This window comes from Rosa rugosa, chromosome 7 (genome assembly GCF_958449725.1).
Source record: "Rosa rugosa chromosome 7, drRosRugo1.1, whole genome shotgun sequence".
Lineage (NCBI taxonomy): Eukaryota > Viridiplantae > Streptophyta > Magnoliopsida > Rosales > Rosaceae > Rosa > Rosa rugosa.
In genome coordinates, this window is record NC_084826.1 from 13,558,321 (window position 1) to 13,629,626 (window position 71,306).

At 38.8% G+C, this 71,306-nt stretch overlaps 6 protein-coding genes and 1 long non-coding RNA gene across 8 annotated transcripts; 4 read left to right on the top strand and 3 right to left on the bottom strand.

Moving 5' to 3' along the window:
• Positions 1-4,744: 4,744 nt before the first annotated feature.
• On the bottom strand, positions 4,745-5,413 carry LOC133719702 (auxin-responsive protein SAUR71). Its single transcript, XM_062145872.1, has one exon. It carries the CDS (start codon positions 5,246-5,248, stop codon positions 4,883-4,885), a length of 366 nt encoding a protein of 121 aa, XP_062001856.1. The 5' UTR covers positions 5,249-5,413; the 3' UTR covers positions 4,745-4,882.
• An 11,534-nt stretch (positions 5,414-16,947) lies between these two features.
• LOC133722878 (uncharacterized) lies at positions 16,948-17,568 on the top strand. Its single transcript, XM_062149737.1, has 2 exons — positions 16,948-17,272; positions 17,426-17,568. Exons 1-2 carry the CDS (start codon positions 16,948-16,950, stop codon positions 17,566-17,568), a joined length of 468 nt encoding a protein of 155 aa, XP_062005721.1.
• Positions 17,569-18,284: 716 nt separating this feature from the next.
• LOC133722879 (uncharacterized) lies at positions 18,285-19,719 on the top strand. The gene is made up of 3 exons (XM_062149738.1): positions 18,285-18,731; positions 18,922-19,314; positions 19,621-19,719. Exons 1-3 carry the CDS (start codon positions 18,285-18,287, stop codon positions 19,717-19,719), a joined length of 939 nt encoding a protein of 312 aa, XP_062005722.1.
• A 5,709-nt stretch (positions 19,720-25,428) lies between these two features.
• Positions 25,429-26,579, bottom strand: LOC133721278 (uncharacterized). Its single transcript, XM_062147848.1, has 2 exons — positions 26,231-26,579; positions 25,429-25,976 (listed from the first exon to the last, which is right to left on the bottom strand). Exons 1-2 carry the CDS (start codon positions 26,510-26,512, stop codon positions 25,710-25,712), a joined length of 549 nt encoding a protein of 182 aa, XP_062003832.1. The 5' UTR covers positions 26,513-26,579; the 3' UTR covers positions 25,429-25,709.
• A 19,837-nt stretch (positions 26,580-46,416) lies between these two features.
• LOC133721259 (heavy metal-associated isoprenylated plant protein 6-like) lies at positions 46,417-48,541 on the bottom strand. The gene is made up of 5 exons (XM_062147824.1): positions 48,382-48,541; positions 48,115-48,265; positions 47,624-47,889; positions 47,423-47,501; positions 46,417-47,246 (listed from the first exon to the last, which is right to left on the bottom strand). The coding sequence occupies exons 1-5, from the start codon at positions 48,388-48,390 to the stop codon at positions 46,696-46,698; spliced, it is 1,056 nt and encodes a 351-aa protein (XP_062003808.1). The 5' UTR covers positions 48,391-48,541; the 3' UTR covers positions 46,417-46,695.
• An 11,165-nt stretch (positions 48,542-59,706) lies between these two features.
• Positions 59,707-65,424, top strand: LOC133720953 (histidine--tRNA ligase, chloroplastic/mitochondrial). Its single transcript, XM_062147444.1, has 10 exons — positions 59,707-60,185; positions 60,302-60,390; positions 60,530-60,659; positions 60,918-61,010; positions 61,441-61,515; positions 62,026-62,143; positions 63,037-63,179; positions 63,807-63,935; positions 64,875-65,038; positions 65,136-65,424. The coding sequence occupies exons 1-10, from the start codon at positions 59,763-59,765 to the stop codon at positions 65,272-65,274; spliced, it is 1,503 nt and encodes a 500-aa protein (XP_062003428.1). The 5' UTR covers positions 59,707-59,762; the 3' UTR covers positions 65,275-65,424.
• Positions 65,425-66,820: 1,396 nt separating this feature from the next.
• On the top strand, positions 66,821-71,217 carry LOC133720954 (uncharacterized). 2 transcript variants are annotated; one of them, XR_009852019.1, is made up of 3 exons: positions 66,821-67,481; positions 69,823-70,060; positions 71,084-71,217. It is a non-coding gene; the product is annotated as an uncharacterized LOC133720954 (long non-coding RNA). The 2 variants fall into 2 exon arrangements; XR_009852018.1 differs by lacking the exon at positions 66,821-67,481 and having other exon boundaries at positions 69,423-70,060.
• The last annotated feature ends 89 nt before the right edge of the window (positions 71,218-71,306 follow it).

The following is a 71,306-nucleotide window of genomic DNA, read 5'->3' on the forward strand; positions in this document are numbered from 1 at the left end:
AATTCAAGGCTCGTTGTCCTTTAACATCCAGCTCTAGTAGTTTGATCCTGTTGAGATACTCATTCTTTTCAGTCTTCCAAGTCAGTATCTCTTGGTCACCTTGTGGATCTGCTGATTCACTCATGAGTTTGCTTTTCTCCAGCTTCCATGCAGATTGTGAGGATTCGAATAGATGCTCCACCTTTTCTTTTTCAGTCCTCAGGAAATCTACTTCTTTTTCCAAATTCAAGTTTCTAATCAGAGTAGCCTTTGAAGCTTTGTAGAGTTGTTTGCAGCGGACATTTGTTTCATCATCATCAGAGAAATACTCATCACTTTCAGAATCAGGCAACATTGATGATACAAGAGCCACATTTTCAATTTCTTGAGATTCATCATCACTCCAAGTTGAAAGGAGAGACTTGTTGTTGCTGTTTCCAAGCTTCCTATTTCCACAGTCAGTAGAGATGTGACCAAAACCACCACATTCATAGCATTTTGGTTTTCCTGAGTGATTTCCTTTGAAGCTTCCTCTCCCATTCTTACTATTGTAGTCACTGTTGCTACCATTGCCAATATAGTTATTCCTTCTGGGAGCGTTCATGTTTTTAGAGGAGTTCTTGCTTTTGAGAAATTTTTTGAATTCCTTTGTCAGTAGAGCAAGGTCTAGCGATCCTTCTTCCTCTTCAATTTCTTTCACAGCTTTGAAGGCTATACCCTTGTTTTTCTTCTCAGGTTTTAACCTCATCTCATAGGTTTTCAAATTTCCGATGAGCTCATCAAGTGGATAATCATCTATATCAAAAGAGTCCTCTATACTAGTGACTTTTGAGTGAAATTTTTCTGGCAGAGCCCTGAGTATCTTTTTGATAATTTTATCTTCATCAAAAGGTGCTCCTAGACTGCGACACTGACCGGAAATCTTAAGAATTCTACCATGGAAGTCATCCACGGTTTCATCATCTGCCATAGTCATGGTTTCAAATTCAAAAATCAGTGCTTGCAGTTTCTTTGCACGTACCTTTTTATTTCCTTCATAAGTAACCTGTAGGAGATCCCATGCCTGCTTGGCAGTATCACAATGACTTATCCTCAGTTTTTCCCGCTCCGATAGGGCTGTGAAGATGCTGTTCTTAGCCTTGAAATCTGCTTGCAAGTTACGGACTTCTTCCTCAGTCCAGTCCTTCCTTGGTTTGGGAGTGGCAGTGGAAGAGCCTTCTTCTTTTGCTTTTGTCATAGGTATACTCCAGCCATTTTCTACGATGTTCCACACGTGTTCATCTTGAGCATAGAGGTATGACTTCATGTAAATCTTCCATTGAGTATATTTTTCACATCCACCCTCGAACCATGGAGGACTATTTATAGATCCCCCAGCAGCCCTATCACGTGAATGTTCCATCTTTCCTGGGATCTCTAGAAAGTTCTAGAACCCGCTCTGATGCCAATTGAAAACACTAGATGGAACACTAAATGAAATTCGGTGATTAATTAGTACAAGTGAAAGAGAACACAAGTAATTGCTGACGCAGTGTAAACCTCTCCACTGAGGAAACTTCACTGCGTGGCTTTTAACGTAGCCAACACGAGAATCAAATCCAATATGAATCAAATCGTTACAGATCACAAGTAGTGGTATTCAACACAACCACATTGACTAGCAACAATGCTAACTTGTTCACAACTGTAAAAGACCTATTCTAAACAACTATGAAACAATCTATATAGATGAAGAATTCTGGACACGTCTTCAAATACGGTCTTGCCTTGATGCCTCACAGATCTCAATCACATATGCAAGTGATGAATGCAGTGACCAAGCAATATAATCAAACAATCAAAACAACAATGAGAGTTTTAGAAAACCTTTAGTGTAGACTATGCAACACTATTATAAAAAACAAAACAATAACACTCTGAAACATAGTTTCAAAACCTTTTATAGAAGACAAGGACTCCCCCTCAATTCAATCACATTAAAACTCGATTGAGATAGACATGGAAAGGTATTTAAAACTGTTTTGAACATATAATCTGATATGCATCCGAAAATAGATTTTTAAGATCAATTAAAATCAATGCATATCAATTTAGGATTATGCACAAAATGATATGTATCTCGAGATCTTTATCTTAAAGCCAGTGAGGTAACTTCCTTGAAACTCTCTTCATGTGATCTGCCTTTATTTCCTTTGATTCTTCGAGCAATTAGGAGAGATACTCTCCTAATTCTTTGCATGTCATTTTCCCTTGAGATCTTAGGAAAATCATGTGTTGAAGGGAGTAGTCCAAATACTTACAATTTTCATTTGAATGTGTGATGAAGATATATAGATAGTTTAGTACGGCAAGAGAAACGTACCTGCTTACCAGACCTTGTTGTTATCGATCAAGCTATAGCTAGTAATCATTGCTTATTCATATATAATTAAAATATATTATCACCAAATTCTGAAAAGGGAGTTGAGATGGGGCAAGTGCATGTGTAGCAGTGTAGTGCGATCGATTTATCACTTTCATTGCCACCCTTTTTTTGTTCGGGGTCCAATTAATTTGGTTGGATCTTTTGATGCCAATCCTTTGTGCTCGTTAATGGGGTCGGAGAAGTACTTATCATAGGACAAAGAAAGTACCTTAGGAAAGAAGGGAGCTGTACTATTAGCTTTGGGGTTGTCTATAGTGATTCATAATATTGAAATTTAGAGTTAATGTGAATGTGTGTATTAAGGATGCCTATCTGTTATGCTGAAGGTTCCTCTGAAATTGTATAAAGAAATTTGTGCCTTACCAAGAAACTGAAGACGGTAACTTGTTGGATTGGCCTCATAGGCATAATGTTGCAATTGGAATTAGCATCTGTTTTTGATATAATGTGGGCAACAAAAGTGCTTCATAGAGATACTGGTAATGAGTTGCTGGATGGGAATTTCATTACAAAAAGTTTGGTGATTTTAGATTGGCAAAGCTCATGGATCATGATAGGAGCCCTGTTTTGAGGCAGATAGCTGGAATAATGGGGTGCTGATGCTTTCTGCGTTGGTGGGAAAACTGATTGAAGCTGCTGGAGTTCTGCTTTCCACTGTTTTTCTTTGTTCCAACCATTATGCTTAGGTACCAAGCATATGGTTGAGGGGGGATGTTAAGGGTAATATAGGAGTGTTGGTTATTTTTACTAGTGTTGGTTATTTCACTTAGTTTGCTTTAGTATATAAAGAGAATGTATGGTTGTAAATGTAATTAGAAATCCCAGTAACAATATAGTCCTTAAGCCTTCTCGGGGTTTCTTTTCCTTCCTCCTCCTTCCTTCTTCTTTCTTCTTCTTCCATGGTTGAAATTCTAGCAAAAAGCTGTTAGATTAACTCACTAAGTGGCACACACCGAGAACAACTTGCAATCTGACGATTCTCAGATTTAAAATTTTAATACTCCGAAGTACTATACCTAATAGATTATATCTTGAGGTTAACATAGCTAATCATTAAACTAACAGAACCAGATTAGATGCAATACTAATTAATAGTACATTCCTAGTGAAGTGCATCGATTAGAACTTGTAATAGAGACAACGTTGATGGTGCCATTCAAGTCATTTCTTAAAATTGTAAGCGATTTGCTAGTTGTTAATGAAATCGGAGTCCTTCTACTATGTCGAACCACATATCATAATATGAGTACGACTTACCCAATTTAGTTTTTAGGTTAACATAGCTAATAAAGTTGGATAGCAGAACCAGCTTTATATTGTATCTAACAAAACCAGGTTAGATGCAATACTAATAGTAGATCAGTACTTGAGAGAAGCATCAGTCATTAATTAGAACTTGTAAAGGACATGATGTTGATGGTGCCAAGCTCATTCAAGTCATTTTTGAAAATTGTAAGCCACTGCTAGAGTGCTAGTTGATAACAGTATTATCATATACATAAATCAACCCTTATAAGTTAGTTTTGAAGCTATTTTGAATATCTGTCTCATATTGATAACGTGAAATTACAAAAAAAACAAAAAAAAAATCAAGAGAAATATATATACAACGTTGGGTAGAACTTATATCCAAATTAATTCTTCCATGAATTCTGTTACTTTAATTTCTCAAGTCTTTTAACTCTTTAATTTATACATATCTCTAAAACTATTTATAGTTGTATGCACATTTATATCTCTTACCCTTCTCGTTTTATGTATTTTGCATATCTCTTCGATATATGCACTTGAAGTACTTTCATACATTTGGTCTTCCTGCTATCAAGGGTCCGAGACAATGAGTTCAAATTTACTATAATCTTTGATGAGTATCTCTATTTTATAAATTTCTCGACGGTCATATGCACCTTCACTTTCTCAATACAAAGTGAATGAGTGCCTCTTTACAAAATCACTAAGCAGGCACTTTAGACCCTTTATATGAGAAATTGCTTTCTTGGAACACAACCATTTAATGTCATAAAAATCTAAAAATTTGCACGACATTATAGTCTCGAGCCTTCCAATTAAGATATGGCAAACCGGCCCACCAAGCACCGTCGCAACCACCACAAAAACAGCCGCGAACCCAAGGCATGAGCCAGGGTGAAGGCGAATTCCAAGTCCATTTCCAGCCTACTAATAACCACACCATTCAGCAAGGCAATTTGCCTAACGGGGCGCAGCGCCATAGATGTACAATAAAAGCCTGTGATATGTCACTTTGACTCGTCTCGTTTTTTGGCGAGTAGATAAAATGGCATGCAATTAGATAAATTCTTAAAGTATCTTTACTGCAAACTAGCTAAGGAATTAAGCATAATAATTTGTAAACTGGGAGAGAACTAAATCGTACATGAAATTTGATACATTAATTTGACTAGCCAACTTGCTAGCTAGTATCCTTCTATAAGGGTAGGGATATTACTATTAGTATTATTACAATTTACATGTAGCACTAGTCCTACTCTTCTCCCTCCTGTTCTCCAGAATCTTATGCAAATCCTCAGGTCTGCATGGAACTTCAAGAGCACCTTTCTGTTGAAAACCATATTCTTCCTTGGCCTGCTCTAGTAATTTCAAAAATGCAGGGTTATTCAAGGACTCTAGCTTAATCACAAACCTCTTTGGCTCCTTACCCTTCACTGCAAACACTGCAAAATGTCCTTCCTTTACATCCTCGGGTACCATCTTCGCTACGTCCAAGTCTTCATCGAATTCATCGTGCTGATCATCGAGAGGGCCTTTGGTTGCTAAGAGCGAGAGGCCCTTTTGTAGCTTCTCGATTATGAGCCTGAGCTTCATGGAGCCAGATCTGGTGCTTTTTTTATGTGCTTCTGGCTAGACATGCAGTGGTGAACTCTATGAGCTTGTTTGAGTTTTGATGTCGCTCTGTGGAGAGCTTGGATATTTATAGTGCGGTTGTGAAGGAAAGTAAGCATGGAACTGGAGAGAAGGAATTAAGTCTGTTGGGATCAGTCATCAGAGTGGAGTCATTACATGTAGTTATGGTCGACGCTTTTCAATTAATGCAGTGTCGAGCAGTCAATTCCAAATGTTGATGTCATTGGTGATGAATTTGTTTAACCTAATTCTGAACTGTCAACTGTGAACTGTGATCTGGAAGTGTTTTGTCTGACGTTCACGTTAAGATATTTGTGCACAGTGATAATTGTAGAAAGGGCGGGATGATGTCTTTGGTCCATCTGCGGTTCGGGACTTTGGGTTGAACAATATTTTTTGGAAAAATTCAGTTTACCCCCCTAAATTTTGGGGTTAAAATCAGACTGGTCCTTAAACTTTTTTTTTAATCAGACTGGTCATTGTACTCTCAAAAGACATCACCCGGGTCCAAATTTTGAATTTTCCTCCAAATGTGACGTCACCATATCCGTTGGAGCTGACATGGGGGCCAAAATTTGACTGTTGTTCTGACATTTTTGACGAAACGTCTAAAATACCCTCCATTACAATTTTTGTTTTTTTTTTTTTTTCTCATTACATCTCTAAACACTCACTCGCTCACCCACTCTCCTGCTCTCGCTCTCTTGCTCGCATCATCTTCAACTGTCGAAACCCAGATTCAAAATCCCCAAATCAAGCTATTTCTGGGTCAGAAGATCAAGGCGACAGTACTCAGCATGGCTGGGGCAGATGAATGGATACCCCGATTGGAGAATGGAGGCGAAGATGTTCAGAATTACGATGAGTTAGGGATTTGAATTTAAGATTGTTACAAATGATTTCGGTGGTTTATTGTTTTGGGTTTTCTTCACTGATGTTGATTTTTGTTTTGGGGATTTGATTGTTTCTGGTTATCCGATTTAGGGCATTCGATTCAAAAAATATTGGGTCTTCGGTTACTGGATCTGGAAATTTAGGGTTTGGAATGTTCGTATTTAGGGGGTTTTTAGTTCACTTTATTGTTTTGACAGATTAAGGTTTGGAACCTTCTGATTTGGGGGTTGCGAGAATTAGGGTTTCGAAATTACTTTATTATATCACTGTGAAATTGAATAATAGATTTGCATGTGGTTGTTGTTGGGAAGCTAATGCTGCTGATTAAACAAAGTGGTCCTCATAAGTGCTTATGTGGTCCTACAGAAGAATTGATTTTTTTGGATTTTAGTTGTTGGTAGCCTTTGAAAACTGGGTTGGTGAGTATTTATGAGAATGTGAGCATAAGTACAGGTTTTTCTGTCTTGGGTATATTTTGTGGTTTGTATCTGTCTAGGGTTTTCTGGTATATATTGGTGCTGGATGTGAATTCCTTTTTTTGTAATTGAATCTGTTCGTAATTGCAGTACATCCCGATTACTTTACCGGCAAAGTATATCATGGTGGATACTTCGATCACTTAGAACACAAGTATGTCGGTGGAAGCATCAGCTACTACGATAATGTCGACAAGGACAAGATGAGTTTAACTGAGGTGGATGGGATGGTGAGGGGTATCAATCCTTCTTATGTTGGGAGAATGATTGATTACTATTACTCCATAGGGTCTGAGGAAGATGCAACCACCAAGCTAAATACTGACTGAGATGTGGTGACAATGTGCTGTTGTGTGCCAGAGATTAGGCTTGTGATCTTATACCTTGATCACAGAGACTTGCATGGAGATGACTTTGAAGAAGAGGATGATGTTTTCATGTATGAGCAAGAAATACCAGGTTTTTGGGACAGTCAAGCCAGGAGCACCGGGGTTGTCATAGAGGAGCTGCCTGATTCACCAAGGAAGCCGAAGTCTTTTGTGAAGATTGAAGAGCTCCCTCCTTCACCTCAAAAGCAGCCTGTGAAGGCCAAAAGATATAAGGTTTGTGCTTCAAGGAAGCCTCTGCCTGCTTTGAAGATAACTGGGCCTGAGGAAATTCCAACTCAGACAAGTAGAGCTCCCACAATTGATCCATCTGATAAAGGAAAGAAGAAAGTGGAGTTGGTTGAAGAAGATGAGTTTGAAGATGATTTGGATTATGATTTTCAAGATGAGCACATATATGAAGAAGATGATACTGCTGTTGATGAAGATGAGGGTGGTGAGGGAGATGAGCAAGGATCTGATGATGATGATGACTACAACCCAGCTAAGGATGATGATGAGTATGCAGGTTATGGGGTTGATGATGATTTTTTTTTTGAATGGTTAACATAACCAGAAGTAGGTGACAAGGAGGGGGCTTCTGAGGCTAGTGAAGATGAGAGGGATGAAGCAACTAATGTTGAAGACAATGAGCCAATGTTTGTAGCAGTTGACTCAGATGAGGAAGTGATTGGGCATGAGTACAATAGTGATGAGGATGTGGTGCAAGACAAGTTTCCAGAGTTTAATCCAAAGATAGACATGAAAGACCCTCATTTTTGCAAAGGCATGAAGTTTGCCACAGCAAAGATACTCAGAACTACATTAAGGGAGAGAGCAATTCAGGATGGTTGGGAGGTGATTTTTTTAAAGAATGATAGAGACAGAGTCAAGGCCATTTGTAAGGCTGAAAATTGTGATTTTGAGCTGTTTGCATCTAAAATGCAACATGAGAGCACCTTGCAGATTAAGACGTATGTTGGGAAGCACAACTGTGTTAAAGTGTTGGATAACACTATGGTGAAAACACCATATCTAGTCCAGAGGTTTGCTGAGCATATCAAGTTCAACCCTCATATCTCAACAGGTATTAATTTTCCAATTACAATTTCCTTACAATTTTTCAATTCACTGTGTGGTTTGGTCAATTTTGTCATATCGTTTATTGTTTTGATGTCTCAGAGTCCCTACAGCAAGTGATGGCAGCTGCTGTTAGAGCCAAGGTCTCATTCCAGCAAGCCTATAAAACTAAGAGGACTGCTCTGAGTATGCTTGAGAGAAGCATGAAGGAGCAATATGCAAGGGTGCATGATTATGCTAAGGAGCTTAAGAGGGTGGACCCAAATACAACTGTGGACATCAAGTGTGACTTCAATAATCCAGGTCAGCTGCCCCTATGCAAGAGGATGTACATTTGTTTGGGGGCATTGAAGCAAGGATTCAAAGCTGGATGCAGACCATTGCTGGGCTTAGATGTGTGTCACCTCAAGAGTGTCTATGGTGGTCAGCTGTTATCAGTAGTGGGGGTGGATGCTAATAACACAACCTGGGTGGTTGCTTATGCACAAGTAGAGATGGAGAGTAAGGATTCATGGGACTGGTTCTTGAGACTTTTGGTTAAGGATTTGGAGATCACAGGTGAAGGAAATGGTTTCACCTTCATTTCAGACAAACAAAAGGGGCTTCTACCTGCATGTGAAGATGTGGTGCCACTAGCTGATCACAAGTTCTGTGTTAGGCACTTGTGGACTAATTTCAACAAGCTATTCCCTGGCAAGGTGATGAAGGACCAGCTGTGGGCAGTTGCCAAGTCCACAACCATGGCTTATTACCACAAAAAGATAGTTTTGATGAACCAGATGGATTCAGAGGCTCATAAATGGCTAACATGTAACATAATTATGTTAATAACTCCTGGGTGGTTGCTTATGCTTTTACCTTCACATTACTTGTGCATTAATGTCAACTATTTTACACTTTGTAGATCTAAAGAGAAAACCTAAGCACTGGTGCAGAGCCCACTTCAACACCGTTTTGAAGTGTGATGTGTTGTTGAACAATCTTTCAGAGAGTTTCAATGCCTGTATCCTACCTGCAAAGTCCAAACCAGTCATTACATGCTTTGAAGAAATTAGGGTGAGGATGATGAAGAGGATTGCAATCAAGAAAGAGAAGATGAGCAAAGTTATGGACCCTATCTGCCCCAGGCCAAGGCAGATTCTGGAGAAGAACAAGGTTAATCTGCAACAGATTGCATCCCTAATGGGACTGGAAGCCACAAAATTGAAGTGGAGAGCATTGGAGGCAGCAAGTATGTGGTGGATCTAGGCAGAAGGGCTTGTGCTTGTAGGAGATGGGATCTAACTGGGATCCCTTGCAAGCATGCCATATCAGCCATCAACTTCATGAGAGAGAAGCCTGAAGATTATGTTGATGCATGCTACCTGACCAAGACTTACATGGCTGCTTACTCTAAAACAGTCCAGCCTGTAAATGGGATGGACTTGTGGATCCCAAGTGAAGAACCTGCCATCCTACTCCCACAATACAACAGGCAGCCTGGAAGGCCAAGGACCAAAAGGTTTAAGGATGCTTTTGAGAAGGAGAATGAAGGCCCCAAGCTTGGAAGGGTGTAGAAATCTCTGAGGTGCTCAAACTGTAACCAATTGGGTCACAATATTAAGAGTTGTCATAGATACCTCCCACCAAAGACAGCAGCAGCCAAGGGTAGCAAGAAGAGAAAGCTAAACAGTGGAGAGGCATTATCTTCTCAGGTATTTTTCGCACCAGAGAGATTGTTGAGGGTTCTTAAATTTATTGGATTATTATGGACTAATCATACACTAACAAACTTATCTGCCACAGCCAAAGGGTACCAAAGAGCCCTTGAAGAGCAAGAATGAACTCAGAGCTAAGGCAGCAAAGAAAGCTGAAGCAGCAAAGGTAAATTCATTTTACATTTTTGTTTGATGCTTTTGTTGGTCAGTGGTTGCTTCTGAATATATATATATATATATATATATATATATATATATATATATATATATATATATATATATATATATATACATGTCATTGCTGCAGAAAAAGAGGGATGAAAAGAGGGCAACAGCAAAGGAAGCAAGAGGATCTGCTTCAACCAGAGGAAGACCACCGAAAGCTGCTTCAAACAATAGTAAAGCGGCTTCAAGCAAGGGTAAAGCAGTTGCTGCACCACAAGCTTCCCAAGGTTCGTCAAGGTCATCTGTGAGGATCAAGGATAATGCAAGGAATGCTGGAAAATAGAAATGTAGCCAAGGTTAGGATTTAGAGATGCATTGTGCACTTTTTTGTGCAACCATGTGCTGTGTCGCATGGTTGCTAGGTCTAATCTTTTGCATAGATGATTAGACCTAGATTTTTGTGCACCTCAATCCAAACTGTTGTTTTTTGTTAGTTTGGATGTAAACACACATTTATGCATCTATTATGGTAATTATGAACAAGCTTCTCTGCAAAATTTGTGATTTTAGTCATCTTTTGCTATTACTGTTCATTTGATTGTTATTGCAAGATTTGATGACTTTCTGGAAATTTTGGAGGTTAGGGTCCAATTTTTGATCTTTCAACACATGTTTTGGTGAATCAGCCATATTTGAGATTAAATTAGGATCTAATTTAAATTTGGGAGCCAAATAGATCACAATTGTCCATTCTGCCCTCCTTTACGATTTAAAAATGATTTCTGTGGGCCCCCATGTCGGCTCCAACGGCTATGGTGACATCACATTTGGAGGCAAATTCAAACTTTGGACTCGGGTGATGTCTTTTGAGAGTACAAGGACCAGTCTGATTAAAAAAAAAGTTTAAGGACCAGTCTGATTTTAACCCCAAAGGTCAGGGGGTAAACTGAATTTAATCCATATTTTTTATTTATGTCATTTTTATCGATTTGAATTAAAATAGAACGTTATGACTTAAAAGTAAGATAAATATACAAAGAAATGAGAAATATCCAAAATGACAAAAAGATCAAACATTATCAAAATAGATGAACTTGTAAATTTCATTTTTATTAATAAACTAATCAATCTTTGTGTGCATATATAGGAATGACGAAGTTAATTCCAGATATATCGAAAGCCTTTTATATGCATGAAAAAGAAGCTTGCGAGTCAAATTAGTAAAATAGTTGGGCCAACCAAGTCATTAGATGATTATCCGAATCAAAATCTGGCCTCCACTTCTGGAGGACACGATCTTATCCTTTTAAATTCGGTATCAAATACCTATCTGCAAAACTTAGCTTTGCATGAATTGCAATTTTCAATTGACTGTGCTGAAAAACCATAATAGCACGCATTGTAGGGCATAATTGTGGGTAATGCCTTACGGGTAGGGAAGATCGTCACTTCTCCGATAGGAAAGAGTGATATGAGATCATTTTATCATTGGCATCTGCTTGTTTATCTCATCGGTAGGACGACATGGACATGGCCGCCGGGTTATAATTATCATCAATCTACCTATCATCGCTCATTCATTATCAACATTGTTTCCAAATCCTACAACGAAAGTTAGAGATGGAGCAAAAGCATGTGAAGTGTGATCGACTCATCACTTTCATTGCAACACTTTTTCTGGGTCCGATTTGGTTAGATCTTTTCTGCGCTTGTTGAAATGGGGTCGGAGATGCACTTTATACGAATTAGGGACAAAAAGTACCTGAGAAAGAAGGCCTATATGCCATGGCAATGAAGTTACACATCCATGTGCATATATGTCTGGTTCAGCGAGAGATTATTGATCAAGCTTCACTCTTGTTGATAGATCATATTCTCGAGTCCGGCCATGACATATACAGGACTAATCAACTTGGCAAACAGAACCAGCTCGGATGTAGTAAAGTACCAAACGTAGTGAAGCTTCCATAATTGGAAATTGCCAAGGGGTCCTGGGATGTTTAGATCTGTGTTACCTGAAACGCGGAACGTTGCGGTACGGGTACGCAGTACGTCAGTGTTTATGGTACACGCTACGCTGGGATAGATTAGTTAATCCTAATCTTTTTTGAATAATTAATCCTAATCTTAATAGCAAATTGTTTTTACGTAACTATCCCTTATACAAATACTATGAAAACCTCATCAATTGGAATGGTAAAGAGGTAAAATTATAAATAACAGAAAATATTCATTATATCTTTTTTGTTTGGATAGAAAAATAGTTATTATTTTTTTATTTCAGAGATAATAAGAATAAGACAAAGAGTTGCCCCAGGGAAATTCTTCTCTCTCAAGAAAAATAGTCCCTTCTCTCTCGGGGTGAGAGGAGTTAGGGTTATCTGCGAGGCCAAATTTATGGTCTTTCCAGTGAGTATATACTACGTTGTTCGGTGGGCTGCTCGGATAGGAGGGCTTTTGCTGTGGGAGGCGTGGTTATTGGTTGGGGCCGGTGAAGTTGTGTAATTTAGAAGACAGAATGGGCCACTTCGTGCGTTGGGTGGTGTCGGCGGAGGCTGAAGAAATTGTTATAGAGGGGATTGAAACGAATCCCATGCCAATCTGGGTCCTGTGCGTTCCTTTCTAGTGGGAAGGGTACTCACGACGAAGGCTGTTAATAAAGAGGCGTTCATTAAAAAGATGAAGGAGCTCTGGCATACAAGAGAAAGTTTCTCTATATGCGAGGTGGAGGGCTCTGATCGGTTTTTATTTGGGTTTAAATCGGAACATGCCAGATGGAAGGTGTTGCAGGGAAGTCCTTGGTCTTTTGATAACTCGCTGGTGGCGTTGGCGGAGACTGATGGTAGGGTTGACCTGCGTGATGTTCCTCTGGAGGAGTATGATATCTGGATTCGGGTGCGTGGTCTCCCTCCTCTGTTCCTTAACAAGGAAATGGGGAGGAAGATTGGGGAGAGGATAGGAGGTTATCATTGGATTGATGAAGGAAAAAATGGGGACTTTTTGGGTGGTTGTCTTCGCATTAGGGTGACTCAAGATTTCGGTGCCGCTGCCAAGATGGGTCATGGTCAGGATTGAAAGTGGTCCGGCAAAGCAGTTTGATCTGGAATATGAGCGACTTCCTTTTTTCTGTTTCTTTTGTGGGTTACTGTCTCATACGGGAGCTTGTTGCCCGGCGAAGAAGAGTAATGATCAGTTGGAGGTCAGTTATGGGAGGTGGAAGACTGGAATTCGAGATTGTTTTAATATCAGGGTGGATGGAGAGCTTCAGGGGAGGTCCTTTGGGCTACCTACAAAGCCAGTTTGTGGTGGTTGGTCGTGTAAGGCCCCGGAATTCTGATGGTCTGGGTCAGTGCGAAGACGGGAGGAAGCTGATATTGTTGATGAAGGGTTGCCAGATGATATCTGGTTTAGACCACAGAAATGGCTTAAAGAGGAAGTGGTGAGGCAAGAGTTGGATAGTAATGGGGGACGCGCGGTGGATGATTGGCCGAAGCCGATGGAGGAGGTGGGGAGTAGCCTTGTTTTGGAAGGAACTGGAAAATGTAAGGAGGAGGCTGATTCTGTGAATGCAGGTAATGACGCGTTAATGAAGGAAGGAGATATGGAGGCTGACCGTGATTTAAGGGATATTGATGAGCTTAAATCTGATGTAATTTATGGGAGGGATTCAAAGTCAAAAGGGAAGGAAGTTTTGGACTCAATGGAACTAATAATTGGGCCTGGGCCGGATGTGAAGGGAGGAGAACGATGTCTAAATAGTGTTGGGTGTACTAATAAGTCAAAAGGGGTGTTAACTAAGCGGGCACCTAAGGATAAAAAAGGTGAAAATAAGCCATCAGGAGTTGAAAAGAAGAAAATGGGTGCAGAACACAGTTTGGGGTTCCCAGTAGGCGGCAGTAGGAGGCAACGAAAAGTCAACTCTTCCAACTCTCCTAGCAAGCTTTCACTCTTTCGGAATGGACTGTCGAACAAAAAATGTGATGGGCTCCGGTGTTAGGGCCCATCACGAGAAATGATCATATTGAGTTGGAACGTGCGGGGATTAGGAGACCCACACAAGTTCCATGCCTTAAGCAAATTGCTAAAGGCATGTAACCCTGATGTTATCTTTCTTATGGAGACTAAAAAGAAGGAAATGGAAATGGTGAGGAATTGTAATGACTTGGGCTTTCCTCAATGTTTTGTTGTAGAAAGGCAGAAACACCATAGTGGGGGGGCCTGGCTTTGGCATGGAAAGCCCACTTAAATATCAAGGTTATCGTCCATTCGCCTGGTCATATAGATGCAGCGTTGGTGGAGAATGGTATTACAACGAGATTGGTTGGCTTCTATGGGAATCCCACTGCTAGTCTGCGATAGTTCTCCTGGGAATTGCTTCTCCGTATTTCAAACAGCGTTAGGGGACCTCTAGTGGTTTTCGGGGACTTTAACGAGATCTTGGAGATAGAGGAGAAGTTTGGAGGTGGGGAGAGATCAAATGCCCAGATTAACAGGTTCAGGGAGACTATCTCCGGGTGTAGTATGACGGAAGTTAATTTTGAAGGACCGGTTTATACTTGGAGTAATGGTACTGTGCTTGAGAGAATTGATCAAGCTTTTGCAAATGAGGTGGCTTTTGGTTCCTTTAACAAACTGCAGGTCTATCACTTGCAGGGGCGGAACCACGTTGAAGGCTTTATGGGCTCAAGCCTAGACAACTTTTTGGGCTAAAAACCCTTAAGTATACATATATCTCTCAGCCCATACCAGCGAAAAAAAAAAACAAATTTAGGTTTGATTCATTCGACTCATCGCGTGTATTTCCAGAAGGCCAGAATCCCAGCTGATTCGCGTCATCGACTCATCCCAGCTCCCAGCCCAGTAGCCCACAGCAGCTGACAACCTCACGCGGTCCCTCACTGCCCTCAGTCCCTCACTGCCTCACTGTCTCTAGTGTTTCGAACTTTCGATGGAGCCATGGAGGATTGGAGGTTATCCCTAAATCGATTGAAACAACTCAAACAAGGTATGAAGCTCTAAACCTATCGATCTCCCCTGTTTTGAATTTGTGAAGCTCTAAATCCCAGATCTGAAATCCCAGAAATCCCAGATCTTTCTGAGTTGGGCTTTGCCGATTCTGTTTCTTACCACTGAGGGAGAGAGGGACTGAGGGAGATAGAGAAAGAGAGACTGAGAGACTGAGAGAGAGAGAGAGAGAGAACCCGGTGGTTACTGATTAGCTGAGGCGGTGAGGCCTGAGGAAGTGATGATCTTGGTTGAGTTGATTCTTGATCTGTTGAATGTTGATTACTTGATCATGGTCTGCAAACTCATACTAGATTACATTCATTCATCGGGTTTCCATCAGTTGAGGTAAATCCCGATCTCCTTCCAATTCTATAGCATTTAGATATGAAACAATATGATTGTGCAATTGAAAGATGAGCCATTTTAGTTCTGTGGGTAATAGTTTCAAACTTTCAATTTGTTCAGTGACATGTTGTGATTTCTTTAATTTAGTTCTGGTTAATTTGGCTCTTAAATCGACAAATCGGTTTTGCCTAACTTTTGATTTACTGCAATCAGTCTTCTTATATCATATCTAAATGTTATAGATAAGCTGATTTAATGTCAAAGTCTACTTTTAATATATTCATCTGGAATACATCAATTCTAGGGTGTTTAACCATCCACATGCTTAGTTTGATGTCTTTGCATTTCTAGGAAAATCACTGGTCCATCCATCTTTTAATTTACTGCAGTCAATATATAATTTGCTGATAGCATTGATAATGATTCTGTGATTGCTGAGTTTGAAGTGAGTGGATCTCGGAGGGTACGATTTAGTTAGTTTATTGTTGTTTTACAACAAATGTATACTTGTAGTTTTTAATTTACGGGGTTTGGTTTTATGTCCCCTCCGTTGTATGTTTTGATCCAAAATAATAAAGGCGTGAGGATGAGCCTCCCACTGGGTTCTAAACCTCAAAAAAAAAATTATTGTGCCCTTCTAATTAGCCTAGACAGGAATTTGATCCTGGTTCCGCCAGTGATTCACTTGGATTATGGCCCTTCCAATCACCTTCCGATTTTCATTACAACAAATGGGGAGAGTCTGCTACAAAAACGTGGAAGAAGACGGAAGATGTTTGAAAGTTTTTGGGCTAAGAATGAGGGCTGCAAGCAGGTTATTAAGGAGGTCTAGGAACAAAACAACGCGGTGGAACTGGAGGTGGGTACAAATTAAGCTTCTGAAATGTATGGATGGATTGGATGGATGGAATAAAACACAAGTTGAGAACATACCTAGAAGAATTCGGGAGTTAAAAGAACTGATGGGGACATTGCCCTTTGATTCGACGCAAGCTGATGCCCAAACTAGAAAAATACAAGTTGTTAAGGAGCTTAATAAGTTGGAACGACATGAAGAAGAAATTTCGAGACAGAGGTCCCGTATTACATAGTTGAAGGAGGGTGATGGTAACACGAAGTTCCTCCACAATTTTGCCAAAAATCGGGGAAGTAGGAACAGAGTTTATGGGTTGTTTAATGCGGAGGAGGTGTGGATTCACCAGGGGAATGAGCTAAGCCATTTATTTGTGGACTATTTTATGAAATTGTTTACAGCGGGGGGTTGTAATCATTTGGAAGTGATTCTGGAGAAAGTACAGTCCAGAGTCAGTGAAGCAATGAATCAGAAACTATTATGTCCCTTTCAAAAAGCAGATATTGAGTTGTCTCTTAAACAAATGGTTGTGTTGAAGTCTCCGGGGTACGACGGTCTACCGGCTCTGTTTTATAAGCAGTACTGGGATATTATTGGAGATGAAGTGAGTAATTTTTTTCTGGGGGTGCTGAATGATTGAAGGGAGATAGGAGATGCTAATCACACGCTGATCACTCTGATACCAAAGATCCCAGAACCACTTCGGACGACGGATTTCCAACCTATCAGTTTGTGTACAGTCCTGTATAAGCTTATTTCAAAGTCAATTGTTAATAGAATGAAAAGTATGCTGGATGCAGTAGTGATTTCTCCCACCCAGAGTGCTTTTGTTCCCGGTCAGAATATCCATGACAATGTTATTGCTGCCTTTGAGACAGTTCATTCTATTCGAAGAAATGCTGGAAGAGGTGAGACTAATTTAATTCTTAAGCTGGATATTAGTAAGGCGTATGATCGGGTGGAATGGTTGTTTCTGGAGAAGATTATGCTAAAGCTGGGGTTTGCAGAGAAGTGGGTGCAGCTGATTATGAGGTGTGTTTGTTCTACATCCTTCTCAGTTCTTTGGGAAGGACAACCTACTGGTTTCTTCCGACCTTCAAGAGGTTTGAGACAAGGGGATCCTTTGTCCCCATATCTCTTTCTCTTATGCTCGGAAGGATTATCGAGCTTATTCTCCCATGCAGATATGATGAGATTTATCCACGGCGTCCAGGCAAGTAATTAGGCACCCTCAATCTCACATTTACTCTTTGCAGATGACAGTTTGGTATTTGCTAAAGTAGAGGCGCAGGAGGTTGTTAACTTGAAGCAAATCCTTCTTCTTTATGAGTCTGCGGAGGGTAAAAAAATCAACGTTGAAAAATCAGCAGTGGCGTTTGGGCCTGGTGGGGAAATCTAGTTCGAAGATGGAGATTCAACAGCTGTTGGGGGTAATATTGTGCCATTCCATGAACGGCATTTGGGACTGCCAACGGTGGCAGGTCGAAACAAAAAAGAAATGTATAAGCGGTTGAATGAACGCCTTGACCACCACCTTGTTGGTTGGCAAAGTAAGTTTTTGTCGAAAGCAGGTAAAGTTACTCTCATTAAAGCAGTTGCTCAGGCTATTCCTACTTACACAATGAGTATCTTCAGACTGCCTAAAGGGGTGCAAAGAGCTTTTCAATCAAAGATCACTAGGTTTTGGTGGGGTAAGGGGGGAGGATTGAAAGGAGTGCATTGGTGTAAATGGGAAAAGCTTTGTTGTAGTAAATGGGAGGGAGCTAGGACTTGGGTTTCGTGACCTGGAGGTGTTTAATCAAGCGCTTCTTGCAAAAACATTTTGGCGCATTATGCAAAATCCAAACTCATTAGTGTGCAGATTACTCAGGGCTAAGTATTTGCCACAAAGGGAATGGATGAATGCTCGAGTTGAAAATGGGGCGTCTTTGGTTTGGAGGAGTCTTGTATGGGGGAAGGAGGTGCTGGACCTGGGGATGCGGTGGAGGGTAGGCAATGGCTCACTGATTAACCTGAGGCTTGACAAGTGGCTGCCTCAACCTTCTTCTTTCAAAGTGATTTCACCCATTACTTTGCCAAGAAGCTCTACGGTGGCAGATTTGATTAATTCTAATCATGAATGGAATATGGAGCTTTAAATTTCTTGAGATTGAAGCTCGAACTATTCTTTCCATACCACTTTCACGAAGTGGAGGACAAGATAAGTTGATATGGCACTATCATAAAAGTGGAAGATTTACCGTTAAATCCGGCTATTGGGTTGCTGCTCAAGAAAAATCACGGAAGGCGGGATTGATTGCTTCAAGTAGTAATATGGATGGGAGGGGTGGGTACAGCACGGGTTGGCGGAGGCTTTGGGGTTTACAACTCCCCAACAAAATTAAGGTGTTTCTTCGGAGGGCATGCATTGGGTTTCTCCCTTGTGCTGCGGTGTTGAGACAAAGAAGAGTGTGCAACAGTGCAATGTGTGGGGCTTGTGGGTTTAGAGATGAATCTGTTCTTCATGCTTTGTGGGAGTGTACAGTGGCTCGTCAAGTTTGGAAGTGTACTTTTTTGGCTGAGGTTTGCAAGGCCTGGAAAGAAAGGAGTTTCTTTGACTTGTTCTTGCATATATGTGGCTGCAATAGCTAGAGATTATGAGCTTGAATGGTTTGGTGTGGTGGCATGGCAATTATGGCATGAAAGGAATAATAGGGTGCATGGAAAACAATCATTGGAAGCAGAGGCTATAATTGATAAAGCTATGTGCTAGTGGGATGTTTATTTAAGAAGTTGCGTTGGTCAAGAGGAGAAGAATGAATTGGCTAGTAGGCGTGATGTAGGTTCACATGTGCAGCAGACTATTAGATGGAGGTGTCCAAGGCCAGGAGCAATTAAATTGAATGTAGATAGAGCTTTGAAGATTGGACAGGGGACTTTTGGCACTGGCGCAGTGTGCAGAGATGAAGCGAGGACCTGTATTGGTGTTTTGGCTGTTCCAGGGAAAGGTTATCTAAGTCCACAAACATGTGAGTTCCTGGCTTTAATTAATGGATTGCACTTCTCCCATTTAGAGATTGAAGGCGATGCGCAGAACATCTTCGCGGCGCTTGCATCTAACCAGGAGGATCTTAGTTCGGAGGGGGCTTTGGTAGATGAAGCCAAGGTATTATTGACAGTGGCGGAACCAGGATCAAATTCCTGTCTAGGCTAATTAGAATGGCACAATAAATTTTTTTTTTTTTGAGGTTTGGAACCCAGTGGGTGGCTCATCCTCACGCCTTTATTATTTTAGATCAAAACATACAGATATAAAAACAGAGATGGCATTTAAGTTATTTAAGTGGTTACATCACCGACTGACAGACCAATCGACCATCAGACCATGATCAACAAAGAGTCAAAGAGACCATGATCACTACATCAGTCGGTAATTCTAACTAAAAATACATTGATTATTCATGAATCATAGCCTATTATCGGATTTAAATCAAGAGAAGGTTTTGGGAAAGCCACCATTCCTAAATCAAGAGAAGGTTTTGGGACCTACATGCTAGCTGTGAGTTCATGAGATTGACAGCATGTCACATACCACATATTAAAAAAGAGTATTGTTTCACACTTAGTCTTTAACACTAGAGTACAAGTAAAGATAGTATCAGCTTCATCCATGTACGAATAATTTTTCAAGAGAGTATTTATCCAGAAAATTCGAATTATAAATATAAATGTATCAATCTTTCCATTGATTATTCATGAGATAGCCATCCTGCCCATCCACCGACTGACATGGAATCAAGATCCTCAGGACCTCACTCACCTCAGCTAACAAGATCCTCACGACCGCACCGACCATGAATCAAGATCCTCACCGAGACACCGACCATGAATCCATGATCAAGAATCAAGATCCTCAGGACCTCCGACCTCAGCTAACAATCTAAGTTATCTAACATGGAAATGATGGAATCTCTCTCTCTCTCTCTCTCTCTCCCCCCCCCCCCCCCCCCCAAACCTCAACTCATACACAAAAGCCCAACTCACAACCAGTGGTAGCAAACAAAATCGACATTAGGCAAAAGGAGATCTGGGATTTCTTTGAGGAAACTCCATTGGGAAAAACAGAGCAGGAAGAAGAAGTGAAGAACAGAGGAGATCGATAGAGCCTGAGATTCATACCTTGTTTCAATCGATAAGCCCATAACCTCGATCGAAAGTCGAAACACTAGAGTAGACTGAGGCTGTGACTGTGACTCTGTGAGCTGCTGTGGGAGCTGGGAGCTGGGAGCAGACGAATACACGGGAGTTCAATACCTATAATTTTTTTTTTTTTCTTTGGGCTGGTATATGGGCTGGAGGTAGAGATATATATATACTTAAGAGTTTTTAGCCCAAAATCTTGTCTAGGCTCAAGCCCATGTAGCCTACCACGTCGTTCCGCCACTGATTATTGAGTCTTTTTTCAGTCTTGTAGTTGGGGTTATATCCCTAGGGAGTGTAGTAAGGCTGTCCATTGTGTGGCAATAGCCGCTCTTTCTTTACCATTTCCTACATATTGGTGGAGGATGACGCCGGAGTGGCTGAATCCAATCCTAGTTGCAAAGTTAAGTCATTGAGTCTTTAAATAGAGTGTGGTTCCCTATGGTTGTTATAGGGTTTAATGAGGCCATTATATACTCCTTGATGTAGTACTCTATTATTGATGAATGAATTCACTTTCAATCAAATAAAAAAAAGAGTTAATAAGAATAAAAATCTCTTTCGGAAAAGGAAGAGGAAAAGTCATTCTCTAAAAAAAATAAAAATAAAAATAAATAAAAAAAGAAGAAGAAGAAGATGATAATCAAGCCGAGTCACAGAGTCGCAGAAGATGGAGGAAACATCATATTCAAGAACACCAGACTGGTAAACATCAAGTTAGATGGAGGGCCGATAAGGGATCGCTCAATCTAGCGATCCGGGTCACGGACGCACCACGATTGGGTGCGTCGTTTCCGGATCGCGGTTCCGGTAACTCACTTTAGATGTCCAAGGTCGTATCGTAGACTTTTAGTCTCAAATCATGCAAGTCATCCCTCCAAATTGTGCTAATGGAATTGACTAATAAAATTTACAGTACAGCAGAATACCAACAAACAAAATACCAATAGAAGGCATCAGCTAAAAACATTCCGGGTTGGCGATGTTGCATAATTACCCACAGGTTTAAGGTACTATCTTTCAGAAGAACAACAGAAGCAATGTAGCAGTCACTGAGCTACATCTAATTCCTATGGTAGTGATTTTTTTCACCTCGAATATGTCCATAGTGCTTGTGTTCATGTCGTTCTTATACAATGTCTATGGTGATTAACCAGTATTGAGATACTGGCACCAATCCGATTAACCAGTATTGAGATATTGGCACCAATCGTTATCATAACAGTCAAGAGAACTTAATAGTCGAAAACTTTGCAGAGGGATTTACCAACAGAAAACCATAATTACCTCAGCAAGGAGCTTAAAGCAGTGAGCCTAGCAAATGAGTACAACTCTCCAGGAATAAATTTACATTATTTACTCAACCTCAGAGAAAATCCTAGTTTTTTGTTCACCCATTTGATGCTTTTTAGGGGCAGCCCAAATGTTTATTTCGAAGAAAGATGCATGTAAAATAGAATCACCTATCCCTTTTTGTCTCCACAGGTCATCCAAATCTTAGAAGTAGTCTTGTTGTGAGAATGCAGTTTCTGAGAGAATTTTCCTTGGTATAAAAAGGTTCAGAACAAATTAGCAACTAACTCTCTCCAACCTATTAAATTTAGGGAAAAATTCACCAACGATGTCTGGACACTTAAGGGACTTTCAGAATGATACCTGAACTTACAAAGTTATCAATGTGATACCTAGACTCATTTTTTCGTATCAATGTGATACCTACGGCCAATTTCCGTCACGGAGCCGTTACGGAAATTGGTCATAGGTACGACATTGATACGAAAAAATGAGTCCAGGTATCACATTGATAACTTTGTAAGTTCAGGTATCATTCTGAAAGTCCCTAAGTGTCCAGACACCGTTGGTGAAATTTTCCCAATTTTGCACGTGCAATGCACGTGAGTCACTTAATGAAGACAAAATGACCGATTTACCCTCAAATTCTTTCTTTCTTTTCTTTTCTTTCTTTCTTTCTTTCTTTCTTCTTCTTCTTTTCTGGTTTCTTCTTCCCCTGATTTGAATCATCAAGATTCAAATCATCTTGCTTGTCCGATTCCCACCGCCGCTGCGTCTCAATCCACCTTCATGCACCACAGATGTTTCTGGTTCCCCCAACTTCAAATCCTATAGCAAATTGAAGTTGGGGGACCCAGAAACATCTGTGGTGCATGAAGGTGGATTGAGACGCAGCGGCGGTGTTTGATCGGCGATCGGCGGTGGGAATCGGACGAGCAAGATGATTTGAATCTTGATGATTCAAATCAGGGGAAGAAGAAACCAGAAAAGAAGAAGAAGAAAGAAAGAAAGAAAGAAGAATAAAGAAAAAAAAGAAAAGAAAAAAAAGAAAGAATTTGAGGGTAAATCAGTCATTTTGTCTTCATTAAGTGACTCACGTGCATTACACGTGCAAAATTGGGAAAAATTCACCAACGGTGTCTGGACACTTAGGGGACTTTCAGAATGATACTTGAACTTACAAAGTTATCAATGTGATACCTGGACTCATTTTTTCGTATCAATGTGATACCTACGGCCAATTTCCGTAACGGCTCCGTGACAGAAATTGGCCGTAGGTATCACATTGATACGAAAAAATGAGTCCAGGTATCACATTGATAACTTTGTAAGTTCAGGTATCATTCTGAAAGTCCCCTAAGTGTCCAGACACCGTTGGTGAATTTTTCCCTTAAATTTAAGTCTCAACTCTCAACTGACCATGGTCACCTATATCTATGACTTTCCTTCCCCTTAATTTATCTTCCCAACCTCCAAATACCAAGTAAATTCATGAATAGATAGCCTACTCACAGTTAATGTAATGGACCGTTCTCATCTCATATACTAAACAGATCGAGATAAGACTCTGGCAAGAAAACATTACCAGATTAAATCTCATCAACTTATCAATTATCATTACATATCATTTAATAACACTCCACCCAAATTCTGAAAGGGAAGCGGAGACATGCATATTGATCAGTTTTATTGCACCCCTTTGGATCCAAGTTGGCTCCTTGATGTGTCAGTTCGTCGCCTGTTAAAATGGGGTCGACAAGCACTTTATACAGATGATAGGATAAGACGTACCTCAGAAAGAAGGCCTACTGCTTCCTCTTCCAGCCACTGCATATCTAATCTGCTCCAAGAATCAATTATACACCTGTGGAAATAACACACGCATATGGATATTGTTTTTTTTTTGTCCGATGAGAGGTTAAGATCGAGCCTTCAATCTTTCCGTATATCAGATATTCTTGAGTCCCTCAGAATTAAGTAGACACCAACAACAAAACCAGCTTGGTTGTAATAGTAATTGTACCTTCGTACTCAGCCCCTGCTATAAAAAGGGGTGATGATGTGGATGGTGTCGAGGTCATACCATAAACATTTAGTCTCAATCATTCAATTATCAGAACCTGCAATGATTACTGTTATCCCTCTCACATTCACTTCTCAGGTGTGATTATGTGACCCAGTATGAGAAAAGGACCTTAACTACATCTTTTGTATGCACCAATTATCTAGTTGGACCTTAAACAGTCCAATTCCATGATCTGTACACCATCAGTGGTGTGAACCACAACTGCTCCTCCACCATGCCTCTCCGGCGTCCACATCACACAAACATCAGCAGCAGATGTGGTTACTTTAAGAATGAAACTTGATCTCCTTTGAATCTGAGGAGCAACATCTTTAAGTCCCAAATTCCTTAGGTATTACAAGAGCCCCTCTCATTCTAGGCATCTCTAGCAAAACTTAAAATACGCTCAGTGAATCCTTCCGGGTTGCATCACAATAAATGATGAGACTCGCACACAAATGGTAGGACAAAATGAATGGGAAAAATATCAAAATGTAGTAGAACATATGTGTGTAGTGTAAGCTCCTTCTGCATCAACATTGTCCCTATTTCGGTGGTGGTGAGAACATAAGTTCCCAATCACCACAGCATACCAGAAAGATGTGTCTTTCATACGACGGTCCACAATCCACTAGGGAAAGCATATCAGGTGGGCTTAACTTTCATTTTCTAGAGCATGCTACGATTGGCATTCAGACTGCAAGAGTCTACCTCAAATCATCTGCGGGGTCACTGTTCATCACCTTCGTACAAAAGCCAATAGCGTGCTTGCCGTAACATTCATACAGCATTTCTTTCCATTAGAAAGCAAAATGAGATTTCAAGTTGTTTCCATACCTATAATCTTTTGATTTATTGGACTACAAACACCTCAGGCTAAGCAAATCCTTGCAAAACCATAATATGAGCTTCTTACAGAGCTACACCTCATTCCTAGACTATAATGTTTCACCTTTTAATCTTCTCATTAGCAACTTTTAGCTCTTTACAATGTCTATGGTGATTGACCACCAACCCGATCAAAAACTATTTCATAATTAAGAATCACATGCCTAAGCACTTTGCCAGTTTGCCGACCGTTATACCAGCAAAATCCATAACTTCCTTAACTAAGGACGTTATAGAACTAAACGGCCCCTTAATGCCTAAGTTTCTCCAAACCAAGGAACATAAGCAGTGAGATGTCAGCCTAGCAAACCAGGATGAAGTTCAAATCATTCAAGGAGAAACTTACCTGTGTTAACTCAACCTTGGTAAATATCCTACTCACCCTTAGTAATAATTTTTAAATGTTCACTTGTGGGAGAGAGACAAAAAAAAGAGGAGAATGTCATTCATTTTCTTCTGCGACTTATTAGCCATCCAAAATTTTGTTACTTTCTTATCATGCAGAATGCATTTGAACAAGAATTTCATTTTGGAAAGAAAGTAGAAGAGGAAAGAATCACACTCATACTTAATAGGGTGAATAAAAAAGCAAACAGGCTAGTCACCTTATCAGACACTTCTAGCAATCAACTTCTACATTATCCCAAGCTAACTTATCAAGTGACACACTGTTCTGTAAATCTCACTTGATATCAATAATTCCTTATTGGTTTAGCGAAAACAAGCATAATGTGCCATGCATATTTTTGTTCTATTCCATCTTAGTTCTTATAGTGCTTCATAAGCAAAATACTCATCAATACAACAACATCCAACTAGAAAGTTGAAACACAATGATAGGAAGTCCTCCAGTGGTGTATTATTTAAACAACACCACCACATAATTCGTGATTGATCTCAATTCTTATTAAAGTTCAAAACCTTAGAAGCACAATCTATATACCCAATAAGTCTATATATATGCAATGATAAGAAGTCGTCCAGTGGTGTATTATTTGAACAACAACACCACATAATTCGTGATTGATCTCAATTCTTTCAGAACCTTAGAAGCGCAATCTATATACCGTATAAGTCTATACATACGAAATGGATGCTGAATCTGAAAAGACGGATCAAACCGTTTGTTTGCGCTCAAATCCAGAACCAGGGTCATCAGTGCTGGGATAAACCTCAAGCCCAGTGACCATTGCAGATGGAGGACCTCGTCGACACCTCTGCTCCATTTCCTGGACCGCATCGGAATTCCCAGATAGCAGAGTCTCCACAGACCCATCTCTCCTGTTCCTCACCCAACCCTTCAACCCCAATTGGGTTGCATTCTCTATAGTCCAGTTCCTGTAAAACACACCCTGAACCCTCCCCTTTATCACAAGCCTCACCTGCACATCCAAAACCCATCACCCAAAATCCCAAATTTCACATTGCAAACCACAAATCAAGCCCTCTTCATGAAAATTTCGAACATCAATTAAAATTTCGATAAATATGGATAGATATTGATACATATAACTAATTTTGAAGATATTATGAATACTGCTCAAGTAAGGTCAAATTGTTTCGAAGAAAATTGAACCCTAGCCACAAATTAACAGAAACCCATTACTCTAAACTGATCAAAGCAACGAAAACTCACCGTTTTGGTGGAGGATTGGGGGGATTCGGAGGCGGCCTGTGTGGTGGTCATGAAAATCCGAGAAGGTGGAAAGTGAGGTGAACGAGGTCTGAGCAGAGGAGAAAGAGAAGGGCGAGGTAGAAGAAGAAGAGCGCGAAACGAAAGAGAAAGATGAAGATGATGGTGGTGAGGATAAGTGAGATGGGTGATGAATCTAAGATGAGAACTAGCAGCATTGTTGATTTGGGTCCATTTGTTCCAAGATGCGAGGAATCTGGTACTGTGTGGAAGTGGCATTTGCATTTATACTCTGGTTTTATTCTTCAGGAGGTTTCTGAACGCTCAGCCATTGCTTGCTTCACCTTGTAGTTTCTATTCTAGAAAGAGCTGGCTAAGCTTTTGTTTGGGCAATCAAAACAGGCCCCCAAACAACAAAACAAATCAAAACCAGGCCACAGAGAGACGCTGGCTTTGTTGGCAAACTAGGGCTTTAGTTTTTGTTGCAGTATTGGGCCCTGGTTATGAAATGCGTTTTGGTGAAGGAAAGAGGGCAAGTGCCAAGAAGAATTGAGACTGGGTGAAAATAGAAGAACCCAAACTAGTGTTGGCAATTCTTGTCCCAAAAACAATAGTGTCGGCATAAATTTTCGTTTTCAAAACAGTAACTACGGATGTCAGTTTTGTTTTAGTTCTTGGGAAAGCCCATCTTAATTTTTGGTCCGTCTTTTGTGAAATTATCTTTGAACTAGATAGTTAAAAATGAGTATCTACAACCCAAACATGAAAGTCAAGAAACATGTTAGTCCGCACGTTAAAATCTACACATCGTTTTCAGAGTAAGATTCCAACATAAACATTACGAAAGCACGCATGCAACTTTCTCCAGACATTAGCGATCATTTTCAACATCTTCAATTATTCTTCTGATCTTAAAGTGAAGTACTATGATTCGAACTATTTAGTTTTTAGAGAAATTTTCACAAAATACTTATCAAATCATACCTCTTTTTAGTTCTTTAATCAAATCAACATCAAATCATACATCTTTTCATTACAGTTTGATTCTCGTGATAGATTGTTCACGCTATTGGAATATTAAGAATCTCCAATTTGATCAATATTTTGCATAAGTAGTCTCTCAAAAAGATCTTAAAAATGAACGGTTCTAATCCTAATGTTACACAGTGTAATTAGAAGAACAACAAACAAGCCTTTAAGTGAGAAACTTAAAACAAAAGATTGCTAATACTTCAACATGCATTACCATATACAGATAAAGTCCTACTTAATTAATCAACCTACATGTGGCTTCACTAACCAGGTTCCTTTTCCTATCTTCAGTACGCAGACTCCTTCTAGACTCAATGGCCGTTGGAATTGACTATCACGGTATCACCAACTTTAGTTTTTATACAAACAAGAAAACTTAACTCGGGCCGAGATAATTTTCTGATGGCGTATTAGTTTTGTTGCACTATTGGGTCCAAGTTCTGAAATACATTTTTTTGGTTACAAAAATGGTGGCCGGGTGAGCTACCACTCTGGGGCTGAGAGCAACTTGGGTATGGCCTCTCCTCAAGGGATGTTTTTCACAAGTTGGGGTTCGAATCAGGGACCTCCTATTACCAGAAGAAGTCATGCAGCGTCCGCCCCACTTACAGCCTAGCATGCTTTCACTAGACCAACCCCATTGGGTGGTTCTGAAATGCATTTTGGTGAAGGGAAGAGGGCAAAGTGCCAATAAGAATTCAGAGTTGCATAAGTGGGTGCAAATAGATAAGAACCCAAACTAGTGTTGGCAACTCTTGTCTAAAAAACAAACAGTGTCTTTCGTTTTCAAAACAGTACCTGCAAACATCAGTTTTGTTTTCAAAATAGTGTCGGCAATTCTTGTTCAAAGCCCATCTTAATTTTTGGTCCGTCTCTTTTGTGAAATTTCATTTGAAATCAATTATAGGGACATCAAATATATCTAGATGGTCAAAAATGAGCATCTACGACCGAAAAGTCGAGAAAAATATTAGTCCACATGTTAAAATCTACGTTCGCATCTTTTCATCGTGTAGAGTAAGATTCTAACATAAACATTACCAAATCATGCATGCAACTTTCTCTGGACATTATCATTTTCAACTTTTTCAATTATACTTCTCATCTCAAAGTGAAATATTATGATCCGAACTATTTCCTTTTTGGAGATATTTTCACAAAATACTAATTAAATCATAGATCTTTTTATTGGCTTGTTCAATATTACCCAATGGATGGTTTTCACTATAGTTTGATTCTCGTGATAGAATGTTCATGCAATTGGAATATTAAGTGAGAAAGTTAAACAAAAGATTGCTAATTTTTCAACATGCATTACCATATACACATAAACTCCTACTTAATTAACCTAGATGTGGCTTCACTAACCAGGCTCCTTTCCTATCGTCAGTACGTAAACTCCTTCTAGATTCAATGGCCGTTGGAATTGACTATCACCAACTTTGGTTTTTGTACAAACAATAAAAATTAACTCGGACCGGGATAATTTTCTGATGGCGTATTAGTGAATAGGATTAAAGTCAACAAACACCTTCCGGTGTCGCCAGAAAGTATATGCGAAGTTCAGCAAAGGTGCCTACTAAATTACCAAATTAGTTTTTGATCAAAATCAATAGAATTTGCCTGAAGAAACTAAAACGTCTGCATGTATTATAAAGGTACCTACCAGGTAGAATCAATATATGATACCAGGAAAAGATAGTTTTCCTCTTTTTCAAACAAAAGAGGTTGGTAAAAGTCGTTTTTCATGCACTAGCACAAAAGAAAGCTAGTAGCCCCTGGTCTTTTTATGAATCATGATGAAGGGAGAAGACTATACTTTCACAGCCGAAAAAAGAATAGCTAAAGTGAAAACCCACACTACTCCCAAATTGAACAGTGTCCTTAAAGAAATTTCAACCTTATCTTATCTCTTAAATCACTCTTCCTCTTTCCAATTGAACCAAGAAATTAAGCTTATCCACAATTTCCTAATGTCAAAAACAGCTGAAGTAAGCGCACGTTGGTCTTGTCTCCCACATGCTTTTATTACTAGGGTTCTATTTAGAGTTAAATGTATGTACTCAAAAATCAAAACCAACTTCAAACGAGTTTAGCATGAACTTTCTAGAACTTCTGTTCATAGAATAAGACAAGTAATAGGGACTAAAGGCGGCTAATTCATTTCCGATTAATTTGTTTCTTTCCTACCTTACAGAATTAATGAATATAATAGACTAGAATTGAAGAAACAAGGTTTTTCAAACAAGTGGAACGACTGTGAATGCCAAAAAAAAAAAACAAGTGGAACGACTGTGAACAAAACTACTAGAGGGCAGAGACTACTTATGGCTGCTAAGACAAACGAAACGGTGTTTCCCTCACACTTTTATCTTGCTAATTCTAAATAGAACCGTTGCTGTCTAAACCTGGTCTACTTGGTTGAAAGTTGAAAACCCTAAAGTCCTAAACGACTGGGTATGGAAAAAACGTCTGCTGCTTATTTAGTTAAGTTAACTAAACAAACCAACCCGGAAAAAGTCACAGGTATGATTTGGTTTTCCCATATGCAATTAGGAGAAGGTCAAAACCCTTACGAATGTGGTAACAGACGTGTTTGAATGAACCAGAAGCCCACGCTTGGCGTGCAAACACAAAATCCAACACGGCGCCATGTAAGGCTGACGTGGAGTGGGACCCTCTTAGTCATTTCTTGTCCGGGGGGGCTAACCTTAATTTTGGTGATGGGTCAAATTCCGGCACGCAGGATCGCAAAAACCCTAACCCTTTTCAGACGCTTTTGAGCAGAACATGGATGCATGACCATGAATCCATACATGGCCATGACTCATCATCATCATCATCACCGTAATGCTAGCCTTCATCGTCGCTTTTAAGTGGCACGACTGGGAAAGGGCCAGCAATATTTTGTGAGTCATAGTCATGAATGAGTCAGAATCGGAGAGACCTCATTCATGACTCACCTTCCTCTCGTTCTCTCTAATTGTTTCCTCCCAACCTGTTTGTCTTTGTTATACACTTGTGCTGGTGGTGACAAAATGAATGACCAAACACATCACATTCTCAATTAATTTCATTATCTTTGTATTATTGCTAAATTAGGTTTATCTCCTATATTAGTTTTTATACTAGTTTTCGGTGTCACTAGTGGAGTGAGCTAGCTTGCTACCTCGAAACTTTCATTACGCCTTAACTATGCGACATGTGAATCATTGTTAAAATTTGAAGTAATTTTAGTTCCTAGATATCTACTAAAGGAGCTAATTGCTTAAGTTATCAGACTATTTATCTCCAATTAGTTTGATCTCCCTCCATTTGCTTTTTGTTGTGCTTCGGATTCGGACGCATTATTTTTGGCATAGTGCTAGAATCTTGTTGTTTATAGATACTAGCTTTGAGGATATTGATCCTGATTTTGTAATAAAAATATCAGACAGGGTAGCGTACATGCATGTAATGTAATGCCTATATAGCTAGTTAGGCTGATTATTGAGGAATCTGGATCCAAGAAGATCCATCTCCACTGATAATGAAGCACAAACTTGCTCCATTTAAGAAAGATTTTAGAATAAATTAGGCCTTGGGCCCTCTGCCTCTGATTTTAACAATGGATTCCAACCAATCAAACAACTGTTTAGATGGCCCTCGTGTGATTAGCAATGAGGAGAATGGCATGGTTCACTCATGCACGAGTCATGCCTCTGTATTAAGAATATCGATCTCCTTTTTCGCTCTCGTGTGATAATTGAAGGAACATAAATTAAATACAAATTTCTTAGTTAACCTCATGGAGAGCACCATGAATGGCGGGCTTAGAGCGATTAATTCTTAGACAACAAAAAAAATTAGACAAGATCTGTAATATTTGTGTCGGGTCCAGTACCTCAACCATTTTAAAGCAACTAACTTTTGGGTGGCAGTTGATAACTTCTGGATGTATGATGTCATTCTTCTTCTACCATTCACTTTTTCAATTACGGCGGTTGCCTCTAGTTTAGTAACTACCCATATAGCTAGCTGATGATATTGAATTAGCTAATTAAAGACTGCTGAACCAAGTTGTTAAAAGAAGACATAGTAAACGGTACTACGGTATGGTTAGATTAGTGAAGGTGATACACGATGATCAAAACCCACATTACAAGTTTACCAAATTCATTCTTGTCCCCATGATTACCAAATCTTTTGTCACACATCTAAAATACTACACTGGTGAACGTACTAATGTTTGATCTTGCATTCCTAGTTTACAATATTTATAACAAGCAACCCAACATGGTTCCATCGATTAGGGATTTTGCTTTTGTATCTGATCGGAGCATTAGTCAGCAATGTATTCCAAGCACAAGATACGAACCCCTCTTTATTCATAACATTCTTAGGGCAACCATTGTGTTGACTCCTCCCCAACGGCATAAACCGCTTTTGCTGATCCTACCTCCTCCTCGCCTAGATTCCGCTCTGAGCCTCTCCTAGCTTGGTAAGTAGAAGAGACCCACCAATTGAGCTTGTTCATTGTCAAGCCTAATGTTAGCACTATTGTTACTCCTAAGAAGTATTTTTTTTTTTTTGGCTCAAAAAGAGGGATAAGAGAGGCAAAGAAACCTCCTTACCACCCCATGTTAATAAAGAAAAAATAGATACAAAAATAGGGGGACGAAGCCAAGACCTCCATAGCAGAACACCCCAAACATTAAAGAACAACTAGCTAACGAAAACGAAATTGTGGAAGACCTAAACAGTCACTATTGCAAGTCAAAACAATGAATGGAGAAGTCACGTCCCACCAAACTAAGCTTGTTAAAGTAGTACCATGATTTGCCAAGATGTCAGCAACTCTGTTACCTTCACGAAAGATATGTGAGGACCGGAAATGCATCTGAGAAATGCGGTGCAAGCAATTCATCCACTCTACTCTAAGTTGCCATGGCACCAAAAGAGGAGAGCGAAGAAAATGAAGAATAATGGAAGAATCCACTTCTAGCCATATATGCTTCCAATCACGGACCCATGCTAACTCAATGGCCTTAATAACTGCCATGACCTCAGCTGCAACCGAGCTAGGGATGTCAAGATTTGAAGAAAAAGCACCAAGAAAATTCCCCCTATAGTCACGAAAAACAGCCCCATAACCCCCCAGGTTGGAGGACCTTTTCCAAGCGCCATCTGAATTAATCTTAACCCAACCAAAAGGGGGAGTATGCCAAAAGGGGGACCTTTTTGAAAATGAGTAACTCTTGGCTAGCTAAGAAGTTGTGTCCACCCTTCAGGCAATGACAGAACTACAGAAGGCTCGGGGGCAGGTCCTTTACAATTTCTATATTACAAGCTAGTAGAGCCCTCTTAAGAGAAATTTCAGGCTCGATCTGCTCCTGCTTAGACTAGTGGGATTTCAAGCAAATTTTGAAGGGTTCATAAGTGAACTAGTACGCAATAGCACTCGAGGGCCTCAAATGAATTCAAAAGAAAATGTCCTTATAAGAAAACTACCAAACATGGTCTTGAGTTATTTTTCTCTCTTAATTTGTTTAACTGAATTTTTACCCTAGTTTTTCATTTACTTATTGTTGTGGTTCAAGTCCTAGATTGAAATCCGTAGACAAACGAAATAATTTGAAACGATCTTGAAGTTATACATATTATTAGTTCGATTATGATGATGAAAAGGTCTTTTGTCTCATGCACCCTTCTTCTAGTTTGTTTGTTTATTTTAAGGCTAAATACAAATTACTACCCTGTGGTTTAGGTCCAAAATCAATTCAGTCCCTGAACTTCTAATTTCATCAAAAACACCCCTGCACTTTCAATTTTAATCTAATAGGTCCAATTTGTTAGTTTTCCGACAATTAAGTTATTTAACTTGTTAACGTGGCTCATAGATGGCATATGTTTTATGATGTGGTGTCGAGGTGGTCTGCATAGTCAATTTAGGAGTGAGTCCTACTATTAAAAATAAATAGTTTTTCAACAAATAATTCAACTATAACTTGAACCCATAACAGAATATTAACGAATTAGACCTATTAGATCAAAATTGAAAGTGCATGGGTGTTTTTGATGAAATTAGAAGTCCAGGGACTGAATTGATTTTGGACCTAAACCACAGGGTACTAACTAGTATTTAGCCCTTTATTTTATTTTTACTCGAGGTTTGTACTCCACCATTAGGGCTCTGTTTGATCGGTAAAATTACACCGGATATAATGAGTTTATATTAAAAGGAAGATCTGAGACTAACTTCTAATTTGATTGTACAAAAATTGAAACTTAATTAGCTTCCATTTCTTCCCCCAATACACTTTTTTTTTTCTTCTTCTTCTCAAAAAAAAAAATTACACTTTTTTTTTCCTTCCCCCAATACACTTGGATCTAATGAGTTTACACATCCAAATCAATCCTCAATATTCTAAGGGTTTCTTATGGTCTAAAAACGTCAATTTGTAAACCTTCTATTTTTCCTTAAACTAGTATATAATTAATTCTTGAGGAAAATGTTCTACGGAAAAAACAATCGGATTTGTTGGAAAGAAGAGGTAGCCATCCATTTATTCTTGTTGATGATCAACAAAACAAGATGTCCAGCACTTCATGTTGAAAGAGCTGATCGATCAAGGCGACAGAGCTAGCTAGCTTGTGTGGTGTTTACCAAAACGACTATATATGAGTTCAATGGCAGTTGCCATGCTCTTGTCTTTCTATGATATATATATATATATACAAACAGAGATTATAAAATTGATCTTCTTGTACCTATTTAACTTAGCTTACCTATTTAACTATAAGCGCTGATGTACCTGCAACACTTCTCCGCTTGTCTTGGAGGAAATTGACATCTTTGAATCATCCGGCCATATTTAAAATAGTTGCATTTTTTCTTGTTTGACTAAGTAGATTCTGGTTGTGTTTTGGCTGGAACAGGGTAAAAGAAATAGGGGCCGTGACCACTTACCCAATTTTAACCTAAAAATTGCCCACTTACTCCACTAAGAGTTTTTTAACCCCATTTACCCGATCTAACATCCATAGACAGTTTTGCCCCTATTTTAATCAATAAATTACATCTCTCTCTCTCTCTCTCAGACTCCCTCTCTCTCCGATCTATTTTCTCTCTCTTCCCCCCTCACCGATCTCTCTCTCTCTCTCTCTCTCTCTCTCTCTCTCTCTCTCTCCCCCGTCCTTGTTCACTCAGGCATCGATGCTGCACCGGATCGCGTCGACGCTTAATCACCGGGGCAGGGAGGGGGACGCTATGTTCTGGATCGATTTTGCTGCACAGTTCGAATCATGGTTGGCTCGTCGGCGGCAAAGAGACGATCTTCAGGATTCTTCAATTAGACCTAGTAGGTGCGCGGCGGCCGGAGTCGAGTAGCGAAGACGACGAAGCACTTGGAGACGACGATCCCGGAGTCGAACACTCGGTTCGCGATCTCGGACCGGGGAGAAACCGGTCCGGCTTGTGTTGCTAGTGGGCTTCGGATTTGGTCTGGGTTTGAGAAATTCAAGCTTTGGAAATTGTCTGTTGCTTGGCCATATCCCAAATTCTCTGAAATTCTATTGCAGCAGCGGTGGGTGGAGGGGGGTGGGATGCTGCTGTGCCCGCAGGCGGCAAGGCTGGGAAGGTAGTGGGCTGGGATGCAGGCTGCTGCAGGCGAGGAGGATTTTTTTTTTTTTTTTGTATCTGTAATGTATTCATTTTGGTTCACTTGAGGGCAATAATATGATTATTAGAGGGTAATAATATGATTATTGGGGCAATAATATGATTATTAGGAGGCAATAATATGATTATAAATTGATCAATTGTGTCTGTAGTGTATTCATTTTGGTTTTGGGAGTTCATACAATTCACTGGACGGCAATAATATGATTATTGGAGGCAATAATGTGATTTTTGGGAGGCAATAATATGATTATTGGGGGGCAATAATATGATTATTGGGGGGCAATAATATGATTATTGGGGGGCAATAATATGATTACTGGGGGCAATAATATGGTTACTGGGTATAATTAGGGACCAATTGCCGGATTCCGGTCACCGGAGTCCGCGGCCGGCCACTAGTCACCGGAGTCCGGCAAGGTATCCAACGACTTCTCTCTCTAAGTGAGAAAGAAGGAGAGGGCAAAAAAGTCCAAAAAAAAATAAAAAAAATAAAAAAAGAATTAATTGGGTAATAGGGAAATAATCCCTTAGAGTGTTTTGGGTAAATGGGGTTAAAAAACTCTTAGTGGAGCAAGTGTGCAATTTTTAAGCTAAAATTGGGTAAATGATAATTTCCCCAATAATAACACCCCCACCGAGAAAAAAAAAATTCCTTGACTTTGTGGTGTTATTGTAGATTAATGTAAATGGTCCTTGACCTAAAGCACCAAAATAAGCAAAAATTATCCCACTTACCCCAACAACAGATTTTTATTCCCAGTTACATAATTTAACATAAAAAGACAATTTTACCCTCAATCAAATTAATAAACTACCCATATGTCATCTATCTCTCTCTCCTCCTATTTGAAACGTTCTCTCTCTCTCCTCCTATTTGAAACGTTCTCTCTCTCTCTCTCTCTCTCTCTCTCAAATTTGCAGGAGTGTTGGCACAAGCACTGAGGCGTCGGTGAGCCGATTTACACTCCATCGGCGACGAGACCGAACTTGGCTTCATCGGCGACGACGAATCGGACCTCAACTTCTGATTCTAAGGAGCCAAATCACCGCTGGATCCGACTACCTCCTCGAGGCTCGACGGTGCTTTCCAATTCGACCTCAATGCTGCATCTGAGAAACTAGAGTAGAGGACGCCTTTACAACAGTGGCCAAGGAGAGGTTTGATCCTCTGTGATTTAGAGGCGACGAAGGAGCGAGAGTGAGGCTGGGGACGTGGCAGGCGGGGATTGATCGTAGAGGGAGGTGATAAGCGGAGGGCTAAGGCTGGGCGACCTGCGGTGGGGCCGACGGGAAGAAGCCGGAGCAAGCTGCGATGGCACGTCTTCACGACTTCACAAAAGGGAGAAGATGTGTGGGTGCCCAAATCAGATGATTTTTTTTTAAGTAATGGGACAGAAGGAAAGAAAAAGAAAAAAAAAAGTTTTGAATGTCTATTAGGGGTAATAGACATCTATTGGAGGGCAATAGACGTTTTGAATTGATATAATCTCTTCATTTTTTTCTTTAATCAAAGTTTTATTTGTCTAATTTTAGGAAGATTAGTTCTCATTCCGGTGACTGAAAGTTCTATTGGGGGCAATAAAGGTTTATTGCCCCTCTACTGGGGGGCAATAGACTTGTATGAGTGGGCAATAGACTATTGGGGGCAATATATGTCTATTTGGGGGGCATGTGGCGACCCGAATGGGTATACCACAGCGCCGTAATATTAAGCCAATAGGAGCTCGATACGTCGTAGACGTACTGTAGACCTACCAACTTAATACTACAAGGCTTGTTGAAAATGCAAATTTTGGGCAAATGGGGACGAAGCAAACTTTTAAGAAAAGACTTTAAATCAACAACCCAACATGTAAAATAACAAGTCTGGACATGCTTAAAAATAAAGTGGCAAGTGCACTGTGGCGCCTTAGGGCTTACATCATAACCGAAATGAAAGGAGTTCAACAACAACAATAAAACAAAGGGGTGAGGCGCGCTCCCAGGTAGGCGGACCTCACAGAGTTCAACATGGAAAGAAAAGCAAGTAAATTGATAGAATACCAAAAGGAAGAGCTTCAAGCAACAGGAACAGCAACACACGGACTCGGCCAACGACCCACTTCTAATCCAAATCGTCCGGAATGACCTCGTTGTAACCTGAAATGTAGGGGTGAGCATTTCGTCCTCGCTAGCCCAATAGGGGCCGACCCAACCTTAGTTAGGTTTGAAAACTAATAGATAAAACATAGCTACTAGAATATAGGTTGCGCGCATTTGTAAAATCGAGTAAAACAAATGCAACCACAAAAACAATCAAAGTTGTTTCGTTTCAAGAAATCATATGCAGCATGCTTCACACAATTTGGAGCTCCGAGATACTTACCTTCAGGCTAAAGTAAAATAAATCAATGACCGACCTGGTTCGTCCTGAGTATGAGAACCAGCCAACTACTCTGTAGTTCTTATGACTACAAGTAGCGAAAGTGTCCATTTCCTGGCTCTGAGTCTCCTATGACTGGTTCACTGTCTGTATTTACCTTTCCTTGACAAACATAGGAGCACAGCCCCCTCCGGAGGTTCACGGTTATCGACACCGTGGGATCCCTAGGAATCTACGCGTCTAGGTCCCATTCACTTTCAGGTCACAAACACAAACATACAGAGGGTACAGTATCTCAACATGCAAGTCTAGCCTCGATTTTCGCAATCAACAATTATCAGTTCTGAAAACACACGTATCACGAGGCATCGACTAATGAACAACCAAAAACATACTTGCAGGCAACATCATATTATGCTAGAGCATTCCACATATAACGAAAAGCCTCTAACAAGGAAGGGACAGCTCACCCTACCTGGAAAATGTTGGCGTACTCCACACTCTGATGCTTTCCGCTTAAGCTTCCTTAACGATCGTGTTTCCTAAACCATTACTTAGTTGGTAAGTAATTATCCAGGTAAACATCATGATCAACTTTAAAGTAATCGCGCATACTAATCCTTTTTATTTCAATGAGACCATTAATTATTTCTTTCAACCTTTACCAATTTGGGAAACTAACTTCTTTCTTAAAAAGGAAAATGTCCTTATCGCTCCGCTAAACTTTCGCCAATCCGAGTGACCAAAGTTGAGTCGATCCTTATGTTTTACGAGGTCGGTCAACCCTGGTAAACTCTCGGAGTTGACTTTTGACCTTTGACTTTGACTTCTGACTTTTGACCAAGTAATCCTTTATTTATAATTATTTATTATTTATTAAAATAGACGTATATTGCCCCTCTATTGGGAGGTAATAGAAATCTATTGGGGGCAATAGAGGTTTTCAAAAAATTCCTGTGGGTAGCGGTTAGTGATCGGATTCCGGCGACCGGTGACCGGACTCCGGCTAAAATTGGTCTGAATCCGGCGAAAGTTGGCCTGATTCCGGCGACCGGCTCCGACGAAGTCTCCTATAGTTTCTCTCTCTTCCATTTTCTCTCTCTCTCTCTCTAAGTAACAAAGGGATGAAGGTAAAATGGTATTAAAAAAAAAAAAAAACTTAATACGGTATTAGGGAAGACCTCCTTAGAGAGTTTTGGATAAAAGGGAATTAAAAAAACTTAATGGAGTAAGTGGGAAAAAAATCTCTAGAAATGAGGTAAATGGACAAAAACCCTAATGTAAAATCTCAATGTGTATACTTTTGTAATTTTCCATGAGAAACAAAAATACGAAAATGATAATGCGGTTGTGCCTCTTAATTAATTAAAAAAAATAACGATATAATTAGGGAATAAGACTGTGATGATGATGATGATGTAGCCCGTCTCACTCTCATTAACAAAATGCAACACCATCGTCCAACCATCTACATTATTCTTGTCTTTATTGTTAATGGTGGATTCCTAATAATTTATAGTGAGACTTTCAAGTTTCAACTCCATGCATGAGTGTTATAAACTTGAAATATGAATATAAAATTACAAGAGATCTAATACAAGGTTCTCTTAAAATTATATATATATATATATATATATATATATATATATATATATATATTCGAGTAGAAGAGTACGTTATCACACCAATTATAATTTTTTTTGAATAAGGGAATTATCTTTATTAATTGATTGCAGTTAGCAAAGCAGGGTGCGTCTGGGCTACGCCGGCGTAGCGTACGCCTAAGTGGGGCCTGCCTTGCTGGCGTCTCTCTCTCCACACAATTTAAATGGGACTTAACTGCCATTATCCAAGTCGTTACGGTAAAAAAACGAGGGCTTTCCTTGAATCATATAAATGAACTAATGCAGAAGCAGCAGAACCCACAGATAATCTTTGCTCAAACCTAATTGATCACTTGGGGTCTTTTCGATTCGTTCTGGGCAAGAAAGCGACTCAAGATCTATTTGGATTATGGCGATATTAATCATATGATTCTGACCTTCTGCGTCAACATAGTGATTTCTCTCCTTCTCTATCAGATTTACAAATCATTTCCACAACCCCATTCCCATTCCCATTTCCATTCCCATTCGGTGATGCAATTCCCAACTCTAAACATTCATCTTTTTCTTCATCCACAATTCAACAATGCAGCCTCTCATGGATCAGCTGAAACCCGAAGCCTTCATCCAAATCGCCCCAAGTATGAACTCCCTAATTCAACAACACAAAAAGAAAAAATCTCAATATCCGTGACTACCAAAACTGAAAAAACATGCAAATCGAACCGAGATTGAAAAAAACCCCAAAAATGTACGACATTACAAACTGGCGCAGATTGAGATTGGAAGGAAGAGTACCAGCGACGAGCTTCAATGGCGAAATTGAGCGGCGCAGCTGGAAGACCCAGACGAAGCGAGTTGGTACCGTGGCGAACAAGAAACGGATCGAGCATCTGGAATTTGCAGAACATTCGCCGGAAAAAACTCGACGCTTTCGAACTTCGAATCTCCTCCTCCAGTCGACGGTTGTACAAACCGGTGTCGAGGTCTTATTCAATTTGAACCACTTGCCACCGGGAAGACCTCGGGAAGCTGCCAGTAGAGAGAGTTCTACTCGGGTTCTTCGCGTTTTCGATAAAACAAGAGGTTTTTGACGAAGAAGATGAGGCCCATTGAACGGCACGTGAGAAGGAGGTGGCTCGGTTAAAACTCATTTACCATTGACATGGAATTGACGTGAATGCCCCTCCGTTAACGAACGTTGAAGGCGTAGGTTTCGCCCGGCGTAGCCAAGAATCATCCAGCAAATTAAGCATAGTACAATCAGATTTTAGGACATCTATAAGGCAATCCGGGGGTACATCAGCCCATATGGCACTATAGTTGTCTTCAAAGGCCAAACTAGCCAACCTATGAGCAACTACATTACATGTTCTAGGTGCAAAACTGATTCGCACCTCTGTTTGGGCACTTAATGCCTCCTGTATGTCATCAATAACAGCTGCAAACTCCACCATGGCATACTATAATTGTGATCGATATAATCTGAGTTAATTAGTTAGAACAATTCCAACAGCTTCCCCATATTTTGATTTTTTTCTTTCTATTTTAGGGATAAATGAGCATTTTTTGCACTAACAGATTTCCTATAACTATCCCTCTTTTAGGGATAGTGAGAAAAGAGAAAATAAAATTCTCTAAATTTACAGCAATATCTAAAATTTTAAGGAAGAATTATGGAGATTTTAGATATTGCTATAAAATATAAAATCTGTTGGAGTTGGAGAAGAAAAATAGGCTAAAGTTTTGACTTTTGCTTTCCTATAATGAAGAAATTATAAGGAAACTGTTGGAGTTGCTCTTACATATTGTTCAACATTTTCAGTTGGCCCCGTGAAAGTGTGCTGAAAGAAAATGCTTGTGAACTTAATTCTAAGATGCTAATATCCTTAAAAATAGAAGAGACCCTCCAATAGTCCAAGGAGCTTCATAAACACTTGAGATCATCTCGTAGAAGAGTATCTCCTACCTGTAAATTTATGAAAATCCAGTCTATCAGCCCATAATAATCCTTAAGCTTAAAGATAGTCATTGTTATCCCTAATCAGAACGCAACTCGAGAAAATAAAAATAATAGTTATACAAAAATCAAATTAATAGAGAAAAGGCAAAACACTTGCAAGACGAAAACAAAAATAAATATAATTTAAAATGAAGACATGTATGTGTAGACATTTACATATTTTTATAACTCAGGATATATATGTATATATGTTTGTGTGATATATTTTGTTCATTGTTCACCCAGCTGGCCATCCTTATCATACACAATTTTTTTTTTTTTGGATCACTATCAAACACTTTAATGTACAGTGATCGATCACCGGCAAGAAGCAAGAAGCAAGAGGCATGCATGATTGCATGTAGATACGTAATTAACCAGAACTCTTATCCCCAAAATGATTGGCTGCACCTTCGTCCTCTTCCAACGAAGAAAATTAAGTGCTTGCCAAAAAAAAAAGAAACAACAAGAAAATTAAGTATAACACCACCTAACTTCACGTCTCCTTTACATTTCTTTATAATCAAATTTTGTCCTTTTTTATTTGCACCTTCTTTGATTCAATCATCCACGAGTTGCAATCAACCAGAAAAATGATTTCGGATCGATGCTTTAAAATAGTGTGATCTTGATGTTACTAGCTTTAAGAAACGAAAATGGATGACTGCTTTTTTTAGCTTTAAGAAACATTGTCTCTAGTAAAGGCTCTTTACATTCGTGGCTTGATAGCTAGCTTTTTGGCGGTAATGAGTCTTGTCAAACCCACGTAGTCGACTAATTATTCTCCAACAGCAAAAATGAGAAAACTAGCTAGCTTTTGAATTTCTTACTACTATTATTCGATCGGGTCATAAATCAAGTCGATCAGCTAGTCAAGAAATACTCATGTTCATAGTTTATATTCAGTTGAGATTTGATTTAAATTTAACGACATAGAACAATAATGTAAATAGACTAATTTCAATATAGATTCAATAATAATAGAGCACAATTATAAAAAAAATTCTATGACATGTGGCTAGGCCATTCATCATTAGTGTTTCGTGGCCATTTGAGTTTTCATTTGTTACATAAATTATTTATTTGATTATACAATAACTAGTTTCGTGCGTATTACTTGATCGATTTTCAACATTTTTGACGTTTACACAAGGTAGCTATGTATGTCACAAAACGAAGAAGGTTTCTTATTAAAAAAATAAAAAGATTCTGAATTTGATATACTTAATATTGACAGATTCATATTTTAAATTACAAACCATGCGTTAAGTTGCCGCGTGCTCATGATCATTAACTCTAATGAAGAGCCATGCCATATATTCATGGTGTTTCGGGCTTGCATAGGTAAGATTGTTAAGGATTGTGGTTATGTGCAGCTATTGGGAAGTCTTAAAGGTCAATAAAGATGTTAATCAATATGAGAAGAGGTCGTCACAACTCACAACTAAGCTGACGGAATTACGGCTTAAACTGAACCACTACAACGTCATTTACTTTTAAAAAAATGCATCCTTAATTCTTGTGCACAAGTCAATTTGATACCGAAACTCACAATGCTATCAATGTGATGCATGAACAATTATAATGCTATCAATGATATACTTCTGTCAAATTTCCATAACGAAGATGTTAAAAAGGACAATTTTTAGGCACAAGTCAATTTGATACCGAAACTCACAATGCTACCAATGTGATGCATGAACAATTATAATGCTATCAATGATATACTTCTGTCAAATTTCCATAACGAAGATGTTAAAAAAAGACAATTTTTGGGTTCACCCCCGTTGTCGATTAACATATTTTTACTTAATAAATTTATAATCAAACGATCTATATATTAAATTATCCTAGCTTTAAAGATCATTTCTGTAAAAAAATCAATCGAATCGGAAATCGTTTAATTATCTAATTGAATCAAACAAATGAATGGTTCTAACAACACTTACTACTACTATGATGAGCCGTCCATATACATTCATTTCTATGAAAACTAAAAGGTCTTCAATTTGATTGATTTTTTACAAAGCTAATCTTTGTATTACGTTATATAACATGAACGGTTGGATTAGAAAATTATAAAGTTATTATGCGTTAATCGCAAGAGAGGGTGAATATGCTCATTCACCTTAGAGGTGAACCTAAGAATTGTTCTGTAAAAAAAGTGATGTGTCAAGCAAGTGGGCCCTATAAAAAGATAAAAGAACTAAAATGACCCTCAATTTCTACCAACAATTGATTTCAAACAAAAAGGCCACAATTCGAATCAAGATGCTAAATAAAAGGACCTTTTTTTTTTTAAGAAGGGCCAGTGTGGCTGCCCTTAGGCCTTAATTAATGAAACTGTCGAATACAGGGGGGACAAGAGAAACCAATTCTAACATACACTGTACATTCATGGGTGATGGAGTTTGATTCCAAATTTCGTTAATTTCCAATGATTCACAAACCAAACCCGCTGTGCTATTCTTATCCTTGTTGCTCGCTGTGCTAAACTCATTGGGAGTAACAATGAGAGGATGATTATGATCCTTTACAAATCTTGTAACTACCATTTTCCAGATTTATCCACCTTCACCAAGATTGTCGCGTTGCAACCTTCTCGTGCACTAACTCTGGGCTTTTTTTCACGTCCAAGATTCCCCTTATGGTTGGGAGAAAAACCTTGTTTGTTACACCCAAGCCGACGGGCAAGAGTTCTCCCAACAATACCTCGACGACGCTGCATAACACGGACAAAAAAAACGACCCGCCTGGCATAGTCAGTATAGAATTTCTTGGCATCTCCTTCTGAATCGCCCATGTTTACTTCAAGAGACGCATCAACTGCCACAACTTCCTCCTTCTCCTCCTCCTCCAAATCCATTTTAATGAAAACCGGAAATTTAGTGTTCAGAGTAGTTATGAATGGTATCAGAGTTCGAAGATCTTCTTCTGGGCTTTCATGGATTGATTTGGGAGACCAGACCAGCTGCTGAGGAAGAGAAAGAGGAAGGACTTGGCTTCTCTGCTATAATATGACGTGCTATAATTTGCGAGTGACGTTTATTTCTTTTCTTTTTCTTCTTTAAATTATTCGAGATGATATTCAAACAACCCAAATAAAGAATATATAAACATAACCAAACCAAAATTAACAAAAAAGGCTAAAATTAACACTGTCTCCAATCACCTCCACCAATTAGCCACCAGTTGCCAATCACCAACAGTCGGCCGGAGATTCTATCTAACCTCATATCACAAGAGATCTCCGATCCCACGGCAAAGCACCTATCACCCGATATCACCTATTTCGGATCTGGGCCCTCCCTCACCGGCGAAAACTTGATCTGCAACTCCGATCCAGTTCATCCTTCATTCCCACTCCATCCCCAATGCTCGACGACTAAAGATTACCGGATCTATATTTCAACCCGATCTATGATGTTTTAATGCTATTAGCTTTTTCTGTCAATAAAAAATAAAATAAAAAAGAAAAAGAATAAGAAAAAACTGATTAGGTCATCATTTGGGGTAAAAAGACATGTTAGCTCTTATTTTTTTCTCCACATGCTTGCCACGTGAACTTGTTAACGGAATCATCACGGAAATTTGACAGAAGTATGTTGTTGATGACAATATAAGACTCCAGGTATTACATTGATAACTTTGTGAGTTTGAGTATCAAATTGGTCGGTGCACCAGCATTAAGGGACTGATGGTGCATTTTTCTCTCTACTTTATGAGCTAGCTTTGCCCTCCATCCACATACTGATTAATGTATATCGATATTCTAGTTTTGCATAATTCACTTCAATAAGCATTTCATAATCATCTACGTACACTTGTTGGCTATTATTTATTCAATAACATTCTTCGTTTTACAAGTGAGAATACTTGAATTCGATTTACAAAGGAATATTGTTATTTTTTTCGGTTGTTAGGTGATAGAAAATAAAATAATCTACATACATTTGAAAAATTACAGTAATTTTGATTTCCGAACATGTACACTATTTTACAATCTTCGTGATGTAACCATATATTACTAACTGCTCATATTGTTATCATGAAGATTATTACCACATTTAGGCCCCAGCTCCCAACTAATCCCACTTAGTGTTATGAATATGCAAGGCGAAAAGGGAATATATATTTGAAATAGATATATGTAATATTGGCCTACGTACGCACCTACCACCTTTTCTAGTTGATTCATTTTTGCATGCCAACAAAAAGAAAAGCTAATACGTACTACATATTTAAAAACCATGTATGTAAAGTCGACGCATCGATCAACATTGGGAGATAATGATATATATTGTTCTAGAGTAGTATCTTATATATTATTTTTCAAAGTTCAAACTACTAATTTCGACCACATGGTTAGATAGGATTGATAACTAACTAATTGACAAAATCACCGATTATATATGTGGGTAAAATTATAGACGTGCTAACTACCTTCGCCTACTTGTACTACGTACTATTATCATCTTTTGGTCGTAGCTTGTAGTACCATTAGAAAATCATGGAGGACAAAAAGAAGAAGCAAAAGCTCGCTGATTAAGTAGGGAGGTAAAAATGATGTCTTTGATTACTCAATATGATAAGCGTTTGTAACTTTGTATATGTTTTTGAATTTTGTATATATTTTTAGATTTTGTAATTACCATCTATAAGAAAATGAGAGTTTACGTAAGTAATAATTTTTATTGCTATTCATTAATAAAAACTGAGTTATTATATATATTATATACTAGTGTTGTTATTTGTTAAGCCCCCGCAGAAATGCGAGAGAGAGAGGTAAATCTTGCAAGAGGAATGCTAGCTACATTCCCCTTATACCTTTTCCTTTCAACCTTCCCCACTCAACAAATGACATGTGGATTCCACTATCACTTTAAACTCAATATTTATTACATTGAATAACTAATTCTATTTTTTCCATGTCTGCCCTTCTAATAAATGTCTCACATTTTTTTTTCTTTCTATATAAAGAGGCAAAAGCATCTGAACACTATTTATTGAATAGTAATTAACAATAATTTGGAGTGTGGGTTTTAGTATGGATTATAATTTGCTGCTGCATTTATGATGAACATCCGTTAATGTTATAGACTAGGAAGTCTGTGGGTTCCCACTGACAAAGTCACAAAAAAAAAAAAAAAAAAAAACTAGTAAATCGTAGGAGTCTCTTTTCCCCTTTACAAAGCAAAAGCATTTTCCAAATCGAAATTGCGAAAGGAACTACTCTACCAAATAAGAGTCCCACCAAATAACCCCACCTGTTGCAACAAAGCCAAGTAGCGTCACTTCCTTTCTTAATTACATGGAAATTAATTAGGTTAATATATACATGCATAGAGCACAAGCTTAACCACATCACAAAACCTTCCAAATCCCCGCCCTAATTAAGCTAATTAAAAATCAACAATAGACCCACGTGGCCTCGTTTATGCCCCAAACTACAACATCAACCCACCGGTTTCATGATTAAACGATAAGATTTAGTATTAATTAATCATAAATGAAAATAAAGAGGAATTAAGTGGAAAATTTAATCATATTGAAGATTTGAATTGAACCAACAACAACCACACCAACATCTGAACCGGCTAACCAGCTGGCCGGCCGGCCGGTCGGTCTATCTCTATGACACCCTAAACCGTAACACCAAAATTCCACCACTGTCACTACTCGTAGTCGTACATAACCCTTGTATTTCCTCTCTTATATACTGTCCTTATTATATACATTTTGTTTTTGAAATTCCTATTTGGCCCTCAACTTCATTGTCATCAACCACCGCCGGCCGCTGATCACTCACATCACCGAACAACCGTTGGGGTTCTCGTCGCTGAACATCTGCGGCGCCGGGTAGTGCTCCATGGGCGTTGCGTAGTTGTAGTTCCCGTACCCTTGGCTAACATGCGCCTGGTGCTCCTGAGCCTCCATCACAAACTTGTTGTGGTTGTAAACGTGTCCGGGGTCGTACCAGTACGACGTCGACGCCGCGTAAGGGTAGCCGGAATGCTCCATTTTGTTCACCATCGCACCTCCACCGCCGCCGGCAGCAGCAGCTTCTTTCTTCTCCTCCTTCTTCTCGCCTCCACCGCCTCCGGGGGCAGCTTCCTTCTTTCCCTCTTTCTTTTCTTCCTTCTTGTCACCACCTCCATCTTTCTTCTCGCCGCCTCCGGCAGCTGCTTTCTTATCATCTTTCTTGGCTCCGGCGCCGTCGTCCTTCTTCGCCGGCGCGATCACGTCGACCGGTCTCTTGAACTTCTCCGACAGATAGGGAACTAGCGCTTTGGTGTCCATCGTGCCCACCACCGTGACCAGATCTTTGGCCATGTCGAAGGCCACCGTACTAACACCTGCGACCAAACTTCTTCGTTAGTGAACTGAAATGACCGAAACAACACTGACTTTGACTAATTTTGAAGAATCATTTGTTTAAATTTGATCGCGTCATTCTTGATTAATTAAATTAATCCAACGTACCAAACGAAACTTGTTTTAATTAATGAAAAGAAAGAAATGAAAAATTCACCTTTGAACTTCAAGATTTTACTGCGCATCTTCTGGATGCAACCCTCGCAATGCAACCGGATCTTCAAAGCGACCGTGCTCTGAAACCACCCAACAAAGAAGACGAAGTTAGATACCTAGTTCGCAACGAAAAATTCAACGCGGGTTGACTGGACGAACGCCACGTGGTACACGTTAGAAATGAATTGATTATAATTTTTACCTCTTTGGGGGCCTCCTTCTCTTTGGGCTTATCGGCTGGCTTTTTCTCTTCGGCTTTCTTCTCCGAGGGCTTTTCGGACTTTTCCTCCGCCTTCTTCTTGTCTCCTCCTCCTTCACCGCCTCCTTCCTTTTTGGCCGGCTGAGGAGAGACGAGGTCGACCTTCTTCCTAATCCTCTCCTCGAGTTTCGCCTTCAGAGCGGCGGCGTCCACTTTCCCGGTCACCGTCAGTTTGTTGGCTCCGGCATCTGTCTTCACTTGTTCAACACCTAAAACCATCAACGTGTTTGGTAAGCAATTGTAACTCCCATTGACACAATGTGTGCCATTAAAGTCAAAAATGAAATCTGATCACGAATTAATTGATATTCATGGTCTAACTCTACGAATTGGACCACCAAGGTCAATTTTCGACGGTAAAAATTTCCATAAACTTGGATTTTCCGTGTTAAATCCTCAGAAATGAAAATCTGATCTGAGAAATGGATTCATACCAGGGAAGTTTTTGACAGCTCGTTTGATTTTCTTGGCGCATCCCTCGCAATGCATGTCGGTCTTAAAAACGACAGTGGGAGAGCCGCCGTCGACCTTCTTTCCGGCGTCGGCGGCCTTCTTCTCGCCCTCATTCTTCGCACCTTCCACTTTCTGCGACAAATCAAAACACCGTCGTCAATACTAAAACACAGAATCAAAATTGAAGGAACCAAAATACGACACAAAAATCTGCGTCGGAGGTTTAGACTGTGGTATAGGACACTAACCTCGCCCATTGTGATAGGATCTTTCTAGACACAACTGTAAGACCTTTCAGGTTTTTGGTTATGGTTGTTGGAGTAAATTGGAGGAATGAAAATGAAGAGGGGGTTGGGAAGATATATAGGGTGAGAGAATGTAAGTCGGTGGCTATGATGTTATGTATGTATGGATGTGTATCATGTATGTTTTTATTTAATGATGATGGTCAGCGTAGATGGGCTGGTATGGAGTAGTATCTGGGGCTTAATAATAAGAAAAATGGGCTTTGAGTGGAAATGCCGTCGAGTTGGACTAATGGTTGTCGGGAAACGACGGCACCGTGACAAGTCAGCTAACTGTGACTAGACTCCTATGTGTTAAAATTGAATTTTTTTTTCCCTTTCAAAAAAATTGAATTTTTCCTTTTTCTTAGGGTTCTCTGCCCCCACTAGATTAATAGTTCCCCTAAAACGAGGGGGTACTCTGGTAAAACCAACCTTCTAGTGTTTTCGTTTTTCTAATTTTTCGGCTTTTAGGCTCGCTTTGCAAATAAGCTTTTAACTAGTACAAAAGTGAATTTACAATGTATAATTTTCTGAAGGTCTAGAAATAATCTTATTCAAACTAACTAAAAATCATACAGTAAAAAGATAAAGGTCAAAACTCTGAGAGAGAGAGTGATTACAGACAATGTGAGAAAAAGAAAGTCTAAATTCAGATCACAAAAAAAAAAAAAATCTCTTCGATCATAAGAGTCAACAACAATAGAAAGTATACCATGTTCTACACCATGTTATATATAAAGATTCTAGAGCACGTACAAGGGCAACTCACCAACCTATTCATAATGAGAACAAAATGATGAAAAAAACAATTAGTCCTTGTAAATAACACCATAGCCGCGCATACAACAGTATAACCTACAGGACCAAGGGCTTAACTAAGTCTCCAATTAACTAGAATACCATATGATGAATGACAAACTTACCAACCCTGGCCTATCTCAATATATTAGAAATTATCAAAACTAATCAACAAGAAGTGGAAAAATTAACAGAGCTTAAAATTCTTTAACAACTACTACTGTCGATAATTGGAGACTCCTGGAAGTGCCTTAATGATCAATTGATCATACGTGTGGATTATTTACGTAACCAATGAACCCAATCAACCCATCACGAAAGAAATAGCTTGTTGGCTAACACCTCCCCAAGTAATATTAAGCTACCACACATTCGAACTATTAAAAAATGTAAAATTAAGTTTTTTTTGTTTTCATTTTGTCAAACAATATTGCTTTAAATAGTTTCGTAAATTTACAACGTTTGTGATCACTTGACATTCTCAGAGGCATTATCTTTGAAATTCAACCTAAAAAAAAAAATCACAAATTGAACCATAGAAACAAAATGTCTAGAAGCTAGCAATCCTACGTTAGCAGTTACGCAAATGGCTAGAGTAGTACACTAGTACGTGTTTGTAAATAGAAGTTCGAGCAGGGAGCACCTTCTACGTTTGGTCCTGTCCCTCGGAAGAAGGAAAAGATAAATGCACGAGTTTCAATCAATCAAGGATGGCTGCGGGCGTGGACTGATTGGGGCTCTTTTGTCTGAACCCTAGACATGCATGGCATGGGTCTCATTTCTCAAACCCTTATCCTCACGCTCCTTCTTCATCAAGATTAGTCCTCTCTGGACTTCTCCAGTTCTCCTACAAGTTTATGCAGACATTGATCGATCACTTTCCCACTAGAATTAGACCTAAGTGCTACTTTAACTAAATTCTATTTTGAGCTCAGCAACCTCTTCTTCACCCAAAAACATCCAAAATCCCAGCTATTCCACTACAATCATGCATGCATTGACCTAGCTACCAATTGCGTATTAGGCTAGCATTTGGTATCTCAATCGTTCGGCTACAAAATCACCATCAGCCATTGTTGTTATCAGGTGCAGACTGAGACGGAATTATATAAGCTACGGTTCTCGTTCCATAATATGCTAATCAAAACCCAGATAACCCTAAAAACGTAATGACAAAATTAGCAAGGGAGTGTTTGACTTTGTTACGAGGATCCAAAAGGGTCACTAATACTCCAGGACTTTCGATCAAACTGGTGAAGTTGGCTGGCAGGAACTAAGAGAGATGCTAAAAAGGGTTTTGGCTCTTTGTGTTATCGTGGAGGAATCTAAGACGGTAAGATGAACTTATTAGATATTTGTTTCCGTCTATCTTTTGCTTGCTAGCTAGCTGTAACGAAAAGCAATGGGTACACCAGACTGTACACACCTCCGGCTATGATATCGATTGTTCGACAGGTAGTTTCGTCTTGTTGCATCTATTCAGTGAGAGATTAGTGATCACAACAATTTAAGAAGGAAAAATCGTCCAAACAGTGTCTGGATTTTTCAGACTAATAATTTTCATGCCTATACTTCAAAAAATATCAAAATGGTACCTGAATGTTTGAGGCCGACCCAATTTCTGTATCTAGCAACAGTAAAATCGTTAACTCCGTTAACTTTTGAAGGATATTTTCGTCATTTTACTATTCATCTTCTCTAAAATTCTTGACTTCTCACCTCTCTTTGCAGCTTCACGCTTGTTCTTCTTCATATTTTTTTTTTTTGGGTATGAAACAATGCATAAAAAATCAAATAAAGTGATTCAAATGAAATCAAATTGGCAATTTGTTCCAAGATGGTATCATCCAAAACATACAATGCTCACAGTTTTGGGGTACATAACATTATTTAGAGCTATATCAAACATGGGAAATACACAAAAATACATCTGAAACAAGAATTAGCACACAATTAGAAGAAACCCAATGCCCCTCTATGGTTCTCCGCCGAGCTCCACTTGTAGATTCTCATATGGGTACACTTTTGGGGCAAACAAAATTTTACACGCCTTGTCGTTCCACACGGCCAACAAGTCTAGCCCAACAAAGCAGCTCAAACCTCCAGTCAGCCAAGCCAAAGCATCACCAAAACCTCTCTTGGGCCACCGCTACGGCTTGCCCTCCACTGTCGTTGCACCGCTTAGCCATTCGCCACACGCAACCACGCCACTCGGAACTCCAGAAATCAATCAACTTTGGCTGTTGCCTAGGAGCAATTTGAACATCAATGTCGCACCAAACAACCACCGATCTCGCCCCAATTTATAGAAGCGTTGCGCCTCCCCATCCTTCAAACAACGCTCTGAACACCCTCAACCCCCACCCTCAAATCAACAACCTCCCCCTAACAGATCAAACCCATTGCCACAACTACCGCTTCTTTAAGCCATGGCCGATCCTCCCCTCCTACCTCCCTTGGTCCCTGACCCCAAACGCACTGTTCCGCTCCTGCGAGGCCTACTTCGGCAACGGCTTCACCCACCAGGTCGATCTCCTGAAGCCCACTAAAGATTCTGGCAGCTGGTTCCGGTGCACGTTCAGCGAGACCCTGAGGAGCTCAGTGTGCGAGGGAGGGAGGATCAGGATGGTGCCGAATAAGGTGAAGAAGTAGATTGGCGGCGAGGTTTTGGAGGATATGATTGGGAGAGGGGAGGAGGGGGAGTTGCCGGAGTTTCGAAATGGTGCGTTTGAGGTCGGTGTCCGAGACCAGGTCGAAGATCTAGAGGATCACCGGGTCCGGGAGCCGATTGAAGCCGTCCATTTCCATCCAGAGAGAGAGATTTGAGCACAGAGGGTTTTAGCGAGAAATGGGAATGTCATGGTTTCGGTGGAGGAGAAAAAAAGGATGGAGACGAGTGGTGGCCCGTCGATTTTAGATAAGATGAATAGTAAAATGATGAAAATATCCTTCAAAAGTTAACGGAGTTAACGATTTTACTGTTGCTAGATACGGAAATTGGGTCGGGCTCAAACATTCAGGTACCATTTTGATATTTTTTTGAAGTATATGTATGAAAATTAATTGTCTGGAAAAATCCAGACACTGTTTGGACGATTTTCTCATTTAAGAATATATTTGTCGATTTACCAAATGTTAAATGTTGATCATGAAGTGGTAATTGATTTATATTTTTTATATTTGGGAGAATAATGAGATACTTTCACTAATAATAGGGAGCTCTTTATATCAGGAGTGGGCATAAACCTAACCAGGAGAGCAAAACATGCCGAACTGGCCTGAAAATGTGGCAGCGGTTACCGAACCGGTAAAAACATTGTCAATGTGTTCAGTTTTCGAAACCGGATCGGATCGAACTGGGTTGGAACCGGGTTTGTTCGTTGGACCGACTAGAAATAACCGAACCGGCCGAATTTATTATATATATTATAATTTTTATTAGTTTTATTACTTGTTAATTTTTGAGTGGTTGAAATAAGGTTTCACATACTCTCGATCACACCCGATCATGAATTAACCCTAACCCTATGCGATCTCACTCAGCCTCTCATTCTGTCTCAAAAACATCTCTTCAAACCTCTCTTTCTTTCTCTCAGCCGCCCTCACTCAAAGAACTGAATACGATCTTCAACGCCGTGCCTTACCTTCAACGTCGAGCCCCTACTACCTTCAACTCTTCAACGCTGCTATCGATCTGCAGAGCGTGAACTTCAAACCCGCCATCGATTTGCAGAGTGCGACCTTCATACCCGTCGTTTTGGCTCGCCACCAAGATGGACTCGGTAAACCTGCAGTTCTCTACTTCTTTTTAGTATGGATTGTGCTTGTAAATGTATTCTATTATGGATTGTGCTTTCTCATTGGATTTTCTCATTTTTGAATCTCTTTAATCGTTTGGTTGTTTATCAGAGACTGTTTCAATGTTTCACTCTCTCTATCTGTTCAATTTTGATGCAAATCAAATTAGGGTTTGGATTTATGATTTGGGGAAATCAAATTAGGATTTCTCGTTTAGGGATTAGGATTGTTTACGGCTGTTGTTCACTTGTTTCATGCTGGTTAATGGAATATGGTTATGTGAAAATCAGTTGGTCTAACTATCTGTTGATGTGGAAATCAATTTGTCTAAATATCTGTTTTTATTTTGTAGTTTGGTGAAGGGATGTCATATACTCCAACTGATTCTAGCGTCGGAACTACACCAGCTCCAACTGAAGTTGGACAACCCCTCCTGTCTCCTTCTGCCGCTGCAACACCAACTTCTGTAACAACCACTAAAGCTGAAGAGGTCGTGAAGAGGAAGAACCAGTCAGAAGCCTAGGATCATTTCACGAAGCTAAAGAATCCAGATGGTTTGAAGATGGCGAAACCGAGAGCCAAGTGCAAGTACTGCCCGTAGACCTATGCCTGCGATTCCAAAGCCAACGGGACAACATCGTTGAGGACTCACATGCAGTACCAATGCAAGAAGTGCACGGCTTACATCCCAGCAAAAAAACAAAAGTACCTTGCTTTTGATTTTGCTTCCTTAGGTGGTAATTTACTTGCTTTAGCTTATGATCCCATGAACTGTAGACGAGTATGTGCTAGGATGATTGTTAGGGACGAATTGCCATTTAGTCATGTAGATGGGCAAGGATTTCAGGATTTCATGAAAATTGTTCAGCCAAAATTTAGAGTCCCTAGCCGTAGGACGATCTGTAGAGATATCTGGGATCTCTACCAGTTTGAGAAGGAGAAGATAAGGGAGTTTGTAGCTAGGAATAATCTGAGGGTTTAACTTACCACTGATACCTGGACTTCGGTCCAAAATATCAATTATCTTGTACTCACTGCCCATTTCATTGATGAAACTTGGGTGCTGCACAAAAGATTATCAATTTATGTGTTATTACAAACCACGGGGGAAAGACAATAGGTAAATTGGTAGAGTCTTGCTTGATCTATTGGGGCATCGAGAGGGTTTTTAGCATTGTAGTTGATAATGCTTCAATCAAGTTGCGCTTGATTACATGATGAAGAAGATTGGGAATTGGAAGTGTTTAATGCTAGGTGGGAGTTTTCTACATGTTAGGTGCTGCTGACATGTGTTGAATCTGATTGTGAGGGATGGGATAGAGGAGCTTGATTCCTCCATTGATGCAATTAGGAATGTGTTAAGTTCATTAGAAGTTCACCTACTAGACTTGACAAGTTTAGGAAGAGAGAAGGTTGAACATAAAGGGGGTATAGTGCCGTTGGATGTTTGCACAAGGTGGAACTCCACCTATTTCATGCTGGACATTGCCGTTAAATATCGGCAGGCCTTCTCTAGGCTTGAAGACGAGGATCAGCAGTATGAGAACTACTTTCTTGAGAGGGTTGGGGGAAGCAAAAGGGTTGGGCCACCTAAGAATGAGGATCGGGAGAAAGCTGCGAGATTAGTGGAGTTCCTTAAAATCTTTTATGATGCAACCTTGCATTTTAGGGAGACTAAGGTAGTGACTTCAAACCGGCCTGTTCAATGGATTTATACCATAATTGATGAATTAGAAAAATGTGCAGCTAGTGATGATCCTTTGATGGTTAGCATAGGGTCCTCCATGAAGAAAAAATTCGAGAAGTATTGGTTGAAGTTAGAGGACATTAACACAGTTTTGCTGCTTGTTGTTGTATTGGATCCAAGATACAAATTATTGTATCTTGAATACTTTTTTCCAAAACTGCATGTGGACAGCAGCATGGTGCAATTTATGATAGATGAAGTGAAGAGGTGCCTCTTGCAGCTATACTTGGAGTATCACCAATCTGATCCCGTGGCTGCACAAGCCTCAAATGATCTAACACAGCCTCGTGTTGATCATTCAGCTTCTGAACAAAGAGATGGTGACTCACATGCTGCATCGCTAACAAGTTTATGAAGCTTAGGAAGGAGAAAGATGTGGTGGAGATAAGAAATGAAGTCGACAAGTATTTGCTTAAAGCTACGGAAGACTATTCGAGCAAAAATTTTCAGCCTTTAGATTAGTGGAAGGAGAATGCAGTTAGGTATCCAATTTTGTCCAAGATTGCATAGGATGTCTTTGTTGTTCCAGCTTCGACAGTGGCTTCAGAGTCTGCATTCAGCCTAGGGAAAAGGGTTGTGGACCCATTTCAAGCATCATTAACTCCTAGTATGGTTGAGGGGCTGGTTTACCACAACGATTGGTTAAGGGGTGGAACTTTTAATGATTACAGGGAGCCTACTAAGTTGGAGCTGGAGCTTTATGGTGAGCTTGAATCAGGTAACACTTTCCTTTATTTCATTTGTTATAAAATCAGTTTGTTATTTTCTGTGTTGTTAACTTTTTCAGTGTCAAACTGATGTGAATTTATTGCTCTTTTGATTGGTAGGGAGTGTCGTAACTCAGGTGGATGTTTCTGCAGAAGAATGAGGATGGTTTAAAGCTGATAAATGCATTCTATGCTGTTTTTTTGGTCTTTGACTGTTGGCTGCAGATATGCCTTTTTAGTTTTTATGTTATCATGAAATGTTTTTAATTTGGCCTTCGATCAAGAACTTTGCTATAAGTTTGAAACTCCTTTATTAGTTAAATTTGGGTCTGTAATCTTCTAATGGACTACCTATCTACTTCTGGACTTGTAGTTGTTATGAACTTTGCTCTATGGTTTATGACTAAGTTTGTTGGATGTTTCTGCCTTTTTTCCTTTTTGGACTCTTTGAAACTGTGTATTGAACTGTTTGAACTTTGAACATTTGATGGGCAGGTTCTGTTTCAATATTTTTGCTTGCTGGAAATTATTTTGGCCAATTGGGCCATAAATATTAGGTTTGCTGTAACTTAATATTTGTGTGCTAATGGATTTATGGAAAACAAATGGGCCGTAAATAAATATTAAAAAAAAGCCCAATTAAATCCGGATCCAAATAGGGCAGAACTGAAAATTCGGGTCACCCAAATATTTTGGCCCAGCCCATTTAGAAATAGTTGTCGGTCCAAATTTAGGCCCAACTGATAATTCCGGGTCAAAGTCGAGTTCCGCCCAAAACCGAGCCGGGCTGACCCGAGCCCACCCTTATTTTATATAGAGGATTACATGTACAATATCTTGGAGTATAAAGAATCTTAATCAAATACGGATTTGGATATCTAGAATATTATACACATTAAAAATATAAGAAGTAATCATGTTGGGCCAGGCACACGCAAATTGAGTTTCTTTCAACACTCCCCCTTGTGTGCTGTCCAAATATCGGTGTTTCTTACGTTACCTTATTAAAAACCTTGCCGAGTAATAAAAACTCAGTGCGACAAAAATAACTTCAGTCGAATGGGAAAAAGAGTACAACACACCCTTTACATTTCAAGATCAAACATGTAGACATCAAATCCTCCCTTTGATGTCGGTGTCTCCCCTGAGATCACGTGGTACCCTAAAAAGCTTTCTAGGTCCAGAGATTAATCTGTGTCGTGAGGTCATGTTAAAACGCTTTCTTTCTCCTGGCCGCTAAGAGTATATTGAGATTTAAACTTCAATCAGTGTCGGCGATATTCGAATATGGGTGTGGGTCCACACATGGAGACTCTTACCAATCCGACTACTCGTAGTGGTTAACATTTAACGCTAATCTGAAAAAAAACAATTTGAGCGAACAAGTTATTATACTATTATAATTTTAGGAATAATTTTCCAATTATTCATACACTTAATTTCTCGGTTACATGTAATTAGGCTTTTGACACGAGTCAAACAAATGAATGTGCGAAAACTTATCTTTCTGTTAGGATGTTCCAACTTAATTTGGACTTTATATTCCATATAACAACGAAAGTATAGATTTCTTTGTGTAATCTGTAACAATTAGACATAAGGGTGAGGCTATTGCAACCCTACCATTTTCTTAGTTCACCTTACAAATATTTGAATTATTGAAATACTATATTACCCAAGTGCAAAATTACTAATAAGTACACTAATTTTCTAAAATCCAAATATGTAAGAAAAAATAAATATATAAGTAATTAATTAAATACAAAGATTACTTAATTTCTTAGTGGATAACATTAATCTTTATCTTCTCCACCCAAATTTGAACTTATTACTATTTTTTTGTCTTTTTGTTGCTTCCTCATCGTTAATTCGTTATTCAATTCACAAACCATTAACTTTAACTTCATCAAAATCTTTGCAATATTCTTTGTGAACACCGAAAGTAAAAAATTTAAAACACGAAGAAAAAACAATCAATCTCTTCTTCATTGATCATAGTTGTAAATTTACTAATCTTTTTACATAGATTGAAATAGAAAACATTGAAATTGAAAGAAAAAATTAAAAAAATAGGAGTAAATCAGATTATGATTTTGTTAGGAAACTTTAATAAATTTTAATTTTTTTATGAGTATAAATTAAATGAGAGATTTTTCCGAAAAATATTTATTTTTTAATGAATATGTCATATAAGGATATTATTGGAAAGAGAAATGGGTTAAATCAGTAAATCTAATAATTAAAATTAAAATGTTGGGTGTAATGAGCAAGTAGGGTGAACAAAGAAAATGATAGGGTGGCAATAGCCGCACCCTTACTTTTGTTAATGAAATTTCCGAATAAACCACTAATATAGCTAGAAAGCAAAACCTCATATATGAAGAAGTTAGAACCCTTAACTTTATAATTTCTAAAAAAAAAAGTAGGTGCGGTTCTGACTTGTGTTTGAATGAATGATATGAACCTTTACTCCAAAAAAGAAAAAAGAAAAAAAAACCTTAATCTTGGACCTTATATTTTATATAACAACAAAATATAGACTTCTTAGTCTAATCTATGACAATTATATTTGATCGGCGGTTCCTACTCTTGTTAATTACTGTTCCGAATAATCTAAAATAGCTAGAGATCAAAAACTCATAACGAAGATGTAAGAATCCTTAACCTTATTATTCCTTCCAACGAAGTAAAGACTAATCCATTACACTAGCTAAATTGTCATTACCCTAGACAACTTCTTCTCGAAAGAACAACAAATTCGTTCATTGTTGAAGCATAAATTATATTGGGATAATGATGAGTGATGCAAACTTCTTGTTTTATGGGAAACTGGTTCCAGTCAAAATAGTCAAGAAGTACTATGGAGAATTTTGAATCCCCACATGCATCATGTGTTTCAGAAACACTAAAGAAAACGATACCGATCGTGATAAACGTGAGATTGATGTCACCAGTTTTGATTTCTATACACGGCTCAACTACCTGTATTATGATTGAAGTAGATAACTATTAATATAGAACATGTTCATCAATTATTTCCTCACATGAAGAGATATATTTCCTCACATGAAAAGATATATCTTACATTTCATATTGAACATTAGTTTCATTAATTTATAAACTTTAAAACACAGTGAGCACGCGCAAGCACGATAATGTTGAGAATACAATGCCAGAAAAACAATTTATAAATAGAAGAGCATGCGTTCTAGCTATCTCATCTCACGATAAGGTTATATTTATGTGGGTGCGGCAGATGAAGAACGAGAAGGATTATATAATAATTATCAACAACCTAGCTATCTCATCTGCACTAAAATATTGAGTGGACGCTCTCTCTTGTTGTTATTTGCATATGATAACAATCAGCTGCACTAATAAGAAATTCAAGAAATATAGATCGATGTATGTTTTTTCTTCCGACCTTATTTCTTGATATGATATTATATGAATCTGGTACGACCGACGAAATCATTTTGCTCTTTTTTCAAAATGTAGATATACATCTTGTAAAATAAATGTGTTTCTCGACACAAACACGAACACATATGTAAGCCAATTTAGAATTTTATACCAAATTATTCTTATCTCGTCCAATAAGAAAAAAAAAAATATAGGTAAATCATAAACTTCAATGGGATTCTAGAATGCATCATTTACTATTGATAGCTCGATTCAATATGTAGTGTCCGACTTTTTCAGAAGTGGTAGGAGAGTTAAGTTCCACCATGTCTTCAACCTCCGATTTTGTCGAGGAGAACAAAATGATTCTGGACTTCTGGTGCTGCGTTAAACAAGAGTTGGGTTTTTTTTTTTTTTGAGAATGAACAAGAGTTGGGTTTGGATTGAAATGAGCAGATAAATGCTTTAGATAGTAACTTTTGGGTTGAGAAAATAACAAAGTTAATAACTTTTTGGACAAAATATCATTTCCGTAAATAACAAAATTGTAAAAGACGGCGAAGAAATTGTAAATTCTGTTTTTGTTGATTTTGTTGTTTCGGCTCGACATGTAATCAGCCCAAAAATATAGTTCTGTACAGAACAGAGATGAACCGCCCTAGTATGTTTAAAATTACTTGGGCTCGATCCAACATCAATACGACCCAACAGGCCCTGGACTTCAAACTTAATACATTTATGGACTCACCTTAAGAGCCCAACAAGAAACTTGGGCCACCGCCTCATCCATTTCTCGCTCCGAAAAGTCTTAACGGTTAGTCATGGCGCGCTCTGGTCCGATCCTCAACGAGTCAATCCCTTTACTCTTGGCGACCTGCGTTCAACCCAAAATGTCAGTAAGCAAGCTCAGCTTAACCAGAAGCATAGCCATGCTCTCTACAATTTCTTCTTCCCTCCTTATCCTCAATAAGCCCTTAACCCGCGCCCTCAGATTCCCCATCCCCAACCTACCCCTCGCCACAAACCCTAGGGGCCTCTCTTCTCTATCCACCGCCGCTATAAGCAACAATGCCGGCGGCGGTCGTACCGGTGCATTGTCTCCGGCGCCGGTCACGGAGGACCTGCAGAAGATCGACGTCAACCCTCCCAAGGGCACCAGGGACTTCCCGCCCGAGGACATGCGCCTCCGCAGCTGGCTCTTCTTCAATTTCAGAGAGGTTTCGCGGTTGTTTGGCTTCGAGGAGGTGGATTTTCCGGTGCTCGAGTCGGAGGCTCTGTTTGTTAGAAAAGCAGGGGAGGAGATTCGAGACCAGGTTGGTTTTCTTATATCTGAAAATTCTAATGCTTAATATCTGAAAATTTCGAGCTCTTGGTTTACTGGCATTGCCTCAGTTGGCAAAATCATATATACATTTCCTGCATTGTGCAGCTGTATTGCTTCGAAGACAGGGGAAATCGTCGCGTTGCGTTGAGGCCTGAGCTTACTCCTTCGTTGGCGAGGCTGGTGATACAGAAAGGGTACTGCTAATTCTGATTCTGCTGCTTGTTTGCTACTTAAAACACTTGGTCTTTTATATTTATTTTAATTTACTTATGGTTTTCGTATTCAGCTAGAGGTGCCAGTATCTGATCACCATGTTTGTTTATTCTTGTCTAGAAAATCTCTATCCCTTCCATTAAAATGGTTTGCAGTGGGGCAGTGTTGGCGCTACGAGAGAATGACAAGGGGGCGGCGTAGGGAGCATTACCAGTGGAATATGGATATTATTGGTGTACCTGAGGTTACGGTAAGGAGCAATTTTTTTTTTTTTTTTTTTGCCTTGCATATATGATTCTGCTGTTTTTATGCTTTGAATTGGCACTTGCATATACGATTCTGCTGTTTTTTTTATGGTTTTAATTGGCACTGCCTGGATGCTGCTTAGGATTGATTGGATTTCCCAATCTGTTACACATGATGTACATCCTATTGTTGTTTTTGATATATACTATGCTATGCATTTCCCTAACAAACTTGGATTTATTTTTTGTCTCTCCTTGTCTAGGCTGAAGCGGAACTTATTTCTGCAATTGTCACTTTCTTCAAGCGCTTAGGAATTACAGCTTCGGATGTTGGATTTAAGGTTTCTAGTCGAAAGGTGTGGATGGTTTTTCCTTGTATGAACTAAGACTATCATATTAAGATGTCTTCATGATCATTTTACTTTCCCGATATGATACATTTTTTCTTGTGAGTTCTGTTTGGGGGGGGGGGGAACAGATGCATCCCTTTTTGTTTCCCAATTTTAACATAGTACAGCTTGGGGTTTTAGGAGTTACTCATGATGGTTTCCAGAAGCTGCACAACTTTACATTACTTCTCTGAAAAGATTAAAATCTCTCTATTCTTTGTTTTGTAAAAACAAGTTTTGGTTTTGGTTTCGAGGAATTATTTAAAATGTTCTGACTATTAATGTACCTTGTTAATCTTTTGAGAGACACATGTGATCCACTTTATTACATTAGGGCTTTGAGTTTATTAATGACTTTTGGAACCAGAGAGAATCTTATTATTTCCTCACTCAACAGGTTTTACAAGAAGTATTGAGACGTTACTCCATACCGGAAGCTTTGTTTGGCAAGGTTTGCATCATCATAGACAAGGTAAACTATGCAAGTTACAAGTGATTGCAGCAGACTACGCTCTAGTCTATTTATCTACCCATTCCCCTCATGGTTGTTTGTGAGATTGCAAAGATTCTCATTCTTGGTACTCTATAGATAGAATAAATAAAGCAGCTCTTAGTAGTAAAAATGGGAAGTTACCTCTGCAGATGCAAAATGAAACCTTTCTACTTTGTTCTTCTCTGAGAAATAAATTTGATTCCTATTTTGGTTACCATTTATTTTTTTCAAGATAACTTAGATTACAGTCTTTAGTTTACTTTGTTTCGATTTCGTAAAAGTTCACACAGTTTCTTTCATTGATCATATGATTCCCACATGCATCGTGGTAGTATTTTGCTTACATTCCAGCATGTGCCACAATGATTTTGATCTTACAATTTCAGTTCAAATTTTTTTCCATTTGCTTGGTCATACCCATACATTGTACTAGAATGTAAATTTTTGTTGTGATTTTCTTATCATGTTATGTTGGATGATGGTAAATAGATAGAGAAGCTTCCATTGGCGGAAATCAAAAAAGAGTTAGAATCTGTTGGTGTATTGGAAGAAGCAATTGAGCAGTTATTGCAAGTTCTTTCCATAAAGTCATTGACAGAGTTGGAAGGTTGGTCTTGTTGATATTTTGATTCGAAAATAAATGTTACTGTTTTTTATTGGTGATACAAATTAACTGTCTTGCCCTTCTTGAAGATGTGAACACATATCAGATCTATACTTAGATTAGGCTGCACAAATTCTATCTATCTGTTTGCATAAATGCATTTTGACCACTTATGAAATATTTTGGGCTGCATGTCCCTCTGTAGATGATAATCTTCTGTGCTGCATAAAGGTAGATTTCCAATTAATTAGAAAAGGTAACTAATGTGCAGTAGTACCCCTTAGAAATGACATCACTTGTAAGTCAGATAGTTGGTATATAGAGTATAGAATAGAGAAAACCTAACTAAGCCTGTGGAAAGCTTTTGGAAGTAACTCTTATACTGATAATATTTAAGATAAATGATCTACACATTTTGTTCCATTATGTATGTCTTTTTCTTTCATGTCATGCGATGTTACAATGACACATACCCAAATGCTTAATCAGTTCTTCCCCTTAAAGTTAGATAACTTTAATCCAAATGATTCTATTGTGCTAGCAAATTGCAACATTTGCGGAGTGGTGATGTTAAATTCAAGAGTTGTAGTTACTTGTAGAACATAGAGAAGAGATAGTGTTGAAACTCGAACTCCAAAGTGGTACGGGATGGCGAGAGGAAGTGGTTGCAGTATAAGTTCATAACTTCATATAAACTGTGGTCACAGTTATAAATTTTCTTTTCATCTAAAAGTATAAAAGTATTATAGAATAAGATTATTGATTGTTTCAGAACGTTGTTAAGGAGGCGAGGTGAGTGTTTTAGCAATTCCTTTCGAGTGCTGACTGCTGGTTCAAAGGCTCTCTTTATTGGTAGTGCGATTCTTAGTATCAGTTCAATGCTTGTCTTTATGTAGAGATACTTGGAGATTCTGGGGAAGCAGTTGCTGATCTGAAGCAGCTGTTCTCTCTTGTGGACAAATTTGGTTATTCTGAATGGATTCAGTTCGATGCTTCTATTGTTCGTGGCCTTGCCTACTATACTGGTATAGTCTTCGAGGTTAGATTTTCATGTTGTCCCCCAACTCTACGTTTTTGACATTTGAGTATTAGCTATTAATGTTCAACGATTGAGTTAAAATATTATTCTGTAAGCTTTTATGTCCTGTTGCTCATGGGGACTGAATATTGATGATGTTCTTTTATAGTCTGCTTTATACCTTTGTGAGTATAGATAATGCCCGTGGTATCATATTTGTTACTGCATTTCAATTTTGGGCATCAGTATAGTCATGAGGATGAAGTTTGAAGACAATATCTTACTGTCTACTTGTACAATATCAATTCAGGGATACTGAAATGTTACTTAAGAGCAAAACTGTTACAAGCATTGTTATCTTATTTAACACTTGAATATGAGTGGGTATGATACTGTATTTCCTTCTAGATGAAGCAACCACGCAACACATGGTTCCATCTAGAAGCCTGTCAAACAAACTACTCTGATCTGGCAAACACCAAAACTCTCCACTTTTGCGAATACCTGAAAGAACAAACTCTTGCGCCTTAAACAGAAAAATTAAAAAGCCAGTACACAATTGCTCTAGGCATATTTATTACTCAGTTTTGAAGCTTAGATCTCTTAGCTAGTTTATGAACAGTTTCTAACAGATCAATGATATTCTAGGGTTTTGATAGAGGAGGAAAGTTGCGAGCCATTTGTGGTGGTGGACGATATGACCGGTTGCTCTCTACTTTTGGCGGTGATGATATTCCTGCTTGTGGCTTTGGATTTGGTGATGCTGTCATAATAGAAGTGAGTTAAAACTTGTATACTCTCTTTGCTTGATGAAGTGATTTTCTTCTATTAAATTACATTTGAATATTTTCACCCAAGCAGAATATGATGGTTATCTTTGGAAAAAAATGCTGCTATGTTTTTACAGAATTTTTCGGATTGACCAACTTCTGTATGCTTTTAAAAGTTACAGAAGTTTTTTATGTTGGTCAAATTCTTATAGCTATCATTCTGATAAACATATACTACCAGAAAAAAAAAAATATATATATATATATACTATTTGGAGGTTGACAGAAGATTCAAGATTGTATGGATTGCAAAATGTGTGACAGTCCTGTTTGTGTGATGTTATGCATCATTTTTCATTTTGAAGGGAAGGATTTCTTGAAATGTCCTAAGTGGGTATGCTTTGGTATACCTGTGATGTATATTTGTTCTATATGCTTGTTTATCAGCAACAATCTCTAACCAGATATTTGACATTTTCTAGAAATTATTTAAACAAATATATCTGTTAATTTTCATAAGACATGATTCTATATGATCAATGTGTGTGATTCAGTCTGGCAACATAACATGCTAGAAACTATGACTAGAGAATATATATTTATAAGTAGTGTCTCCTTAAGCAAAGAGCATATAATTAAGGAATTTTTAGACTGTCTTGGTGAGCTTGATGGTGTGGAGCCTTTATGTTGTAAGTTTTGCGCTTCAGTGTCTATGACCTTTTGAACTATTTTGATGTGTTATTGGTGTTCATTCTTGATAATTGTTTTATCCTATAGTGGGCCTAATGGTATAATCTGCAGTTTATTGACCATACATATGATATTTATTTCAAGTTGTTTTGGTTCATTGTTGTTCATTCTGGGCGTCTAATAGCTCCTTAAATTTGTCTGTCTCATTTTTCTTTGACTTGATATTCATTTGACATTTTGGCATGACGATTAATAGTTGCTCAAGGAGAAGGGTCTTCTGCCAGAACTCGGCCTGCAAGTAGAGAACATCGTATGTGCTCTGGATCCTGGACTTCAAGGAGCAGCTGCAACAGTTGCCACCATACTTAGGGAGAAAGGTCAAAGTGTTGATTTAGTCTTGGAGAGCAAACCACTCAAATGGTATTTACTGCCATCTTATAGCCGTTTGCAAATTCTATATCAATCACCGTGTTTCTAATTTGTTATTGTCGCATGCATGAAATTTGTTCTATTTCAGGGTATTCAAGCGTGCTTCACGAATAAATGCTAACAGGCTAATCTTGGTGGGAGATTCAGAGTGGCAAAAGGGTATGGTCGGTGTAAAAATTCTGTCTACTGGTGAACAACAAGAGATCAAACTTGATGAACTAGATTGACAAGACATTAATTATTTGGTGGTTGTACTGTTTATGGTTATTCTTTTTAGGTAGGCGTAGTTCATTATTCTCCCCCAACCTATGTACATACATAGTTTCCGGTCAAAATATTAATGAAATTGCTGATTTTTGTGTTGTTGGTCTTAACAACGTTTGTGACCATTTCTTTACTTCTGTTTATTGAAATGCTTGTTCTGTAGCATTTGCCATATTCCGTTTTTTGCAACACTTAAGATATTATCCACACCAAGCTTATAGGATCACTGGGAAGTTTTTCAATATACGAACACATGAACACACAAATTAGGCTCTTTAATTTAATATTTACTGCTTGCTTTAGGATCTGCAGTTGGTTAGGAAATGTTCAGACAATTTTCCATTAATGTGGAAGAATTTCTGTTACTAAATTTCCTTGGAGTGCAGACTCTATGATAATGGGTGCTGGAACGTAAATGGCAATTCCCTTTATGAGGTGGATTCTGGAACTAAGACACTTGCTGGTATAACAATGCAGTATAAGAAAAGTGTGAGCCAGTGTGCATCCATGAACTATCTTCCTGATGAAATGATGTCTGTATCAGACTGATATCTCTGCAGAATCATGAGGTAATGTGCGATCTTTCCTTTGAAATGAGCTGGGGCTTTAAATTTCATCAATTCTTTTTAACTCGGACTGGTTTTCATTAGATATTGTAGAGCAACTGAATTAGTCACTTCTCAGAGAATGATTTATATGGTCACTTTCCTGGAGACATTTGCTAAGCCATGTCTGATCCTTCTCTTGATATTGATATTCCTTGAAGGTTCTTGGGAGTTTGCTTTTCCCAAAGAAAAAAGAAGAAGAAGAGATTGAGCAATCGATAAGTTCAAAGTTAGAAAAATTGATAGCATGCAGAAATATTAGGAATGAATGAATTCTGCTTTGTTTGATCACTTAGAATGACACTCTTCTACTGTGCTGTCAAATCAACCCCATCTTCCTTTAGTTCACGCCATGTAGGGTCAACAGTTTATTATGCTCCGTAATATATGGGATCCCTAGCAAGTCGTTCTGCTTTGCTAGTATAATATTCATTTCCACAGCTGATTGATCTTTGAAAAATCTGTATGCGGAATCCGGTAGCAAGTAGCTTGCTCGTGAACAACCACACATTCAAATTCTAGATCAGTCTCATCACCATTTACTGGAGGTTGTGATAGATCTTGCTTTCTTATCTTCTTGTGGCCGTCCATGGCTCTATCAACATTCCTGGAAAAATTAGAAAGATACTCCTCCATTATTCATTTCTGGCATCTTCCATTTTTCAGAATTGCTCTATTTAGTATGTTTTTACTTGGTGATCTCTTGCCTTGTCAGGTAATGTCCCAATCCAAGCAAATTTAGCAAAAAACCAGTCACTGTGGTTGTCATGACCACATGTCATGATTACAGGGCATGACGATTCAGGTCCCGATCAATGATTCATGCCAAGAGGTTCTACTAGCTCAGGTTCTGCTTTTATAACATTTACCTAGCTAGATGCCATTAACCAAAGGGTAAGACTATAGTATGTTAATATTTCTCATACTTCAATTATTTTTACCATTTTGAGAGTTTGAGGACTCATTTTATCACTTGAAGACTCGTGTGGTAACTAATAAAATTTACCATTTTAAGAACTCATGTTATTATTTTGAGGACTAATATTACTATTTTGAGGACTCATTTTACCTCTTTAAGACAATTGTATGCATGTCATACGTTAACACATTGTAGAATTTTCCTTAACGAAAAATATGAAAAGGATATGATTTTTCTTTTACTGCAAGTGATTTTGCACTCATCTCTTTACTGCTCATTCCTGTTTTTGTTTAGCTTTTTTAGGCTTTGATTAATCAAAGTTGGCCAAATTACAAATTTTCCTTCTTCCATATTCCAGACCCCTGCCACCCCGTTTATATGATATGATGATTGAGATATATGTTGAGTTCAGGACCTGGAAAAGGGAAAGAAGCAGAGAAGCGAAGGGGAAAAGGGTTTTGTGATGAAGCTGAAGTTGTTCAGGAAAACAGAATGCACCAAGAGTACATTAGTTAACCAAGGGTCGGTCAACCAAGCTCTCAGTGTCGGTTACTAGGGCAGCGTGGGTCGAACCCCGAACGAACGCCAACCAGCACCATGTCCGACGTTAGTTTCTCTGTCCATACAACCAAAGGTGAAAAGTGAGGTAAAATTTGTAATTCGGCAAAAACAATATTAAGATCTCTCCGTTTTGTAGCCACAATGTATTTATTTACACACACATTGTTCATGAATATAGATCGCACAACATTTAGATTTCACTAATCTGTATATCTTAGTTTGCTTTTTTCCTTTGAAAATTCCTTGCAAAACAAAAAGAATCTCATTACGTAATTCCAAACTGTTGCATTCCTATCCCCCCTCGGAAAAGACATAGGAATTGATTTCCGAGGATTTCATGCCCCATGCATATGAAACGGGACCTAAAATCTTCAGGTCTAGTTAGCCCTCAAATTCATTATGCGTGGCTAGTTTATAGTTGCATATTTCAAAAATATCTCTCTGGCATTTTAAGGCCAATGCATCAAGCCACTAGCTCATGAGCAGCCACGTCTTGGATTCTAGACCAGTCTCATAACCATTTCACCATTTGTTGCAAGTTTGTGATAGGTCTTGGTCTATTAATCTTTTATCCTCGTGACCTTATAGTGCTATATCAGTATATTACCATCCCGGCACGAATAGAATAAACGAAGATACTCACTCGTCACCCTCCTCCATGATTGACATCTAGCTGCTTCTATTTTTACCGATTGCTTAATTTAATTAGTAATTTCTTTTATTATTGGGGGCCATTGCATGTCGTTTCTTTTGTCAGGGCAGTGTCTCAATCCAGGCAGATTTAGCAGTGAAACCAGTCGCTAGCTGCTGGGTTGGGAGTGACCACATGGCATGGCTTTGGCTTGACGATATTGAGGACCCAACCAATGATTCATGTGACGCAGGCACGTAGCTCTACTCTATATCTCAGGTTCTGCTTGTTTGGCATTTTCGTACTTTAACCCCTAAAAAAAAAAAAATTGAGAAGAGTCTCATCTTCCCTTCGCTGATTATTGTGACGAGTGAAAATCACCACCAGCCAAATTTGTGGTTTGGCCGAAAGAAGTCCGTCCATGTAGCAACACAATGTTTCATCTTTTAGTTTGTTTTGATATTTCATCCAACAATTTACTTTCAATCTGTTAAAAAAAATGAAAATAAATCATTGAGCTAAAATCATTTTACTATCCTGAATTTTACACTTAAAATTATTTGTGTCTCCAAACTTTTAATTTTGCATGATTGAAGATCAACATTTAGTTTTAGTGGGTAGCACTATATGAAGAAATTGATGGATTAGTTAAGGATTGACTATAATAAATCACATTGGAAAGTACAAGGACACAAGCGGTCATATTAGAAGTTTAAAAGTACAAATGATTTTAGATATAAAGTTTAGGATGGGTAAAATGATTTTACTCTAAATCATTTGAGCAAGGTAGAGGGTATAAAAGATGTTGTTGAGGGATGCCAATTGCATTTCGCTTGTGTTAATCTGTATCCGTGTCCACATGGATGAGTTTTTCTCTGAAATAGTTCAATTGCATAGTCAATTAGAAAAACTACTCATTTTGGACTTAAACAGAAAATATGAACTCATAATAAGTGACTCACTGACCCGAGATCTCGTATCCCTATTTGACAAATTCGACTCCATCTCCAGCAAACCATAAACACTAAACCCTAAATGGATGAGTGCATTGCTGAGTAAAGCAAGTCGCATTTCGCTTGCCTTCGTTTGCATTGTATGTCTTTATGCATGAGTTTTCTTCAATATTGCATAGTTCATAAATTACATGTTTCAGACTTAAAACGGCAAAAAATGAACTCATAAATAACTCGAGATCCCGTTTCCCTATCTGAGCGAAGTCCCGACTCATTGTTCATCAAACCCTAAAACGTACTTATTGAGGGTGAAAAGCTAACAAATGATGCTAATGAGAATGAAGGTATAACTGGAGATCGAGAGTCGTGGAGGGTCACAGATGGGGGAGGGGGAGGGGGCGGAGTGGTCCTTGTTCTTGAATAGTTGAAAAAGCCCACGTGATCAAAACCCCCTTCGTCATTTTACTTTCAACCACGAGGGTTGGGGTGGACAGGCATGAGGACATCCAGTTCTTACTCCAACACCATTGGTCGAGGACTCAATCCCCACGTGCCTCCGCCCTTTCCGTCACGTGGTCAGTGGTCTCGACTCTTCTGCTACGTACTTGACCCTCTCTGTTTGTGTTTCAACCCTAGCTTAATTAATTAGCTTTCCAGCCAGGAGCATATTTAATTTAGCACACAAAATAGTGCAGCATATTTCACTTTCATCATCTCAATTTTCACTTGCAATTTTCTCTTCCTCTCATATACAAAAATAGAAAAGCATAGCCTCTGTGTGTGTTGGCCTATATATCTCGAAGACGCATTAAATTGAGCAAAGCAATTCTCTGTCTTTTCAGGGTTTTGCAGATTAGAGGGGATTGGATTGGTGATATTATTTTGATTTGATAGCCAAAGATGGTTTCATTTATCTGCATTTGCACCTGCACCTCTTCGGTCCTAGCTAGAGTGGTTTCTGCCAAGTATCATTACTTGAATGCAGAAGATCAATAGGTGCAGGTTTAAGTGCAGACGAATGCCTTCTTGGTTCGTTCTTTCTTTCTTAGCTACCTAGCTCGGAAGCTCGCCACTAATTAGGTAAGAGCTATTTCTTTATTACAAGTGATAATTTCTTTTTCAATTTGTTGTGATTTTGGGTGCTTAATTACGAGTCGGATTGATGTTATGAGTATCCATGTGAGGAGTGGAAGTCTGCAATGCGGACACACAATTAAAGTATTGAATTGGGCGTCAGAGGGTATTTGAATTCGAACCCCCAATACATTTGTTGTGAACTTCTTCAATATTGATTTACCCTCTTGTGTATCTGATGAAATATTGTGCTGACTTTTTTGACTGAAGCCAAGTTCTCATTGGTGTTTTGCTCCTTCTCAATGTTCCTAGGGTCTTAATTTATTATGAAAAAAGAAAGTACTTGTTTAGTACGTATGAAATGCTAGCTTCTGGTATTGCTAGTTAAAATGCTGTCCATTAATTAAAATTCAATTGCGGTTCTAATATGACTGAATTTATCCTTCTAGATCTTTTCATTAAAGTAGAACAATTAAGCAAAATAATGAAAGTTTAAGCTCTTTTGGTAAAAGGAATGTTGAGCAGCATTAGGTTTTGCAGATATCAACTGTAATTAATTAAGCAGTTGTTGCTGAAACGGTGGAACCTAGCTACAATCTTATGCAACTTCACCTTCATAATTAACAAATAGAGTATTTCCACAACCTTGTGATTCCGAAGTTTCTGAAAGTAGTCAATTCCCCAGTTAGATAGGTTGAGGTATTTTTTTTCGTCATCTAAACTGAGTTCAACTTTTCTGGGTGGAAACTTTTTATGCCTCTGGGTGTAAAGTAAGTTAGATAGGTTGAGGTTTATATACACCTTCATCCTGTACTTTATTGTATGATTCTGAGGCCAGCTGATAATATTAATGCATTATTTGGCTTCCTGATGTTGCATATGAAACCTCAAATATGACATAAAACACTATTGCATTTTTGTTCTATGGGAGCACTGGAGCAGGGAAAGTCTGAGATTTCAGCTCGATATTATTGCATATAGAATACTGCACGATCTCAAGATCTTACTCTTAAATTCTTTTTTTTGCAGGTTTATATATATACACCTTCGTGCTGTACTTTATTGTATGATTCTGGGGCCAGTTGATAATAATGCATTATTGACTTCCTGATGTTGCATATGAAACCTCAAATATGACATAAAACACTATAGCATTTTTGTTCTATGGGAGCACTGGAGCAGTGAAAGACTGAGATTTTAGCTGGATATTATTGCATATAGCATACTGCACGATCTCAAGATCTTACTCTTA

Excerpts from the sequence above, each read along its gene's own strand:
- LOC133720953 (XM_062147444.1), top strand. The coding sequence starts at position 59,763 with ATGTCAGTAAGCAAGCTCAGCTTAACCAGAAGCATAGCCATGCTCTCT. Across the intron at positions 60,660-60,917 it reads TTGGTGTACCTGAGGTTACG|GCTGAAGCGGAACTTATTTC; the intron begins GTAAGGAGCAAT and ends CTCCTTGTCTAG. Across the intron at positions 63,936-64,874 it reads GTGATGCTGTCATAATAGAA|TTGCTCAAGGAGAAGGGTCT; the intron begins GTGAGTTAAAAC and ends GACGATTAATAG.
- LOC133721278 (XM_062147848.1), bottom strand. The coding sequence starts at position 26,512 with ATGCAAATGCCACTTCCACACAGTACCAGATTCCTCGCATCTTGGAAC. Across the intron at positions 25,977-26,230 it reads CCCAATCCTCCACCAAAACG|GTGAGGCTTGTGATAAAGGG; the intron begins GTGAGTTTTCGT and ends TTGGATGTGCAG.
- LOC133719702 (XM_062145872.1), bottom strand. The coding sequence starts at position 5,248 with ATGAAGCTCAGGCTCATAATCGAGAAGCTACAAAAGGGCCTCTCGCTC.
- LOC133721259 (XM_062147824.1), bottom strand. Across the intron at positions 47,890-48,114 it reads AGCTGTCAAAAACTTCCCTG|GTGTTGAACAAGTGAAGACA; the intron begins GTATGAATCCAT and ends TGATGGTTTTAG. Across the intron at positions 47,247-47,422 it reads TAAAATCTTGAAGTTCAAAG|GTGTTAGTACGGTGGCCTTC; the intron begins GTGAATTTTTCA and ends GTTTGGTCGCAG.
- LOC133722879 (XM_062149738.1), top strand. The coding sequence starts at position 18,285 with ATGAATGGAATATGGAGCTTTAAATTTCTTGAGATTGAAGCTCGAACT. Across the intron at positions 18,732-18,921 it reads AGTGTACTTTTTTGGCTGAG|TGGGATGTTTATTTAAGAAG; the intron begins GTTTGCAAGGCC and ends GCTATGTGCTAG. Across the intron at positions 19,315-19,620 it reads CTTTGGTAGATGAAGCCAAG|CCTATTATCGGATTTAAATC; the intron begins GTATTATTGACA and ends CATGAATCATAG.
- LOC133722878 (XM_062149737.1), top strand. The coding sequence starts at position 16,948 with ATGAAAAGTATGCTGGATGCAGTAGTGATTTCTCCCACCCAGAGTGCT. Across the intron at positions 17,273-17,425 it reads TTTCTTCCGACCTTCAAGAG|ATGACAGTTTGGTATTTGCT; the intron begins GTTTGAGACAAG and ends TACTCTTTGCAG.